Source organism: Erpetoichthys calabaricus, chromosome 8, assembly GCF_900747795.2.
Source record: "Erpetoichthys calabaricus chromosome 8, fErpCal1.3, whole genome shotgun sequence".
Classification (NCBI taxonomy): domain Eukaryota; kingdom Metazoa; phylum Chordata; class Cladistia; order Polypteriformes; family Polypteridae; genus Erpetoichthys; species Erpetoichthys calabaricus.
Genome location: NC_041401.2, coordinates 63,404,550 through 63,476,638, shown reverse-complemented (window position 1 = coordinate 63,476,638; position 72,089 = coordinate 63,404,550). Strand labels below are relative to the sequence as shown.

Genomic DNA, 72,089 nt, shown 5'->3' with positions numbered 1-72,089 from the left:
CATTTGGGCCTTGTAATAGACAGGGACGATCCATCTCAATCTGTCTCTGTGCCATGTTTACAGTCGGCTTTGAAGAGTCTTGTGGTCATGTAGTGTGACGAGGTGGAACCCCCGACAACACAACCAGAAGTGACATCTGACAATGTTGTCCCGACTTGGGCTGAAGTCACACCCATTGAGGTTGGCCCTGACTCTTTATCTTTATTACAGTTTCCATTTAGACAAACTCCAGCTTCCTTTAAATGGGAACAATTCAATGATGATTCTTTTACATTTGTCAAAAATGCGATTGTTCTAGTAGATGGCCAACACACTCAGCATCCCATGCAACAGGGTCACCACTTTATTTTGCATAACAATCTTCTTTATCGGGTAGCAGAGCATGAGGAGGAGGTAAGGCTCTTGTTGTTACTCCCACAGACCTCCTGGCTGCAGGTGTATGAACATGTCCACCTTCTAGGCTCCCACCTAGGTGCCTCCTTGAGTACATTAAGCTCTGATTTTAATGGCTGGGGATTAATGAGGAAGGCCATTGCTTTTACACTTCCTGTCCGGAGTGTTATCTGCAACAGATTCCTAGGAGGAACTGCTCTCCTCTTGTTCCCATTCCCCTCACTGATATTCCCTTCGATATTGTAGGACCCCTGGAATCCTCAGCCAGAGGACATAAGTACATTTTAGTCTTAGTGGATTATGCTCTCCGTTTTCATGAAGTTGTTCCTCTTCGAGTCCAGTGTGAGGTGTAGGTTCTGCATTAGCAATAGCAGTGAAACACAGTTTGTGTCATCCAGTTTCATTTATCATGACAATGTTTAGTTTATTTTTATGATGATGATGATTTAATATCATCTCTGTTTGTAAAGAAAGTCTGCCAACCAAACAGTCATCAGGAAAACCCACCTTCTCATAATTCATGTAACAACAGTTCAATACAAAATTTGCCATCAAGCCTACTGAACTGTTGATGACTGCAGTTTGAGCTAAAAGCTTGAAAAAGCAAAATGGCATTTTTGGGCAAAAAAACTGCAAAAATAAAGACTTCTGCTCCCAGGTTACCCCTCATTGGTTCAGATAGGAGATTACTTTTTTTGTTGTATCCATTAAATATTATTGAATTAGGTACTTCGTTAAGCTGAAGAGAACTTATATTAACATGATCCCCAGCATGACTTAAATTAAAACATATTTTTAAGCAAAAAAATAAAAGAAGCTGTTCCTCTGCGTACATCTACAACCAAGAACATTACATAGAAGTTGCTAGGGGTCTCTGCATCCCCAAAGAAGCCTTAACAAACCAAAGGATGCCTTTTCCCTCAGAGACATTCAAGGAAGTGACAAGTTACTAAAAATAAAGCCTTTAAAAACTCCGGTATATCATCCTCAAACCGATGTTTTAGTGGAGAGGTTTAATCGGACCCACAAACAGAAGCTGCATAAGGTAGTCAGCAAGGATGGGAGGAACTGGGATCAGTTACTCCCCAGCGTATTATTTGCCTATTGGGAAGTTCCCCAGGACTCTATGGGTTTCTCCCCTTTTGAATTAGTCTGTAGGTGACAACCCCGGGGCATATTGGATATTCTAAAGGAAGGTTGGGAGGTAGAGGCCCTTTCTTCCACAAATGTATTAGCTCTGGAAGGTGGAGCCTCTTCACATCAAGTTCATTATGCAGGTAGTGTTTGATGCCCTGCCAGTGCTACCCATGCATTTTGCTGAGGTACAGTTGAATCACCAGCACGTAGCGTTTATAAGGAGAGGAATCTTGGAGTACTTTATGAGGTGACTGCTCAGTAATAACACTTGAGAAAGGTCACTAATGTGAGTAGCGTGATCAGGTACTGAAGGCTATAGCTGACAACATCTGCAGTGTAACTAACTAGTGTAGAAAGACATATATATATTGTCACATACGTGCAGCTAAAGGGCCTGAATAATTGTAATTCCACTACAGACCAGGGGGAGGCGGGGTGCGCTGGCTGTCTCTCTTAGTTCCTTGCAGACCAATCTCAGGAAATCCTGCCAGGTTCTGGTGCCTCTGAAGATGTCACTTCCATTTCTAGTGCCTTTGATGATGTCACATCTGGTTCCAGCTCCTCTGAAGATGTTGCTTCCAGTTCTGACACCTTTTACGATGTCACTTCCGGTTCCCAAAGACATCACTTCCGGTTCTGGGCCCAAATGATGACATCACTTCCTGTACTGGCCTTTAAACCAACCATCTTGCCTCCATACGGGCAGCTCTGTTTTGGACTCAGGACATTGAACACCTCTGTTCATATTTAAACCTGTTTTGCAGCTGTGGAACAATATACGGGTGGCTGCCCCCAAACCATTACGATGTCTTTGCCTCATCCTTGTGACAATATATATAATCAATTTTATGAGACCTGAAGATGACACTAGCTTGTTGCACAACAGATCTCCTTGACATTGCACAAAACTAGAAGATGATGATTGACTTAAAGAGCGACATGAGTTTCCAGGTACTTTACCATCATGGATACTTCACTCAAACCAGATTATAATTATACTGGAAACAGCTAAACTGGTGATCATCTTGGAACTTACTTCTCCCTAGGGATGGTAGTTGGTAAAAGCCAAAAAAAGAAGAGGGTTAAGTACTAAGATTAAGCAAACAAGCGCAGAGGACAGGGTTGAATGATGCAGCGTGAATGTACTGAAATGGGAGTAGAGGGTTTGCTGGGCAATTGCTCTGTATGGATTAGTAAAAGACATGGCGACAATTGATGGAGATTAGAAACCTGACTTGATATCACAGAACACACAGACACAAGCGCCCACAAATATATATACAGTATCAGTTTAGATTTACATTTCTTGAAAAAACTAATAGTGTCTCTGCGTCTAGTGTCAACAGCGCCATCAGCTATGGGTCATTTTTTTCTGGTAATGATTTATGTCAAAGGTAAACACAATGATATATTACACCAAACTCAGTTCCAGTCGCCAAGAGCAATTGAGATAGATGATTACACTATTTATTTCATTAAGTGGATGGGGTATTATGACCTTGATTAATCAGATAATGACAGCAAAGCAAGTGTATTAACTATCGTCATTTCACTTTTTGCAGATACTTTTGAAGTGTCTGCCGACTATTCCAGGGCACCAGTACATCAATGGCTCACTAATCCAATCAACCTGATGATTAGTCATTAGAACGTGGGAGGAAACATGAACTCAAAGTAACCAAAAGAGTACAGAAGAATCAAATTACAGTTTATTTATTTATTTTTTTCTGTGAAGTCTTTTTTCCATTCCCGGGTCAAAACAACAAGAGTCAGGGGTGGATCTACTATGAAACTAATGACACTTAAGCTTCATGGCCCCTAATCCTGGAAACGCCTTCCCCTGTTTCCCACCTGTACAGCACTTTCACAACACCAAAACACAACCAAAATACTTTTTTCTTCTTTTCCTTTCTCTTTCTCTTCCTCTCTGTCCACCTCCACTCCTCTTGGCACACTTCATCTCCCTTCCTCCCAACTCTAGCTCCCAGAGTAGTGGCAGCTGGCTCCTTTTGTAGGGCACCTGGAAGTAGTGCTCGACGACTTTCTTCCGGCAGCACTTCCAGGTGTGGCAGAAGTCCTACCACACATAGTTCAACATTACCTGCAGCACCCCCTGGTGGCACCCACAAAACCCAACAGGGCTGCTCTAAACTCCAACTCCCATGGAGCCCTGTGGGAGTATGAGGCACCGCTGCGACCCAGGTGGGCTGCCCTCTATTGCTTTGGTGGAGGTACTGCTCTGAATATGTTCTCTTCCCAGGTCCTTACACTATATAGGGACACCAGCCGTCCGCCACAATATCTTATATATAAACATCTAAGCATGAAAGTGTGTGTGTCTGTCTGTCCGACCCGGCAGTATGAGACTACAGCATGAAGCGCAAAGAAAGCGACTCTGTCGTTAAAGCGGAACCGCCGCTGCTGATACACAAGCGAGGCAAGCACATCAGCAAAACGAAACCTCTGAGGAGAGAAAAACTTGCTTAGCCACTGATAGACAACAGAGGCGAGCACATTGGCAAAACGACACCAACGAAGAGCCGCTAATACACAACCGATGTGATCGATTGACTGAAGTGCCAGAATGCATGGTTTCTAGGAGCCTGGTCTTTTTACAGAATGGGCTTATACAGCTAATATTTAATATAAAATAATTATAAATCATTTCAAACAATTAACATCTATAACATCTAGCGCCGCTGAGAGTGGCAGCCTTTTCAGCAGCTCTGTGTATGACTGTATATGTATGTGTACTTTTCTACTTTTATTTTTCTATTTTTATTTATTGATCACTCCTATTACTTTATTTTATGTGGATTCCTTCCCTGGACACACTTACTTTTACAACGTGGGCATGGATTTTAACACGCCGAGACTCGCCTATTCAAGTACTCAACTTCGGGCGCTGAGAACAAATGCCAGTGCTGGTGTGGTTCCATATTTACCCGACGAGGTAAGAAGGCGGTATCGTAGCAGCAGAGCCGGCACTAAGCTAAAAAAGAAGCGGCTTGCGAGAAAGTGGCGTTTCAAGCCTTCGGTGCCTTCTGTGATTCTGGGGAATGTAAACTCAATCTCAAATAAGATCGACGAACTGGCTGCGCTGGTGAAAAATGTAAGGACCTACAGAGAATGCAGTTTGTTGTGTTTTTGCGAAACGTGGCTAAATAACACCATCCCAGATGCCAACGTGGAGCTACCCGGGTTTAGCACAGTTAGAGCGGACAGAGATGCAAGTACCTGTGGTAAGCACAAAGGAGGAGGACTCGCTCTCTATGTTAATACACGGTGGTGTCACTCTGGACATGTTAACGTCAAAATCTCCACTTGCTGCAGGGATATCGAACTGTTGGCCGTAAGTTTACGTCCCTACTATCTGCCCAGAGAGTTTGGACATGTCATTGTTGTTATTGTATACATTCCTCCTCGGGCAGACGAGGAGTCAGCGAGTGACATCATCCATTCCGCTGTTGCTAAGTTACAAACGCAGCACCCTGAGGCGCTTGTGCTAATCGCTGGAGACTTTAACCATGTGACGCTGGACAAAACATTACCTGCATTCTCCCAGTATGTGGACTGTAACACCCGGGGAAATAAGACTATTGATTTACTTTATGCAAACGTTAAAGATGCATACAGCGCCACCCCGCTGCCTGCGCTTCGGAAAGCAGATCATAACCTGGTTCTGCTTCAGCCTCACTATAAACCAAAAGTTAGAGTCCTACCTGTAACCACACGCTCATTCAGGAAGTGGACTCCGGAGGATGAGAATACTCTGAAAGAATGTTTTGGAACTACAGACTGGGATATCCTGCAGGGATCTCATAGTGAGAACATTGAGGAAGTTGTTGACTGCACTACTGACTACATCAACTTCTGTATGGACATTGTAGTTCCAGTAAGAACAGTACGCTGCTATGCTAACAACAAACCATGGATTACAAGTGACATCAAGGGCCTTTTGAATCAGAAGAAAAGGGCTTTTAAAGACGGTGATCAGCATGAGCTCAAGCGCGTGCAGAAGGAACTCCGAGTCCAACTCAGGGCGGCGAAGGAGCAGTACAGGAGAAAGCTGGAGCAGAAGTTGCAGAATAACAGCATGAAGGAAGTGTGGGATGGGATGAAGATCATCACTGGCTGCAGCTCGAAGCGGGGTACCACCATTGAGAGAGACGTGAAGAGAGCAAACCAAATGAACAACTTTTTTAACAGGTTTGACCACCCTAACCCACTCTCACTCTCACCTCGGAGTACTGCACCCTCCACACATCCTTCTGCTGATACCAGCATAGGAAAGACATCCCCACCCATAATTACAACAGCGCAAGTGAGCAGAGAGCTGAGGAGACTTCGTGCCAGCAAAGCAGCGGGTCCAGATGGAGTATCGCCACGACTGCTGAAGGTCTGTGCATTGGAGCTGGGGGGTCCTCTACAGCGCATCTTCAACCTGAGCCTGGAACAGGGGAGAGTCCCGAGGCTTTGGAAAACATCTTGTATCACCCCAGTCCCAAAGGTATCACGTCCTAGTGAGCTGAATGACTTTCGGCCTGTTGCTCTGACATCACATGTGATGAAGACCATGGAGAGGCTGCTGCTTCACCACCTTAGGCCACAGGTTCAACATGCCCTTGACCCTCTGCAGTTTGCATATCAGGAGAAGGTGGGAGCGGAAGATGCCATCATCTATATGCTACACCGATCCCTCTCTCACTTGGACAGAGGCAGTGGTGCTGTAAGAATTATGTTTCTAGATTTCTCTAGCGCCTTCAACACAATCCAACCTCTGCTCCTTAGGGACAAGCTGACAGAGATGGGATTAGATTCATACCTAGTGGCATGGATCGTGGACTATCTTAAAGACAGACCTCAGTATGTGCGTCTTGGGAACTGCACGTCTGACATTGTGGTCAGCAACACAGGAGCGCCACAAGGGACTGTACTTTCTCCGGTCCTGTTCAGCCTATATACATCGGACTTCCAATACAACTCGGAGTCCTGCCATGTGCAAAAGTTCGCTGATGACACTGCTATCGTGGGCTGTATCAGGAATGGGCTGGAGGAGGAGTATAGGGACCTAATCAATGACTTTGTTAAATGGTCCGACTCAAACCACCTACACCTGAACACCAGCAAAACCAAGGAGCTGGTGGTGGATTTTAGGAGGCCCAGACCCCTCATAGACCCAGTGATCATCAAAGGTGACAGTGTGCAGATGGTGCAGACCTATAAATATCTGGGAGTGCAGCTGGATGATAAATTAGACTGGACTGCCAATACTGATGCTCTGTGCAAGAAAGGACAAAGCCGGTTATACTTCCTTAGAAGGCTGGCTTCCTTCAACATCTGCAATAAGATGCTGCAGATGTTCTATCAGACGGTTGTGGCGAGCGCCCTCTTCTACGCAGTGGTGTGCTGGGGAGGCAGCATTAAGAGGAAAGACGCCTCACGCCTGGACAAACTGGTGAGGAAGGCAGGCTCTATTGTTGGCATGGAGCTGGACAGTTTAACATCTGTGGCAGAGCGAAGGGCGCTCGGCAGGCTCCTATCAATTATGGAGAATCCACTGCATCCACTAAATAATGTCATCTCCAGACAGAAGAGCAGCTTCAGTGACAGACTGCTGTCACTGTCCTGCTCCACAGACAGATTGAGGAGATCGTTCCTCCCCCAAACTATGCGACTCTTTAATTCCACCAGGGGGGGGAAAACGTTAATATTTAACATTATACATAGTTATTGTCTGTTTTTTCACCTGTATTATTATCATTCTTTAATTTAATATTATTTATTGTATCAGTATGCTGCTGCTGAAGAATGTGAATTTCCCATTGGGATTAATAAAGTATCTATCTATCTATCTATCTATCTATCTATCTATCTATCTATCTATCTATCTAACAGAAATTATCATTTTTAATAAAAATATTTATCTTAGAATTTGATTATGAAGCCATTTGATTCATAATCAAAAAATGAAAGCATATTTCATTGCTTGTGGTTTTTATTTACATGAAAATTCTTGTAAAACTTTGTAATACACTAAACATCTAATAGTGCTACAATAAATAACAACAATTTTACCTATGTATAATTAAAATACAGTAACGATTAAAAGGTAATAAAAATGTCTTCTTTGGCAGATACAAGCAGTAGATTTGTAGGTGTCGTAGCAGAAGAGGGGCGCCATTGAAAAGCAGTGACAGTGCTATCGTGAATTGTTAACATTGTGACTGTCGCTTGGTGGGTAGCATTCGTGAACGTATTCCAGACAAGAATTTTTTTCACCAAAGTGTTTGGAAGGACACAATAGTTTAATTATACCCACTCAAAAACAAATGTAATGTTTAGAAAAGTAAGGTAAGTAATAAATTGAAATAAATATTAGATTAGCTGAAGCCTATTGTTTTTTTGAACTGTGATTATCCAGCCCTTGTTAATGGTTGTGAAGGGCTTCCCATAAGAGTTCAAGCTGCAAGGCCCCAAAAATGTAGGACCCCCACTGGAAAAAGTCAGTGCCTTTTTGGAAATGAAAATTCTGGTAGGGCTATGCAGACCTGGGAGGGAAAAAGAGAGAGAGAGAGAGAGAGAGAGAGAGAGAGTGAAGGGGAAAAGCCATACTGAGGGCCTCTGTGTGTGTGTGTGTTTGTGTGGTAGCTGAGTGAGAGAGAGAGAGAGGTGATGAAACACTTAAAGAGCAGAATATACAAGACCCCCACCAATGCATAAATCCTTTGGCAGGGGTACATGGCTGTCAGTGATCTTGGGAACGATTCTGGCTTTGATCTGCTCACCTTATAGAGTCTTGTGAACATGGTGTTGCATCTGATTCCAAGAGAGCAGTGTGAGCTGGAGCAGGTGGAATGAATGTGCAGGCAGGTGATGTGACAAAAAAATATATACAGTATACAAATATCCTTTTAGCCATGACTGATTGAGGTGGTGGCAAAGTTGTTGGAGATGGCCTCCAGTACACTCTTAATTTCATAATGAACCAGTGATGATAAAATGTCAGCTAAATAATGCACACCAAAGGAAGATCTTTCAGCAAATTATTTTGCCAGTCACTCTTCAAAATAAAGGTAACAAAGTGACACCATAGGGGAACCACTTTTTACTTTCTCATATACGAAGTATACGGAAAGTATTGTAATCGTCCAAAGATTCGATGTCGAGATTTTGATGAATCTCAACATTTTAGACCTTCCTGAGTCCGAAAATACCATTTTTGGAATTATGTCTCTGTGTCTGTGTGTGTGTGTGTTTATGTAAACACGATAACTCGAGTACGCTTTCACTTAGGTCAACCAAATTTTGCATACAAGTCTTTGGTACAAAACATAGATTTCTGTCAACTTTTGGGCTATTTCCGTTAACTGGAAGTGGTACTTTACCTTTTATCCATGCAGCTGCCGAGTCTGATTTATTCAACTTTACTTTTATAATAATTGTTCAATATATTTTTGATTTGATTTGTTGTTGATGGTTCTTTAATGTACATAATATAAAAATATAATCATTGTCTTGCAGTTTACTCCTCAAATATCCATCCCACATATGTGAGTATATGAGAAAGTCAAGGGGAGACCACTCCCAATTTTTTTACACATATTTAGATCCATGACAGATCTCCAAAATAACCATGGACAAAAGACAGACTTACAAAGCACCAATGTGGTCCTGATTTGAAAAGGACTTTGTCTGCATACAATCACACAATCCAAGTTCAGGTTTTTTGATCTGCTAGTATCCTGTTAGATCAGGGGTCCCCAATCACAGTCCTCGAGGGCCTCAGTGGCTGCAGGTTTTTGCTCCAACCCAATTGCTTAATAAGAAGCACTTATTGCTCAAGTAACACTTTTACTTCACTTTAGTTGTCTTGCTCGTTAAGATTTTGAACCCTTATCACGTATTTTAATCTTAAACAGCTGTATTCATTCAGTTTTTAATTGCTCCTAATTAGCAACAACATGCGAATGACAAAAGAGACCAGCATTTCTCCATTTGGCTTCTTACCATTTACACCGGTGTGTATTTACCATGCACTGTTTGGTTTAATTAAATACTTGGAAGGAAAGTGAAGAGAAAAAAGTGAAAGATTGAGAATTACTCATCCATTTTAGCCTTCAGATAGATAGATAGATAGATAGATAGATAGATAGATAGATAGATAGATACTTTATTAATCCCGATGGGAAATTCACATTCTTCAGCAGCAGCATACTGATACAATAAATAATATTAAATTAAAGAATGATAATAATACAGGTGAAAAAACAGACAATAGCTATGTATAATGTTAAATATTAACGTTTTCCCCCCCTGGTGGAATTAAAGAGTTGCATAGTTTGGGGGAGGAACGATCTCCTCAATCTGTCTGTGGAGCAGGACAGTGACAGCAGTCTGTCACTGAAGCTGCTCTTCTGTCTGGAGATGACATTATTTAGTGGATGCAGTGGATTCTCCATAATTGATAGGAGCCTGCTGAACGCTCGTCGCTCTGCCACAGATGTCAAACTGTCCAGCTCCATGCCAACAATAGAGCCTGCCTTCCTCACCAGTTTGTCCAGGCGTGAGGCGTCTTTCCTCTTAATGCTGCCTCCCCAGCACACCACTGCGTAGAAGAGGGCGCTCGCCACAACTGTTTGAAAGAACATCTGCAGCATCTTATTGCAGATGTTGAAGGAAGCCAGCCTTCTAAGGAAGTATAACCGGCTTTGTCCTTTCTTGCACAGCGCATCAGTATTGGCAGTCCAGTCTAATTTATCATCCAGCTGCACTCCCAGATATTTATAGGTCTGCACCATCTGCACACAGTCACCTTTGATGATCACTGGGTCTATGAGGGGTCTGGGCCTCCTAAAATCCACCACCAGCTCCTTGGTTTTGCTGGTGTTCAGGTGTAGGTGGTTTGAGTCGGACCATTTAACAAAGTCATTGATTAGGTCCCTATACTCCTCCTCCAGCCCATTCCTGATACAGCCCACGATAGCAGTGTCATCAGCGAACTTTTGCACATGGCAGGACTCCGAGTTGTATTGGAAGTCCGATGTATATAGGCTGAACAGGACCGGAGAAAGTACAGTCCCTTGTGGTGCTCCTGTGTTGCTGACCACAATGTCAGACGTGCAGTTCCCAAGACGCACATACTGAGGTCTGTCTTTAAGATAGTCCACGATCCATGCCACTAGGTATGAATCTAATCCCATCTCTGTCAGCTTGTCCCTAAGGAGCAGAGGTTGGATTGTGTTGAAGGCGCTAGAGAAGTCTAGAAACATAATTCTTACAGCACCACTGCCTCTGTCCAAGTGAGAGAGGGATCGGTGTAGCATATAGATGATGGCATCTTCCGCTCCCACCTTCTCCTGATATGCAAACTGCAGAGGGTCAAGGGCATGTTGAACCTGTGGCCTAAGGTGGTGAAGCAGCAGCCTCTCCATGGTCTTCATCACATGTGATGTCAGAGCAACAGGCCGAAAGCCATTCAGCTCACTAGGACGTGATACCTTTGGGACTGGGGTGATACAAGATGTTTTCCAAAGCCTCGGGACTCTCCCCTGTTCCAGGCTCAGGTTGAAGATGCGCTGTAGAGGACCCCCCAGCTCCGATGCACAGACCTTCAGCAGTCGTGGCGATACTCCATCTGGACCCGCTGCTTTGCTGGCACGAAGTCTCCTCAGCTCTCTGCTCACTTGCGCTGTTGTTATTATGGGTGGGGATGTTTTTCCTATGCTGGTATCAGCAGAAGGATGTGTGGAGGGTGCAGTACTCCGAGGTGAGAGTGAGAGTGGGTTAGGGTGGTCAAACCTGTTAAAAAAGTTGTTCATTTGGTTTGCTCTCTTCACGTCTCTCTCAATGGTGGTACCCCGCTTCGAGCTGCAGCCAGTGATGATCTTCATCCCATCCCACACTTCCTTCATGCTGTTATTCTGCAACTTCTGCTCCAGCTTTCTCCTGTACTGCTCCTTCGCCGCCCTGAGTTGGACTCGGAGTTCCTTCTGCACGCGCTTGAGCTCATGCTGATCACCGTCTTTAAAAGCCCTTTTCTTCTGATTCAAAAGGCCCTTGATGTCACTTGTAATCCATGGCTTGTTGTTAGCATAACAGTGTACAGTTCTTACTGGAACTACAATGTCCATACAGAAGTTGATGTAGTCAGTAGTGCAGTCAACAACTTCCTCAATGTTCTCATTATGAGATCCCTGCAGGATATCCCAGTCTGTAGTTCCAAAAAGTTCTCTCAGAGTATTCTCAGCCTCCGGGGTCCACTTCCTGAATGATCGTGTGGTTACAGGTAGGACTCTAACTTTTGGTTTATAGTGAGGCTGAAGCTGAACCAGGTTATGATCTCCTTTCCCAAGCGCAGGCAGCGGGGTGGCGCTGTATGCGTCTTTAACGTTTGCATACAGTAAATCAATAGTCTTATTTCCCCGGGTGTTACAGTCCACATACTGGGAGAATGCAGGCAATGTTTTGTCCAGCGTCACATGGTTAAAGTCTCCAGCGATTAGCACAAGCGCCTCAGGGTGCTGCGTTTGTAACTTAGCAACAGCGGAATGGATGATGTCACTCGCTGTCTCCACGTCTGCCCGAGGAGGAAATCATTTGGCTGATATCCTTAGATAGGGGAAGAAAATCTAGGATATGAGAATGACCTGACATAACAGAGTTAAAGCACTAACAAGCCATGAAATTAAATTATTGGCAGAATTGCTTTCTAATTAAGCAACCGGGTAAGAACAAAAACCTGCAGCCACTGTGGCCCTTCAGGACTGTGATTGAGGACCCCTGTGCTAGATAGCCTACTATACAAGTACATTAAAGGTTCCTGTTTTGTCCACATATAAGGAAACTTTTCAAAGTCCAAAGAACTGATTTTATCTGCAAAGAACCCTTCATGCAATGAAATGTTTTTTTGTCAAGCAATGATCTATAAGGAACCACACAACCCAGTAAAGTGCCATTCCAGAACATCATTTTTAAGAGTGTACAGTGAAACTTACCAGATGACAGAACTACAAGATAGCTCAACACCAGCCTCAAGTACTCAGCACCAAAAGCAAAACTGAACATGAATATTCATACATTTCCAATTTTTGCTTAGTGGGTAAAATCTTAAACTGTATTGCACATTAAGCAATCAATGTCATTCATCCATCCATCCATCCATTTTCCAACCCGCTGAATCCGAACACAGGGTCACGGGGGTCTGCTGGAGCCAATCCCAGCCAACACAGGGCACAAGGCAGGGAACCAATCCTGGGCAGGGTGCCAACCCACCGCAGGACACACACAAACACCAAGCACACACTAGGGCCAATTTAGAATCACCAATCCACCTAACCTGCATGTCTTTGGACTGTGGGAGGAAACCGGAGCGCCCGGAGGAAACCCACGCAGACACGGGGAGAACATGCAAACTCCACGCAGGGAGGACCCGGGAAGCGAACCCAGGTCCCCAGATCTCCCAACTGCGAGGCAGCAGCGCTACCCACTGCGCCACCGTGCCGCCCAATGTCATTCATAATATTGAAAATGACTACTCAAGATGTGCAAGTTTTACGTGTTTTACATTTCCTTATATGCCTTTGGGTTGCTTTGAAGGTCTTTAGCTTTCAGGCTCCACGGCAGAGCTGAAGAGTTCAGGCTGCACATGCGCACACATCAGAAAAGTCTGACAAGAAAACAACGGGGTTCAAGGGCCTCCACGAGCAACCCCGAAACGGGCACTAAGAAAATTTCACATACTCCAAAAAATTGGAAAGATCTATATATAAGGAGTGAGTTTAGTTTGCTATAAACATTTTACAAGTCGTTCAATTATTGGGACGAGTTAACTGCTTATTTCATTATTTTGCAAAACAGCGCCATCTGCATTGAAATCGCTAAGTGTGTTGCGCGCGTCCCCGATAGTGACTTTATATTCGTGGCCCGCAACTCGGATCAGCTATCAACTAAGTTATTAGTTACATTGTATGGAAAAGATATCACGAAAGACTTTATACTTCTGCGGTGGGCTGGCGCCCTGCCCGGGGATTTGTTCCTGCCTTGCGCCCTGTGGTGGCTGGGATTGGCTCCAGCAGACCCCCGTGACCCTGTGTTAGGCTATAACGGGTTGGATGATGACTGACTGACTTTATACTTTAAATAACGTAGTTATTAAAATTAAACCTAATGAAATGAAATGCGATAAGAATATGAAAAGCAAAGTTTGGAGCAACATTAAAGAAGGAAAGGAGCCTCTCAGCTGAGGTTTGGATTGGCCGAACCTGCTGCCGTCTAACAGCTTCCGCCATGTGCAGCCATATACAGTACTGTAGGTGTGCCACAAAGTCGTGTAACCATTAAGCAAAATAAAGTCGTGCTTAGGGCATCAAGGAAAGCGGGGCAGCACAGAAATTATTCATTGCGATGGTCCATATGGTGTAAAACTGCAAATGGCACAGCTGAACCAGGTTCCACAAATAGGGTCTCTCATTAAATTACATTAACGTTTACAGTATATACAATAATAAAAATAAGAATAAAATACTAATAATAGAGGTTAATGATGTATATTAATCATGTAAATGCCACAAAATTTGAATCAGGTAACTACCATACTGTCCACAGAGGCTCACGTGATCGTTCTTGTCTTGGTCATGTCGGCTGTCCCGTTAAGTCGTCCACTGACAGAGAGTGCAGCTCATATATATGGGGGTTCCACAATCTTTTAGTGCTCAGGGCCTCTAAAGGTCTTAATCCGGCCGTGGTAACATCCTTCACTACACTTCTTCACCTGCGATGCCCTGCATGCCTGCGTGGTTCAGATTTCCACTTTCTATTTCCTTTTTATTTATTTATTTTTACATGTCTGAGTCCTTGAGAGTCACCCCGCTTTTGACCTTGCATCAGATGAGCGCTGCCCAGAGGGTTCACTGTGGATTATCGAACGTTGGGTTGGCATCTGTAATGATGTTAAAGAGTTTTCATTTGAAGGGCATCACGTAATGCCCCCCTGCCGCGAGCACCGGCGTTTCCCCAACTTGCTTGGCAGGAGCCTTGTTGCCAGGGGTGACAGCCCCCGAGGGTGGGCTTTGGCAACGAGTGAGAAGTGCCGTTGTTTCTAGAGAATGTGACACCCACCCCCACCACTTTGTTCTCCACCTCCTGTTCCTTCGTCGGAACTCTCTACGTCGTTCTTTTCTTCACTTTTTTTTTTTACATTTTACTTGAATGATTTACCAAGGAAAGTCCAGATCGAATCACGAAATTCCATCCGTTTTCCAATTCAACTTTCCCGATGTTTTCAAACCTGTCGCATTAATTTGTTAATTGTAAGTATACAGCTCTTATACTATTTTAAAAATGAAACTGCGAAGGCAACAATGAATACAACAAATGACATATTACAATTAAACGCTTGATGGATCGCACTAAACTAAGAGCTCGCAATCTGATATAACCAATGCCCTGGCATTTAACGCATTTTGCACCCACTTTTAAAAATACGCCTTTAGTGTGCAGGCTTAATGTTAAAAAAGAAGAAAACTCAGCGAGTCCATTTGAGCTCCGTTGAATCTCACTGGCGGCTCCGCTCACTTTTCTCGTGGCGAGTACAGCGCAGTTTCCGCAAAAGTAATGCAAACGAACTCGCTTAAAAGCGCCGAGCCGCAGGCTGAACGCTAACGCTTTTACTTTTTGTGCACTCCTGTACAACCCTGTGCCGAATACGAATACTGAATAATCCTGGCTGTACTCGGTTCTGAATGCGCTTGAGGTCCGGTAATGTGAAGACGCTTCATCGCCATTTGTGTTCAAGTCATCGGCAGCTGAAAGGACAGAAAGTGAAATCTGTCACCCATAAGTATTCCAAGCCAATCGTGTTTTTATCTGTGATCATCGAGAATGATGTATGCTTCTTACACTTAAAGGGATAATACATACAACTTCCAGAACACCGAAGAACCTCTATTCATTCGCAGAGTCCATCTATCCATCCATATCCTTAACCCGTTTATCCTGAGCATGAAGGGTCGCGGGGCGGCTGGAGTCGTCGGACACGTCTATTCAATTTCAAGGTCACGTGAAACCGACATTGGGCAGGGTGCAACTCCACCACAGGGCCCCTTCAAGCACTCGTCTCACTAACGCATTTCTCTAAGAAGTGGACAGAAAGTCGGAGTACACGGACACTGAGAGGACATGCAGATGACACAGAAGTTGAGGCCAGGACTCGAGCCCAGCCTCCCAGAGCCTGTGAGACAGCAGCACTTGAACATTTGCCCAAAATGAAATAATAGGTGAGAAATAAAAACAAGAATTATAACTTCAATGTTTACATATTACATATAATTTGAAAGTAAATAATTGCACAACAATTCAGACTTTTTAATAAAGCATTTCTATGCCAGTTGTGTCCCTGCTGCTTAGTCACTTTTCCCTAATACCTCCAGTTCCAACATGTTTTGTGTATAGTCAACAAATTGTTATCTTGTTAGTCTCATCATAAATTTCCTTCTGGATTCAAGCCCAGATGTTGATGGGTTTTATTCTGCACACCATCCTTCTCAGAGAGTTCAAAAGTATTGGCTCCTTAATGGTACTGTATGGTTCTTTACTGGGTTGTGTGCTTCCTCACAGTGTTATTGCTTTCCCAAGCACCATTTCATTCATCTTGGCATATGAATTTGGTTCTTTGTGTTCTTTTGAAAATCTTCTTAAAATATAGAAAAAAAAGAAATATTTAATGTTTGGTAGGTTACCTAGCAGGACATTAACAGATTGAGAAAGCCTGGACTTGGCCCGTGTTATCATTTGGATGCCTCAGGAGTCCATTTAAAATCAGGAGCTACTTGTATTTCACAAATCGGTTCCCATCTATTCATACGTAGTTATTTACTGTGTGGAGCCTGTTGCAGATTGAAATTAATTAAGGTTCTTTCTGGAACCTTCATGTGGATGGGTCTTTGGGAACCATAAATGGTTCACCTATGGCATCGCTCTGAAGAACCAACCTGGCACCTTTATTTTTTAAGCACATACAATATGAAATCGTTATTTCTAACTTTTTTATATATAAGATGGTCTAATGTGGCTTTGACCTAATGCTAAGTGAATTCTAGATTTATCATTTTAAATATATTGTATGTTTTACTAATTGTTTTTATTTCTTTTTCACCAGTCCATTTGAGGAGCATCTCCATAGCTTGGTGCTTGGTGTTAATGGGGCTACCTGGCACACTGGTGCTTGGTTCATCTTGACCAGCCTATTTACGTAGAATGTGGACAGAGCAATTCAGTTTGTGTTTAATATCCCACTTTACTTACTAACATGTTTCATCTGATAAAAAAATTCCAGAAATGGCTATCTACTGTATTTGCTACCTCACCAGTAAAGGCCATCTTTTTAGGCACTAAGATTTCAATGCTATTCCATGTCTTTAAATATTTAAATTAGAAAATACACAGAAACAAACAAAATTAAGCTGTAGTCAATTTAAACTAAATCGATTCTGAATTAGTAACACTCATTTTATCACCTGAAACATAAATTCCGAGCTGCATCATGATCCTCGTATTACAGGTACAGTATTACGTTTTACAAGATCATGCAAATGAATGATTTATGAATTTATAATATATGAACATTTAAAATTCATATTAATGTTGTGCCATTTTCCAAAATATAATATTTAAAAAGTGTGAGTCCCAGGCAGGAAAAGAATATGGAATTGTGTGTATTTGAATAACACAATACATATTTATAGTGCTATTTCTTCATTTTCTTGAAACAAACTGCTTTTTGTTGAAGTTTCCTATTATAAAAATTTGAATGTGTTTTCAGAGCATTTGCACCACTTGAGTATGAGAAGTTGCACCTTATTATGGTTTTTGTGTACCCGACATACATGCCTTGAGCAGTGCCTCATTATCTTATATGCTTCAGGTTGTGTATCGCATGATTGATTTGCCATTACTGTACATTGGGATTATTTTTCTTAACTTCTGTAACTTTATGACACAGTATGTTGTGCTCTACATGTACCACTGGGTGGCGCTGTAGGATAACGATTGTGTTGTCATTTAGCCATCGTGACGCATCCGGCCGATCGTTTTCTGAAAGTGCGCTTTCAGTCCACAGCGAGCAGATCTCAGCAACGTCAGGCCGGGGCACAGGACATCACCAAAAAGAGGTCGGCCTGCAAGTATTTAGACCCCTTCACCTGTTACACATTTTGCTGTGTTACAGCTGTGTGCTAAAATAATTTAAATTCATTGTTTCCCCACATCAAGCAATACTCGATACCCCAGAAGAACAAAACAAAAAACAAGAATTTAGAAATTTTTGCAAATTTACTAAAAATTAAAAACTGAAATATCCCATTTTCAGACCCCTTTCCTCAATACCTCATTGAAATCCCTTTGGCAGCCTCCTGGAGTCTTTTTGGTTTTCAGGCAACACGCTTCACACAGCTAGATTTGGGGATTTTCTGCCATTCTTCTTGGCAGATCTTCACAAACCCTTTCAGGTTAGATAGACAGCTCTTTTCAGGTCCCTCCAGAGATGTTGGTTTAGGTTCAACTCTGAATTCTAGTTGGACCACAACAGTGAAGGAAATTCCCAGAATTGTCTCTAAGCCACTCCTGTGTTGTCTTTGCCTTGTGTTTATGGTCACTGTCCTGTTGGAAGGTGCACCTTCAGCCATGTTGGAGGTTCAGAGTGCTCTTGAGCAGCCTTTCATTCAGGATACCTCTGTACTTTGCTCTGTTCAGTCTAGTTATCCAGTCCCTGCTACTGAAAAATAACCCCACAGCATGATGCTGCCACCACCATGCTTCACTGCTGGAATGGGATTGTGCAGGTGATGAGCTTTGCTTGCTTTCTCTCAGACATGATGCTGAATTGGGTTTCTTCAGACTAGAGAATCTCTTTTCCCACAGTCTGAAATTCCTTTAGGTGCCTTTTTGCAAACTTCAAATGGGCTTTTGTGTGACTTTCAGTGAAGAAAGGTTTCTGTCTGGTCACTCTGTCATAAAGCCCAGATCAGTGGAATGTTGTAGTGGTGGTTGTCCTTCTGGTCGTTTCTCCTATCTCCACACAGGATCTCTGGAGCTCAGCCAAAGTGACCATTTGATTCTTGGTCATATCTCTTACCATGGCTGTTCTGTGATTGCTCAAGTTTGATGGGATTTTTTAGGAAGAGTCGTGGCTGTTCCAAACTTTTCCATTCAAGAATTATGGAAGGCGCTGTGTGCTTAGGAACCTTCAGTGCGGCAGGAATTTTTGGAGCCTTCCCCAGATCTGTGCCTCGACACAATCCTGTCTATAAGCTCTGCAGGCAATTCTTTCAACCCCACATCTATTCTTTTGCTCTGATACACGTTGTCATCTATGGATCTATGTGTGTGCATTAGCTAATCGTGTCCAGTCCACAGGTGGACTCCTAACAAAATTTAGAAACATCTCAATGATGATCAATAGAACGAGTGCGTGTGAGTCCAATTTCAAGGGTCATAGAAAAAGTCAATGTGATATTTCAGCTTTTTATTTGTAATAAATTAACAAAAAATTATAAAATCCTGATTATATTTTGTCATTCTGGAGGACTGGGTGCTTCTTAATGTGCAGAAAAAATAAATTTAAATGATTTTAGCTCAAGGCTGCAACAAAACAAAATATGAAAAAGTGAAGGGGTCTGAAAAACTGAAGGGGTCTATCTATCTATCTATCTATCTATCTATCTATCTATCTATCTATCTATCTATCTATCTATCTATCTATCTATCTATCTATCTATCTATCTATCTATTATATAGTGCATTTCCTATATCTATCTATGTATCTATTATATAGTGCCTTTCCTATCTATATATTATATAGTGCTTTTCCTATCTATCTATCTATCTATCTATCTATCTATCTATCTATCTATCTATCTATCTATCTATCTATCTATCTATCTATCTAGTAATTACATATTCCTAAAGAATCGTACATATGCACGCATGCAAAGACTGCAGATTGTTTCTCTGTTTTGCATTAAACAGAGTCTGCGTGGGAACGCAAGGTTTCTTGTACTCCTGTTACAAAAACGTTGAGGATTAATAAAGAAAGAAAACTGAATAGAAACAAGCTGTAAAGTTATGGTTGTTCTTTCATCCATTTAAAAAGTTAACTGCAACGTTTTAAATAACACGAAACCAGGATAAAACACACAACAACACTGCCGAATTTTCTTTTCGTGCACTTCATGTTTTAACCGCCTAAGAGACTGGATGGTTCACACCGCTAAACAGAATAAACACCAGATGACAGCTGTGGATATAAAATGAATAAGAGATCTTACAATATACCAATCGGGGTCCGAGTAAGGCTTGAGCTGGAGATAAGAGGAACAGTCTGTTAGACTGTGGACCCCCTTTAGTAATCAAAACCCCGGTTTATGAACGCCCAGAGATGCACATACATGCCGTGTATTTAGCATATAACCGATAAAGGGGAGATCTGATTTTTGGAATCAGTGCGCCATCTGTGAGGATCGTCTCGCGTCACTCGTTCGCTCTTCGTCCTCCTATGACCGGTCCTACTTCCCTTCACACTTGTCTTCGTTTTTCCGCGGTCGGTTTCTTCATCTGTCGATCTCTCTCTTTCTCTTTTTCTTTCTTTCTCCCTTTCTCTCTCTCTCTCTCACTTCCTTGTGACTGCACGTTTTTTGGTTCACTTTGTCAATGCAGCTTTGATCAGGTGAAGTTATTGTTGGCTTGAAATAATAAACTGTATGAGCGGAATTAAAGTTGATTTTGTTTCCTCTCTAAATCGGCTGATTTGTGGTTGCCCATTTTCTATCAGGATAGCAAGTGTGTGAGAATAGTCTTGGGTCGACGTGGTCAGTCAGTCATTTCCCAAACCGTGGTGCGGTTGCATAATCAATTTGCCTTTTTTAAACCTAAAAAAACAGTTTCTATAATACCGTTTACGACACTTAATATTATGACGTGCCAGAATGTTGTTAAATAGATTTTATTTTTGAATTAATTTTTATCATATATGTGGCACCACCAAAATCTTCCCCCCAGCACCCCCCCAATACCCCCCCAACACCCCCCCCCCCCCCCCCCCCAAGTACGGAACAACGGGGGTCGTCATTGTACAGAGTGTTTCAGGGTCCTGACTGCTCAAAGAACTACACAATGCACACTTAATTGATTTGCTGTACAAACTGGGTGTTTCGGACATCTATGAACATGATGATTTATTGCCGTGCGGAAACGCTCTTGAAATACTAGTTTAAAAAAACACGTTCAATGGATCGGTGGGTAGTTATTTTCCTTAAGAATTTTAAAAATGGTAATCCTAATATTGAAATGTTAAAGCCGCTTAGTCCAGACTAGGGTCGCCGGTGGTCGGTGCTGAAGCCTATCCCAGCTAGCACAGGGTGCAAGGCAGAAACAAGCCCTGGACAGGGCGCCAGTGAACACACACACACACCCACTAGAGTCAATCCACATCACCTGCAAGTCTTTGGAGGGTGGGAGGTAACCGGAGCAACCGGAGGAACCGCAGGCAGACCCGGGGAGAACATACGGGATGTGAACGCTGGTCTCCTTACTGCGAGGCAAAAGCGCAATCACTGCGCCACCCTCCCTTACTTAGTGTAGGCAACAATTTAAACTTCTGAAATGTTATAAAAAAAGACAAGAAAAAGGCACTCGCGTAACGTTATGAAATGCTGCCTGCCTGCGTCGCATTTAGCACACGTCTTAGCTGGGTAGTCACTGCACAGGGATGTGAGAGCAAATGTTGACATTCACGGACCCGCTTAATGCAATACAGAGGACCGGAGCTCATCGGCAGCATTTGGCACAAGGCAGACATCAAACCATGCCGGAGAGCATTTACACCCACACTCTTAAAAATAACGGTTATTTGATAGCACTACAAGATTCTTGAAATATTTTTGTTATGCAAAAAAGCGGCAAATGTGAATGTATTGTCGGCTAACAGATTATGAAAATCTGCATTCATCTGTTTATTGTATGCAGCGAGAGTTCTTTTAAAATCAGGAGTCGCTGGTTTTTCACAAATATGTTATCGTCTATATAAACATATGTTATCTATATAAAATATATGTTATCTATATAAAAACATTATGCTGCCTGTTGCAAATCTAAATCTTTCTGGAACCAAAAACGGTTCCACTATGGCGCGGCTCTGAAGAACCTCTTTGGCACCTTTATTTATAAGAGTGCACACAGGGCAGTTTGCAAACGCCATGCAAGTAACGCAAACTACAGGACTTCGTTATAAAAGTCGGAATACCCGGAGAGAACGTGCACACTCCACACATATTCCTCAAATATTCAAAACTAGCGATTTTCAGAACCGTGGCCTTCTTTCGAATTATTTAAAATGTCCTGGCAGACACACCTGACACGCTTGTCCTTCCCCAATGTTGTTATAATCACTGCAGTCGTTTAAATTAATACTTGAAAGGAACGCTTCAGTGATCCCAAGAAATGGATTACCCGTCGGGGCAGAGAAATATCGAAAGGTTCGAGCTGACAGCAGTGACTCGTCCGCGATGTATGGGATGGTTGAGTAGGATACGAGATGAGGCTTTGTTTTATCCACTTCACCAAATGGATATGTTGCTCGGTTTCACATTTACTCGGTGCCCTCGTTTCGAGCCCTGACCCTGTTATTACTGTATGCGCTTGCGCGTTCTCTCTTTTACCCTCCGAGTAACGTGTCAGAGTCACGGGCACCCCAAAGGTGGTGCGGTGGGTACCCTGCTGCCCAACCTAAGGTGTATCATTCATCCTCTTCACCTTTGTGTCGAGTATCACACCCGTTTAGTTGAAATCGTTATTTTTTGGTGTCGGGTTTGTTGGTGGTTTGAACATGCCCCATAACGGTGCTTGGAAAGTGAACTGTCCGTGTTTAACTTTGCTTTATAGTTCAAAGCACAAAGACGGCAAAATCCGTGGGAGTAGCAGTTTTGAGAATAATCCTGGATTAAGAAGGAAAACCAAGGCCATCCGAATATATATTTAAATGTGGATAAAAAAGAAAAAAATCTGCGACAAAGCGAAACTAAAGCCCCTATTTTGGTTGTTGCCCACAAGCCCGATTGCAAACCATTAATTTCTGGCGTTTTAATGAAAGGTTTCGAGCTCACTTTACAATGTGAAGTTACCTTACCCCGTAATCAAGTGTCATTACGCGGTACAGTGTAAACGTGCCATACATCCCAAAACTGCGATTGTCCGACTTGGCACTCGGCGCTGAATTAGGCACTACAAGGTCTTAGTCTCCTTTACCAAGTGGGTGTCCTTCTGATTTTAAAAGCAGTCCTAATAAGATCGTCTGCTTGGTGTTGATACTGGTCATGAGGCACTCCAACATTAAAAAAGAGAAAAAAAAATAAAACGCGCTGGGTTATCAGGGGTATCCGAAAATTAATCTGAGTTTGGTACGTAACCTCTATACAAATATAGCACGTGTAATCTCCAAAGAATTGTGAGCTCTGCCTAAAATGTTTTACGCTTTAGCACATTGAAGTATTTGTTTAGAGATTAAAAGGATGATACTAAAAAGTAAAAACTCCTGAGCTGAGATTTAGTTTTATTGTACAGGTGGCTCATTTTAGGAAGCGGTGCATTTTGCGGTGTGACGTAATCCAGTGTTTGCTTCGCAGAAGCCACGTGCGGTTGGACTGGGTCTTTTGTTTCAAACGAGTCAAGCCCCCAAATTCACGCAATCCCCCCGCCCCCTGATCCCGCCTCCGTCTCTTCTACTCGCACACTTTCTCCGTCCCGCATATATGAGCGCCGCTCGCTCCATCAAACCATTTCCACTCAGTTGCTTTTCTTCTCTGTTTCTTTTCACAGACCATGGCGCAATTTATGAAATCTCTGTGGAAGCTGAAAAGTACGTTTGTGCTATTTTTCACCCCGCTGATACTTTTGCCTCTGCCTCTCCTCATTAAAACTAAGGTAAGAGTTGACAACGTTTACAGTACATATATCTGGTTATAAAAATCTGTCAGTGTAATATGTTTGATGTCATTAATAGGATGTAACGTATGATTTTAATACTTATACGCTTTGCCTCATGTTAAACTTTGGTAATCACCTTCCTTTACACCATCGTGTTATATTAAGTTCAAATAGCTTATAGGCCTATAATATGAAGTATTCATATTTAAAGCAATGACTGGTTAATATCGCTAATATTCACATCATAACATTTTCCCACCCGCTTAATCCAATTAAGTGTTGTTGCGGGCCCAGAACTTCTCCTGGCATCACTGGGCGCACTGCAGGTGCCTGTCCTGTCCTGGACTGGGCCTGACCTGCAACTCTTTGGGGATGTGGGAAGCATTGAAGGAAACATCACTTAGAGACAGGGAGAACATGCAGACTCCACACTGATAACGATTTGAAGGCAGGACTCTGGATCCTTGAAACTGCAGCCTGAGCCAGTCAGGATATTTGTGAATGTCTATATGTTATGTAAACACCATAGAAAGGTTTTTTGTTTTTTTTTAACCTAATGAAGTCACACTCCCGACCCATCAAGTAAACGATTAAATATTGATCTTTATCTTTTAAATTACACGTATTGAGCTAAACCTCATAATAAAAACCCTTGAGAGGAAAATAAAATAATTTCACAGGTAAATCTACCTATAACTATTAAAGAAAAGTAACGGTCACATCAGCGTTTGAAGTATATTGCTCTACCGTAATTCTTAGACAAGACCTTTAAAAGACTTTAGGACACACTGTATACCGCCTGAACTTTTTAACTTGCCAGGTTGTTTAGTCAATTTACACACCTGCATAAAATTATATATCACCTACCCGTATGAGCCCAGATTTCTTATATTTTATTGTTACGTATATCAGTTATAGTTATTTATTTTGGCTCTTCTGCAGTGGAAAACACGCGATTTGACCACACAGGTGGATGAAGGTCTGCCTCCGCTCTAAAAACCTTTAATAACGTGGACAGGTATCGAAGACATCTTCCCTCCCGCCCGCCCGCCTGCCCGCCTGTCCGCCCGCCCGCCTGTCGATTTTCTTAACTCATCGAGTAATAAACAGAAGTTCAACATGAGACGGAGCCTGTAGTTTCAGTAACGTCCGTAGGGCAGAAACCGAACCTGAAGGGAACGCGGGTCATTGTCAACTTACAGTCATCCGCTTCGAAACAGTCCGGCAAGTTAGCGCAGAGCTTCTTAAACTATGGATCACGAAGTATTGTTGTATTTAATGGTAATCTGTCGTGGATGGTTTGCGAATGGGATCGTGATGGGTTGCCATGGGTTCATTAAGCAATCGGCATTGCCCCGACGATCGTCCTCGATAACCCAAAGCTGTGGCGATCGTCCATGATTTTCATTATGGAGCCCCATACGCCCAGTCTGACGATCGCCTGGGCATTCAACAAGAAATGGGTCCCGAAGACGCTAAAAACGGGAAGCCAATTTAAGAAACACCGAGTTAGAATATTAAAGTCGCCTGCAAATGTCTGGGAGGAAGCAGGGTACGAGGAGACAAAAGTAGCACAGACTGTTAGAAATTATGCATACTGGAGAGTTAAAGGCGCCCGGTGTCCCGGAGCTGTAAGGCTGCAGAGCTAACTGCAGCGTCACTTAGCAAAGTTATCTGCACGCGACTCCATTAAGTCATAAAGAAAACAATATGTGCAAATGTATTTTATATAAGCAGATTTATCGCTTTTAAACGGTTTATTCCATCATCTTAGGCATACTTTTTTAAACTTAAATATTAACAAGTATGCAAATATATAAATGCTTAGTATAAAGATTTTTAGAGTTGATTTTTTAAATAACTTAGCTCAGCCTTCTTTTGTTGGTCTCCTCAATGTTTGATTCCTGCTTTGTACGTATTGGAAATAAACACGAATGGATACAGCTACACTGAAATACTATTTTTTATTCATAAATATTTTGATAACGCTTGTGACTAATTTTCACCCATTCCATCGTTCAGATTTTGTTTAAATAATACGTGACTACAACCATTCGTTAAAATGTTCATTTATGAGGCGAACCGAGGGCCCCGTTAGCGCAGCTGCTGCATCAATGTGGACTCTGCACCCCCAAGTTTCCGTGTTTTTCTTCTTTTTTTCTTTTCTGGGTATTCTGGTTTCTCACTCCTAAAGACTTACTTGTTAAACGTGCCCTTTACGACTAAGTGTCGGTGTGATTGCAATGGCCAACTGGCTTAACGCCTGCGGTGGGCTGGCGCCCTGCCCGGGGTTTGTTTCCTGCCTTGCGCCCTGTGTTGACTGGGATTGGCTCCAGCAGACCCCCGTGACCCTGTAGTTAGGATATTGTGGATTGGATAATGGATGGATGGATGGAACTGGTTTAACGCAATATGCTACAAGGTTAGACTTCGGCCCCGAGCTGAATCAGGCCAGTTCGAGGATGAGTGATGGTTAATCCGGAAAACTGTAGTTCGGTGCAAGAATCCGCTGTGGTCGGGACGGCAGTTCATTTTGAGGTACATTTACGCACTCTGTCCACTCTCATTCATTTTGAGTAGAGGTGCCTAATAACTAAACGTGCAGGTGATGATCTGGGACTACACTGGAGCATTTGGACGAAACCCATGCGTAAAAGCAATGGACCAGTCAGTTCCACAAATGGAGCGAATGTTTAATATACTGACCAGCTAACGAACTCGTGTAGTCTGCCCCGTGAAGAAGGGGTACAGAGCGCTGGGCTACCCAACGTGTGCATCTGAAGTTTATATGAGAAGCATGAGAATAATGTCGTGTCTGATATGTTCGAAATTATCAGCCTTATAAATGTGCGGTTGCATTTGTATTAAGCTGATGTCACATTACGCGACTCCTAGTCTGATGCGATGTCGACTTTCACGAATTTGGTTGCTAAATGCGGAGCATGTCAGTTAATTACACATCTAGTATTGCTGGGCATTTTTACACTTTCAAATAATAATCGCGTGGTCGCTGCTTTTTCTGACGGAGTCGGTGCTGTAGAAAGGGTTTACAGGTATAGTGAGTTCAGACTCAATCCCCCAACCACACAATGGAAATATCACAGCATTTAGAGATGGGGAAGACACACAACCTTCACAAAATGTGCTCAAAACTGGAAATGGAAGCCAGCATTTTAGAAGAGTGAAGCAGCTCTGCTCACCACTGAGCCACCCATTTTCTAGGTAGGTCTGTTTTAGGAGGAAACCCCGCCACTAACCATCTATGGTGCCAAAGCGTTTGCGCTCTAGTAACACAGCCGCCTGATGTCAATGTCTCCTATTCTTTTGCGGGAGCGTAATTTTCCAATAAAGACATGCCTTGTGTAACATTTTCAACACCAACCACCTCGCTGCCAAACCCACACACCTTCTCTGTATTTCTGTTGTATGATGCCAGGCTGCCAACATTCACTCTCCTTGCATTCATCAATCGTCAGCCTTCCTTCTTGCAATTTGTTGGCATGCTGGGAGGTGCCCTTCAGTTACCTGTCACGACTCTTTTGAATTACATGGTGGTGCTATGCTCTTGTGCAAACCCTGAAATGATACCCTTCTCCATGCAGATCCCTTACTCTGCCTGATCTTCATTCCTGCTCTACAGCAAATCTCCAGCTGAACAAATCCCAATTACACCAATCACAGGACAACAGCATTCCTCCTCCATTGCCATTATTTTAAGAGGTTTTTTTATGTACTTGTGCTGTGACAGAAAAGCCAATATGGCGGCTGCAAGTACAGCCAAAGAGAGCAGGGTAGGACCAAAGTTGTCAGGGGATGGAGTCAGGAGGGCAGTTGGAAACAGGGATGGCAGGGAGGACGGCGCATACAGCAGAAGTGGCAGCGTGGTGTGTGGCATAGTCAGAACAGTGCAGGATGGCAGCAAGGCATGCGTATGGCCAAGAGGGTGGAGATTGATATGGCACAGAAACTGGAGCACAAACACAATGTTCCCAATATATGCATTTTTTAAATGTGAGTCAAAGATTTCATTTCATACTGGCAATTCTGCTATGTAGTAGACATGATCAGCCACTGCAAGAACTCATATGAAGGTCTGGAACATTTCATATTATGAGGCCTTTTGTTGTTTGAGAAGATGAGCAAAAATATATTTCATATGTAGAATAGCATGTAAAATAGAATGTTTAGAGCAGGAGTTATTAATCTGTGGTCCATGGGGGTCCTGGGGGGTCCATGAATGGGTTTCAGGGGGTCTGTGAGGATCAGATAAAAATGAACATTTATATTCACTATACAGCCTGGTACTGTTAATTTAGAATAGATGTAGTAGATCTGTTTTAATTGGCACAAGAGGGTTGTGTTTCATAATTATAATGAGTGGCCATTACTGTACTTGTTGCATAAAAAGAAGTGTTTTATTAGATTGTTTACTTTAAAGTGTGTGTCATATATGTATGAGATAATCAAATTTCGATAAGTAAAGTACATTATATTCATTGCATGCAAAGTTTTTTTTTATGTGAATATTTCTGGGGAAGGGGGTCCATAGCTTTCATCACATTCTTAAAGGGGTCCATGACTCAAAAAAGGTTAAGAATCATTGAGAGCATCTAAAATACAATATGCAGATTGTATGCCAGTGTTGTTTTACTTAGGTTTAACTTTATGCACTTTGGCATAAAGTCAAGAAATATAGCTAAAGGACTAAAGTAAGCTGATGTGAGATTCAAAACATTGCCAATCAGCCCCTACATCCAGACCCCCAAGGTTCTGCTGGCCCCCTGCTCATAGGGCGGCCTAAGCCTGATAAGGCTGCATCAGGGTGGAGAAGGAAGAAGCAAAGATGGCAGAGGGAAAGGAGTGATGGCACATCTGGAACAGGAAAATGGAGTACTATAGGGCAGGGGTCTCCAACACGTCGCTCACAAGCTACTGGTAGCTCGCAACCCCTTTCCAAGTAGCTCGCCAAAGGGTTAATGAATTGTACATAAATTGGAAAACTTGATTAGTCAAATTAGGGGTGGGCTATCTTTCCAAAAAATCATATCACGATCCACAATCTGAATTGCAATCTGTCTTTTCAATGTGGCATACACTTAGGAGAATATCCAGACCCAAACTCAACAAGACCTACTGTAAGTAACACTTTATTTTAAATATCAAACAAACTTGAATTCAATTGTTCTCTCGTTCGCTAGCTAAGTGGAGGTAAGGAACATGCTGGCAAGTGAGTGAGGAAGGCCCCTTCCCTCAGCCCGCTGCGTGTTTCTCGGATTCGCGCAAATAAATCGGTACCGCAAGCAAACTATGATATATAGCGCAATGAGAGAAGTCGCAAAATCAACTGGAGTGTTCAAGCAAACTATACAAAAAATCCGATCTAAATCTGTTAAGTAGTTCTGTTGTGAAAAGCGGACAGACATGCAGACAGACAGACATTGGATTTTATATATTATATATTAGTAAACCTTCAAAATAATGTGCAGTTAAAGTCTCAACAGCATTCTCAGCAGTTCTGGAGCTTAGTAGAGCCAGATAACTATAAGAATCTTCACCAGGCAGCTCTGAAAATGTCTGCTTTGTTTGGGTCTCCATACCTCTGTGAGTCTGACATGAATGTCGTTAAATCAAAGTTCAGAACAAGACTGACAGATGAACACTTAAATGACTCCAGAAGAATGAACCTAAGAGGCCACACTTCACCATACACCGCTCTTGTTGACTCCATGCAGTGCCAGTCATCTGACTAACTAAAAAACACATCACACATGCAACTGGACATGTGAATACTCTTGTGAAGACAGTGAAACAGTGACATGGAACAAAATGACAAATGAATAAGGAATATCTGTGTATTTGGAATTGCATTGTTTTGTTTGGACAGCATTCATGTTTTAATTCAATAATGTGATATACACTAGAAAATGTATACAGACATACAAAATGCACTTGCAGGTGAGCTAAATATTTTTTGTGATGTTTTAATGCAAAATTTGAGCTGTGGACACCAATATGTTGTAAGTGTTCGGACAAAACAAGCTTAGAAAACATGAGTAGCTCTCGGCCATTTTCATTTTGTAATAGTAGCTCTCAGGGGAAAAAAGTTGGAGACCCCTGGTATAGGGCATAGAGAACAGAACAGGAATAACAAAGAGGAAAAAGTAGGCACAAACATGGCAGGACCGCGGCAAAGACGAGGCAGTAGGAGTGGGACAGGAGCGCAATAAGGGTGACAGTCAGCTCGGGGCGGTGAGTGGTGTGGGTGAACAGGAAGGAGCAGGAATGGCAATCCAGATAGTGGATGGGCTGGCAAGTTAACTGCACGAGGAGCAGCATTCCTGTGGATGGAAAAGAAAATTTATTTGCTTCTTTTGCTAGAAGCTATAAATATGGCAGGTGTTTTTTTTTCTTTTTATCTGAACTTTTCTTTTTCAATGGACCAGAATGAAGTAGAAATGACAAACGCACTGGATGGTTAGTTCATTACTTTATTTAAGGCCAGACATGAGTCGCCATTTACTATTTTTAGCAGGGCTCTTTAGGGTTGGGCAGCACGGTGGCGCAGTGGGTAGCGCTGCTGCCTCGCAGTTAGGAGACCTGGGTTCACTTCACTAGGTTCTCCCCGTGTCTGTGTGGGTTTCCTCCCACAATCCAAAGACATGCAGCTTAGGTGGACTGGCAATCCTAAATTGTCCCTAGTGTGTGCTTTGTGTGTGGGTGTGTGCCCGAGATTTGTTCCTGCCTTGTGCCCTGTGCTGGCTGGGATTGGCTCCAGCAGACCACCGTGACCCTGTGTTAGAATATAGCAGGTTGGATAATGACTGACTAACTCTTTAGGGTCAACAGCTGCCCTCTAGAGTCTGTTTGTATATCAGTACACAGACTGTGATTTCTCTTTTTTTAATATAAATATAACTTTAAATTATTTTCATAAATAAATACCAAGGGCTGTGACTGAAACTAAGCTGTAAATAATGAATAGAGACATTCCCACTTGCAACACTGTCTTTGCCGGCAGGGAGTAAACTAATTTGCAACACTTTACGAGAATGTGGTGGGGCTTTCAGCCAAAAAAGTTTGCCAAAAAAAAAAGAAAAGAAAAACAAAGAAAAGAATGAAGCTTCCGGTTTATCCAGGGCACACAATTTTCTCTGTCCAAAGGATTACTGCGCTGGGGGCATGTACGGGGGGCTCTGTAGCTGGTGTTAGTATGGGACTTATTACTGCATAACATCCATGGCCTGAATGAAAAGTGACATACAGTGGCGAGTCTGAAACCAAAGTTAACCTGCATTGTGATAAGAGTATCGAGAGCAAAAAGAAAATAGAAATGAACTTGTCTACATTAACTCAGCAGCGTGCAGGCACACAAACCCATACAGAGTTTGTCCTCTGTGTCTGTCTTGGTGTTCTCTCATCAATTTCGCAACAAATGTCTTCACAAAGATCACAACTCCAGATAAACCAGAAGTAAAAGAAGTTCTTTAGTTTATCCATTCTTTCAACCAGTAGAGGATCAAAGGGAGTGAGGGCCATCTCAACAGCAGCGAGAAAAGAGTATAAACCATCCTGATATGGGATTGCAGTCCATCATAATCGATACTCAATGACATGCTGGGCCAAATGTGAGTTACTAAACTGCAGAGCATCACAGCTTAAATTGTGAGAATGTAGTGAACATCTGGAGGAAATGTGTCTTAATGCAAGGACATCACTGTCACATCAGATTCATAAGGGTGCGAGCTATGCTCCAGTCATTTTGCTTCTCTGCCGCTCGCATTCTGAATGGTGGGGGGGTTTCTGAGCACACGCTAAGGAGATGCAGACAGATAAGCTGCTGTCTTTCTGCTGCTGTTGCCGAGCTGCGTGTTCTGCTTGTCGTGCTGCGCATCGATTATTTAAAAGCCTGTACAGCAGCTGTCCTTTTGTCTCATGTGTCATCAAAGTGTCTCTCGCAGGACTCTCGCGAGACGTCAAAGTGTCTTCCGAGACGATTACGTATCGACCCAAGATTTTTTTATTATAATAGATATATATATATATATATGTATATGTATATATATATATATATACAGTATATGTGTGTGTGTATATATATATATATATATATATATATATATATATATATATATATATATATATATATATATATATATATATTAGTAGGCCCTGTAGACAGTGAGGAGATCCACTCTGGTTTCAGTAACAACAGAGTTAGCCAGTGGAATCTATCGGAAAGAAAAGCAAGACATGCCATATTTTTGCAACAGCATATTTTGACCGTGAAGCTGTATGCACATTCAGGTTCCTTCAAGTTGACACCTGAAGAATTCTTGGAACAAAAGTGGCAAACTACTAGTATTGTAAGCAAGGCACTAAAACCAAAACACCCTTCTGCTGACATTGTAGATTACTTGGAAAGAACTTCTCATAAGTTGACATGGTGATTATTACAACAGATGGTTGAGTCATTAAGGTGTTGTCAATGTGTACTCCTTGATTTATACAAGCTACAAGCTATTTTTTATGTGCCTAACCTGGGTATGTAATAAAGCTGAATGTGTATGTGTGTTAGTTTGTCCAGTATTCAAATCCACACCATTGAACCTATCATCACAAAATTTTGCAAAGATTCCCCATTTCTACAGGGGAAGACTGTAAGCTATGTTTCATTCCAAAATTTAGTCAGAGCCTCCACACCAGGCAGCAGCAGGTACGTATGCTTGTGTTTGTCTGGTATGCAAATCCACACCATTGAACCAACCTCCACAACATTTTACACAGATTCCCCATTTATATAGGTGGACATCCAGGTCCAGAGGCACCATTATGGTGAATTAGGCTGAAAAAAAAAACAGCCACATGGGTTAGCTACCGAACAGTCAGTTGGTGCACTAATAAGCTTGGCTGGGGGTCCGCACCAGCATTGGGGACACCACAAGGTATGTTTCATTCTGAAATTTGGTTGGTGCCCACTTTCCAAGTTGGGTACCCTTGCTTGTATGTACATCTTGTATATACAGTATAGATAGATAGATAGATAGATAGATAGATAGATAGATAGATAGATAGATAGATAGATAGATAGATAGATAGATAGATAGATAGATAGATAGATAGATAGATACTTTATTAATCCCTAAGGGGAAATTCACATACTCCAGCAGCAGCATACTGATAAAATACTCCAGCAGCAGCATACTGATAAATATATATCAAGTATATACAGTATATATATCACATATACCAGACTATCACAGATAGATTAATTGACTTGGCTCGGTTTATTTTTTTCTTTTCACACTCTCAAAATGCTGTACATATTTAAAAATACATACAAAATTACATGAAGCTCAAAATTGCCTTAGGTGAAAACAGAAAACCCCCTACAGCTGAAGCAAACTTTTGGATGCTCAAAACAGGGACTTGGAGTAAATTTGATGGACACTTAGCTGGCGGCCCTTGGAGGGAGCGTAGTGCACGTGTATGTTGCAGAGGTGTGTTGTGTGTGAGACTTTGTACCTAGCAGCATCCTTAAACAGTTCATTATTTCCAGTCAAAGTTTGGTCAGAGGTGAACTGTGAACTGTTTTTGTTTGACTAACCTCCAGCTTATCAAATTTGTTCCCTCTTCTTGTTGGTGTTGGCCAGCTTCTGCCTCTGAGGGGGTGAATACAACTTCCTGTGAGCAAATCAAACTCCTCTCATCCTCCTGGTGATCCAGTTGTGTAAGGTATAAATAAAGGGAATGTAAAATAATCTTATTTAATGACAGATTAACACCTATAGTGCTTCATCAAGATACTTCCTGAAATTGCCTGGGCTACTTTATATGGCACATATCTGATTAGGTACTGCCTAGCAAACAAGCGCTGGCACTTGATAGCCGTCATATTCTTGGTAGATCAAGTGCACTGCATGTGTGCATATCAGCCAATTGTGCATGAGGTTCTTGTCATATTGACCAATGTCCTCCAGAAAATGTTTAACATTGTTGTAAGAGGTGAATTTTTATTATTAGAAATAGGAAGGCAGATGAAATCATCTATGTGTGTCAATTACTCTTGGTGTGGGTACAGGGGTGAGAGGTCAAGAATGTCAAGCTGAATGAAGGGAACATGAAAACAAACCTTTGTGGCGCTTGGGGAATTTGCCCGTGTTTAAATAAGACTTTGGAGTGCAGTGGCAAACAATGCCCTTGTCATCAACTGCTAATATCCACAATGGGCACAGACAATGAGAGAGGAGGATAGTGATGGCAGTGGTCATGCACTGCTTGACCATTCACACAGAAATCTGCTCCCAAAAATGTTTCAAATTGATGTTATTCAACTAGAGCCACCGTTTCACAGTCAAGTTCACTTGGTTATCAAAAGGATCTAAATTTGTTTCAGAACGTGCACTTGTTGAATGTACATGCCTGAAAATAATACAGCTAGTTGATTGGGTTCAGGAGGGGTGGGTATTCGGAGTGATGTCATTCGGAACTTTGCCAGGATTGGACAGTTTAGAGCACATTTGTTCTGTGGCAGTCTCCTGCAACACAATGGAAAGTTTAGAGTAGACAAGTAGGGGGCAGTACAACAGGCAGTATGATTACACTTGTTTGTCTTTGTGGATGGATACATTCTTTTTCTTTATTGTAATTGAATTTAGTGTTACTTCCCAACCTCTCTTTAAATGTGGAGAGAGGACACATAAGGCTCTCTTTGGGATAATGTCATGTAGAACAGACATCTTTGTGGCTTGGGAAGGACACTGGTGGTGATGAGGTCATTTGTATGGGGAGCAGGCAAGAGCAGAAATTTGTAAAGGTGAGAAGACTGAAAGGGAATCTGTATGTGGACAAATTTGTTGGTACTCTTACAGCTCATTGAAAATGTGCTGCATGCCTCCGGTGATTAAAAAGCGATTAAATGAAAAGCAGTTATCCCATGAATACCTGCATGCCTTTGATATGTCATCGAGTAAAGCAAGGAGAGTGTGAAAACAGATCAAGTATTGCTTATTCTACAAAGATATTCTAAAGTGGCCAGGACACTTTTTGGCACCCCTAGGAAAGATCATAAATAAATGCATTAGAGTGAATTTTCAAACTAGCTGTTTTCTTTAATTTGTATCACAAACGTCTCAAATTGAACAATCAGTCATTCAGCCTATTTAAATGGAAAAATGTAGTCACTCTGCTGTTTGGTATAATCGTTTGTCACATACTGGACATGGACCAGGTAAAACAAAAGAGAGAGCTGTCTGAGGAGATCAGAAAGAAATTATTGACAAAAATGTTAAAGGCAAAGGGTAGAAAAACATCTCAAAGTAGTGTGAGATTCCTGTGAAAACAGCTGCAAATATTATGAAGATGTTTCAGGTCCTTAGAACTGTAGCCAACCTCCCTGGATGTGGCTGCAACAGGAAAATCAACCCCAGAATGGGCAGAAGGACAGGGAGAATGGTAGATAAAAAGCCAAGCACATCTTCCAAAGAGACACAAGCTGAACTCCAAGGTCAAGGTCCATCAGTGTCTGATCACACCATCCATTGCTATTTGAGCAACAGTGGGCTCAATGGAAGAAGAACACATTTGAAAGAAGAACATGAAAAAGCCAGACTGGAATTTGCAAAAAGCATACTAACGAGCCACAATGCTTCTGGGAGAATGGCGTTTGGACAAATGAGACAAAACTGGAGCTTTTTGGCAAATCACATCAGTTCTATGTCCACAGATGAAAAAAATGAAGCTTTCAAAGAAAAGCACACCATACCTACATGGAAACGTAGAGGAGGCTCAGTTATGTTTTAGGACTGCTTTGCTGTGTCTGACATGGGGTGCCTTGAGTCTGTGCAAGAAACAATGAAATGTCAAAACTATCAAGACATTCTGGAGTGAAATGTACGGCCCAGTGTCAGAAAGCTCTGCCTCAGTCTGAAGTCATGGGTACTCCAACAGGATAATGAGCCAAACACACAGCTAAAAGCACCTAAGAATGGCTAAGAACAGAACATTGGACTGTTCTGAAGTGGCCTTCAATACTCCCTGATTTGAATCTTATCGAGCATCTATGGAAAGAACTGAAACATGAAGTCTGGAGAAGATGCCCTTCAATCCTGACACAGCTGGAGCAGTGTGCTCAGTAAGCGTGGGCCAAACTACCTGTTGACAGGTGGAGAAGTCTCATGGAGAGCTCCAGGAATCGCTTGTTTGCAGTTATTGCCTCTAAAAGTTGTGCAACAAAATTATTAGGTTAAGGGTCCCATCATTTTTGTCCATGCTGTTTTCATTTATGTTATTATTTGAAATATTCCATTGAATCAAAACTCTAAAGCAAAGTCTGATTTTTGTTAATTCCGGAATAAACAATGATGGGTGACAATTACTTTAGACAGTTTCAAGTTATTTTAGAGACAATTCTGAGTTCTTCTGAGTTCACATCTGTACCCCAGAAAAGACCAGTCTGTCTCCATAGACAAACCTTGGGTCCATTTATAAAATGAACTGGTGTGGAATTAAGGAAGATGGGGTTTGTAAGATTAATGTACACTTTTTTCGTAAAGCTGGGCTTCTGACATCTTGTATTTGGGCTAAGTTTTTCCTGAAAAACAATGTTAGGTGTCTGCCCAGTTTCAAAAAGTATTCTTTTATTTTAGATACCTCTGTGTCTAAATAGTCTCCTTCGAAGTTCTGTGTTTTCCTTCCACGTCACACAGTTTAGATTCATTAGTGGCTCAAAACTGACCTCATTCTGAGAGTGAGTGGGACTTGTGAAGATCTGACTTCCTGTCCAAAACTGATTCCTGCCTTGGATTCAGTTCTTTCAGAATATTTTCCACCCTGTGACTTTGAATTAAATGGGTTTGATAAGATGAAGTTATGTCTTCCATATTTGCTATGTCATCTATCTTGGAGTTTTGTGAATCTTAACTGTTGATGTAGTTTAGATAAAGGAATGCTCCTAAAACAGATCCAGACATGCTACTTTGATAACTTCTTACCATTCATCCACCATGTGAACACTCATAGTCCATTTTAGATTCATGGCAAACCTTATCCTATCCCAATAACATTGGGAGCAAGACACAAAGCAAACCCTGATGAGGGTACAATCACACACACATTCACAGAGGATTAACAGACAGCTGCCAGTCTTTGGAAGGTGTGAGTAAACTGGACTACACAGGAAAGGCCCATTTGGACAAAGGAAGAACATACAAACTTCATACAGACAGAGAGAGGTTTGGTATTTGATCCCGGTGCCCTGGAGCTCTCAGGCAGCCATGCTAAATACTTCAATATGCTGCCTTTTTTTCCAAGATCTGCACTGTTTTATGTTCATTTTCATAACCCACTATTATACTTTGCCAGAGATGCCTTTGGCTGTAGAGTTAGGGTTATAAACTTCAAGAACATTTCTGCATATGTCCTAAATAGAACATTTAATTTTAACTGTAACAAACCCACCATATATACATACTGTACATACACAAATACAAAAGCAGAATGTCCAGCTCTGTTTGTGTTGATATTATACTCTTTTATGTATTTATTGTGTATGGTGCAATACATTAAGATGTTGTGCATATTGTAAAACAGTAGAATGTATTTTCTATACTGTACCATCAAATGTATGAGTTTTAGGCTGTTACACCAAGGCAAATTCCCAGAACTATGTTTCATTACCTTTATATCACCTTGCACAGTTCCGCAGAAGCCCATTTTGGGTGGTCTTTACTAAATGTTTTCAGTTCTTACCAGTGAGTTGCTTCTCCTTCTTATATCTCTCTTCTTGTCTTTTGGTACGGATGCCAAACTCAAAACAAAAGTACCGCCCAAGACCAATACTGAGTCTTTGAAAACCACCGTGGAGTCTTGGAGGATACTGATTTACAAAAAGTCGGTAACACTTTAGTTTGGGTATTGCAAAGATGCATTTATTGCTCGTTTACACTTAACGTAACAAGAGTTTAACAAAGGTCTTCATTAACATTTATAAAGTATCATTAGCTATGTTATTTCATCTCTGTGCTGGGTGGCATATTGACTTGATGGTAAAATGAGTTGTTAATATGAAGAATTCACCTCAGACCACTCCATAGTGACACTTTGCTGTCAGATCGTATTGTAGAGCTGGATAAACACTTTACTGATGTTTTGGAAGTGTTATGAAGACCCATAGACACCTTTGTTAAGGTCTTGTTACTTAATAGGAAATGAATAATAGATACATTTTTGCAGTAACTAAACTAAAGTGTTACCAAATAGTCTTCTCGACTCATACCAGGCAGAAAAATAGTAAAGAGATCATCTAAGGCTCATTAACTGATATGTCTCAATTATAAAAGAACTGTTCTATTAGGCAATGTTCCAGCGCTGACTCAAACAGACTTGTTAGAAGGAGGTGTCTTCTCTGTTTTTCCCAGTGTTTCTGTAGACTATTCCTGGGGGCTCCTCTTTCTTTCCATTTATTAAGACTGGCAGCTGATTGGTCGAGTGTCAGTAAATAGGTAATGTGACATGGTTAGACCCCCTCCTTCCACCCAGTGCTGCTAGAAAAGGCTCTGACAGACACCTTGGCAGACTCAAGGCATCTTACAAAATCGCCTTTCATTAAATTGTTAACACCTATCTCTCTATTATAAAAAAAAATTCTGGGAGAGAGAGATGGGAGACGAGACGTGATCTTCACGTTAAGATCACGGAAGACACTTAAAAGACCCGTGAGACAAAAGGGATTGGCCATGGAGTATCTCGCAGGGACCTTAAACATGAGACTTTGTGCCAAGAGATTGACCTAGGACCGTCTCGCGATGATGTAGAACATGAGATTCTTGCAAGACACGCCCTATTTATAACCAATATCAAATAAGACAACAAGCAGCAAAACATTCAGGATATGAGCACACACAGATCCAGGGTCTCAGTGCATATAAAGCGTATAAGGACAATATGTTATAAATGAAACATTGACGACTAAGCGTAGAAGAAAGCAGTGTGAAGAAAAGAGACTCAAAAGCATTGGATAGAAAAAAGAGTGAAAAAGAATAATCTAAGTGCAAATTCAGAAAATAAGGAAAGTAATTATCAGCCCGGAACAGGTGGAATTGAAACAAAGAACGTCCAATCGGCCTCAGAATTAAAAGACAGAGTAAAAGACAAAGTAGAACTTCATAAAGACGTTCACAAACGTTGGCGCTATACACATGCAGAGCAGGTTAGAGATTATGAAAGCAGTGGAATTCGAATGGCTCAATAAAAAAAAAAAAGTTTGTGCGATACACATGTGGAGAAAGTTAAAGAACATGAAAGTAGGAAAATTAGAAAGTATAAAAAAAAAGATAGTAAAGATCGTAGTAGCACAAACAAACTGAAATTATTACTTGATAAAGGGAAAATAATCACCACGGACCAGGGGCCTCATGTATAAACGGTGCGTACGCACAGAAATGTTGCGTACGAACCTTTCCACACTCAAATCGCGATGTATAAAACCTAAACTTGGCGTAAAGCCACGCACATTTCCACGGTAACTCATTCCTTGGTGTACGCAATTTATCCGCCTGGTTTTGCAGACTGGCAGCACCCAGTGTCAAAGCAGTGCTACTGTTCCTGTGTGATCACCCTTTCTTTCTTAAGTCCACATTCCTGGCGCGGCTTTATAAATACACTGAAATTAACTGCATATTGTTTATTAGTGTAATGCATCTGATTGTAATTAACCTGCAGCAATATAATGGTCCAGGGAATAGCCATAGTATTCCAAATACCATAACTGCTTTAGCGTTGTAACTCTCACTGCATCTTCTTTCAGCTGATCCCGTTAAGGGTTGCCACAGCAGATCATCTTTTTCCACAATACTCTCACTGCACCACTCGGAGTATTTATATCACTGTATCTGAGTGGGAAATCACAGCAGGAGCTGATTGGAAAGAGAATTATCGGTACACAGCATGAAGCAGATGCTGCCTGAGCCACAGCAAACGCTTTAGTCCCTGTACGGACTTCGCGGTTTAGAAAAAGTTTCATCCCAAGAACTCTAAACGCACTAAATCAGTCCATCAAGTGCTCCTTGTAGAACTGTTTGTACTTATAAGTTCAATTACCCCACTGTAAACTTGCACTACAGTTATAATATTGCACAACCTGCGCCACTTTATAAAGCGCGTATTTACATGTGATGACGGTATTCATTTCTAAGACTAAATGCAGCAAAACATGTTGATTATATTATACAGATAAAACTTTAACTTCATTTAAATAATCTGTATTGTTAATAATTAAACATGTGAGGACACGGTGCCGCAGCGCTAGCTAGTTCAGTAATTGTTCCTGCCTTGTGCTGTATTCTTGCTGGTGCTGACGCGACACTGGAAAGATAGACGGATATAATAATTAAACACGTACTACTAAGATATTTCAATGTTCCTTAAAAGTTTTGAAGAATCGAAGTTCTAAGCTTACAGATGGCTTCACGTCTATTACATAGCTTATTGTGTGGCGATTGAGTTTTTGGTGAAAGAAAAGTAAGGACAGGAATTGGAGGTTAGTACGTTTGAAAGAGACAGTACTGCTGTGATAAATTATTTCATTGAAGGTTGCGCATGGCGCAGCAAGCCTCTTGCGTGAGACATGAACAAGCACTGCGCCACCGTGTTCCCATGTTGAATAACATGCTTTCATTCCTATCATCATGAAAAAGATATCACATATACATCTCAGTATTTTAATTATTCAGAGAGCTGTAATATCACGAATGTAATGGATTATGTGTCCTGTCGGAGAAAGAGAAAGCTCGTTTAAAAAGCAGGTAGTGATTCATACACATAGAGCACATAGAAGATCAAATACAGAACAAAGCATTTAACATGCCACTTTAGTTACAATGGGATTTGAGAAACTAGTAAATTAAACGATTTTAAGATGAAGTTTATGATGTTCTACTTTAATGGCAAAATAAACTACGTGATTAAAGTGGAAATTTCGAGATTAAAGTTGACATTTCGTGCTTTTTTCCCCACTGTGTGCCTTTTTTTTGTCTGTACCCTAATAAGCTTTCATATGACACTCAGACGGTGGGCTACGACTCGCTTTTTCACGGCGACTTTGATATGTGATTTCTTTTTTATTTCGGGCACTGTGCGACTTTGTGAAGTTGAGCCTTCGAGTTTCTCCGACACACTGTCACTCGATCGGCTTCCTTTTGTTGATTATACCACTGTTTAAACCAACAAATAGTACGTTTTTCCTTTGCCTCCACTTGGTATTCGCTGAAATTCTTATATTTTCTCCCGTGCTTTTCCCATTGTCTTTTCACAGAAGGCTATTTATATTGATTTGCATATTCAAAGAGGCATAATTCTGGGAGGAGTTGGGGCGGGACAGAAGGCGCGTGCACGTGCGTTACTTTTCACGCAAATCGGGATTTATGTAGTAGAAGAACGTGAAAGTATGCGTGCGCACAGATTCCTGCATCTGGATTTTTCTGTGCGTACGCACAATCCCGCTTTTGTGCTTACGCCATGTTATAGTGTGAGTTCCACGCACGCCGTTATACATGAGGCCCCTGGTGTCATTGAAAAAAAATGCAGGACAAAGCGAGATCAGAAATAAAAGACGGAGTAGAAAACAAAGTAAAACGTCATAAAGAGGTTAAAAGACAAGGGGGCCAAACACATGCAGAGCAGGTTAGAGATAATGAAAACAGTGGAATTCAAAAGCCTCAAAAAAAACCGTAGGCGCGATACACATGAAGAGCAAGATACAGAATATGAAAGCAGAAAAAAAGACAGTGTCAAAACAAAGAAAGTAAACATCGCATTAGCGCAAAGAAAGAGAAATTATTACTCGGAGAAATAACGAAAAGGCGAATAGTGATCGAATATATGGACACAGGTGATATGTCTGAAGTATGTAAATATTGTAAGGCTTTGGAGTTTAAGTCAGAGAATTTCAAAAACGGAGTTTACCTCACATGCATTTATTGGTTACTTTGCAAATAAAATTATTAACTGCTGATGATGTCGATCGCTTTGTCTGTGCTGAAATTCCAAACAGAGCAACCTATCCTGAATTATGGTATAAAGTCATTAAATACATGTCTCATGGACCTCATTTAAAAGATTCAGCATGTTGGGACTCTAAAGATTCCAAATATTGTTTTTAAAGAAGTTCTGAAATAAAAGTGAAACTAATGAAATAGCATCAATTCAAAGAAAAAAAAAATCTTAAAAGTGTGTATCTGGCCGAGTACAAGTACAAGTCTGGAAAATGATGGCTATACTGTATAACACACTTCTAAGGCCAAATCCAAGATGCTGCAAGCAGCTCTGCCCCCACAAAGAAAGAAGGACTAAAAATTAAATAGTGGAAAGGCAACCAAAGACATAAAGAAGGCTCCTCCTTTAATCAGGTAGTTTATTCATGCAGAAACTCAAGGAGAAATCCTCAAATATAGAGTTACATACAGGAGACACTCAGGGTTACACAGCGGGGCAGGCTTGCAGAATGCAGAATGCAGATGAAAGAAAAGAAAACAAAGAAATGTCTGTCTGAACACAGTCCTGTAGTCCTGGAGTACAGCTGACTCTGTCAGTATAAAGTCTGTCCAGGTCATACCTCAGAGGCACACACTGTAACTTGTAAAGAAATTAAGCTAAGGCTTTGAACAAGAATATTAAACAATAATCTCAATGTCTAAAATAAACATAGAAACCAGGCCTTTACCTTCACAGAGAATATGATGGTAGTGTTTAAAAGTATAGCATGATGAGAATAAGCAATGCTGCAACAATTACCAGTAATTTAAAACATGTCCTTCAGCACAGGCATGGTGCATACATAGAAGCCACTTAAGAGTGAATAGAGAAACTGCTAAGACATCGAAAGAGTGTGGCTGAATGTTGGGAGTTCTTGGAATTTAAATGTAATGTTATTAAAGATACATTAGATTTAATGAAAGTGATGATCTGCTGAATGTTGGGCAAAAGTGTCCATTTTCATGAAAGATTAAAGTAGGATTTTGGAATGGCATGGTGCAACAGTGGCTAGTGCTGCCGCCTCATAACTCTGAAAGACTCAACTGGAATGCTGGGTAGTCACCGTCTGTGTGATGTCTATGCCAGCTCCTTGTATTTAACTCTCATATCTCAAAGATTTGCATGTTAGGATAAACGGCAATATTACTTGGTTGATTTTGGTTGAATGTGACCTATGAAAGAGTGGTGCCAGTCCATGGCCGGCTTCTGATTTGTGTGTGATGCTGGCGAGACACGCTCCAGCCACCTACTGACTTTCAATTGGGGCCTGAAAATGGGTGGGTGGGTGGGTGGATGGATGGATGGATTGATGTTCGGTATTAGAACAGGTTCAGTAATGATGCAAGATTAGCCAGTAGTGTCCACATAGATAGATAGATAGATAGATAGATAGATAGATAGATAGATAGATAGATAGATAGATAGATAGATAGATAGATAGATAGATAGATAGATAGATAGATAGATAGATATTCTTTATTTGTCCCCAAGGGGAGATTCAACTTCACAAAAGCTCAAAAGATTGTTAACGTTATTACTAAATTTCTAGGTAGGGAAGATAGTTTAGACCCTTAACTAGTTATTCATGAATGTGACAGTTTGCAAAATTAATTGTGAAACAGAGAACTAAGCAATTCAACTGTTCAGACTATCAACATGGCCAAAACGAAAGAGTACATTTGCAGTACCCCACTTAGAATGTTGTCTGTCCCATAGAGAGTTACATTAAACAATAAGAACAGTACATGGCACCTGTTGTCAGTGTGCAGTTGTCTAGTTTCACATAACAATGTCTCGCACTTTATTGTGAGTCTGAGGGCCTGAACTAATCAGAATATGGAAGCCACCTTCCCGTGCTGGTTGATAGTTGACACAGTGTAGGAAATGAGTTAATGGGAGAAAGTCAAGACACCTCTTAAAGATAGAGCCTAAATTGTTTTATGTTTCTTTCAAAATATTTGATGCCTTTTTCTCTGACTTAGAGGAAGATCATAACAGAAGTAAGGATCACAGAAGTGCAAAAGATTGCACACATTGGGCTTGCTAAACTAACATAGGAGTAGGTGCTGCTGTATCCCAAACTACAGGACAGTGACTGCCTTCTGTCCTCCTCTCTAGTCATTCATATTGACATGAATGTTGACAGGAGTTATGAAAAAGGCAAAATGCTCCATTAAGTGCTGCTACCTGGCAAACCCAACAAAAACTACAATGCTGCCAAAAAAGGGACAGACAACCTAATCCACTAAGGGCTTCTTTTTATCCACAAGATCAGTCCTTCTTATGCTACATGAGAATCCTGAGCATAATCACCTCCAATAACGTAATCCTATACTTTGAAATTATTTAATTTCTTTTCTCAAAACATCTATCATTTTTCTACTGGATGATCATGCAGGAAGGTACACAAGGACTGAAGGAGTAAGTTTAGCCTGCTTCACCTTGTCATGTCATTTTGTAGTCCAGGCCAGGGTTGCTGGAGCCTATCCTAGCTAGCATAAGGGTGCAAGGCAGTAACAAACCTTGGACAGGACACACACACACACCAAACACACACACACACACGCGCACACACACACACACACACACACACACTGCCAGTTCATCTAAACTGCATGTCTTTGGACAGTGGAGGAAAAATGGAGCACCCAGAGGAAACCCACACATACACGGGGATAACATGCAAACTGTACCCAAGAACCAGGTCATAAACCCCAGTCTCCTTAGTACGAGGCAGCAGCACTACCACTGTGCCACAGTGTCCCCCTACTTCATCTTAATGTTAGGAAAAAAAAAGAAAAGGCCCTGGGTTAATTATCATATAGATAGCTTCCTCCTGGTTGTATCCAAATGTTTTCCAGAAGGAAGATGCTTTGATTGCAAGGTGAAAACTGAAGATGCACACTTTAAACAGGGATTCTTTAACCTAAACCCTGTATGACACTGGTGTTTATGAAATCTGACAAATGTATAGTTGCTCGGTGATAACCATTGGCCCTCTGTTCCCCCAGGCACTAGGCCTAAAAATCCTGGAGGCTGCAGACTGCAGATCTGTCATCTGTCCACGATTACGTCAATATGATAGCTTGTCGACTCAAAACCATTAATTACTAGCACAGGCCAACCGCAACAATTACTGTGTAAAAATAATGAATGACTGCCTAAAGTCTTCTGATTCTTACCGCAGTCAATCTAGGAGGAGAGTCAGAGGGATTAGCCCGTCTGATAGGATGATGGTGTAGTTCCAAGAAGAGCAATAATTACTGGATTTAGCTCGCTGCCATGTTGTGCCACCAGGATCTCACTTTCCATTTAAATGCAATACTCTTTAGAAGAAGTCTCCGTCGGCTATACCAGAACACCATAAAGCAGCTTCAGCAGAACAGGAATATGCTCATTTCTCATAAATACAATCTGACAGTGAAATTGCCTCCATTTTCACTTTTTCTGATACTCCAATAAGACATTATGGGTCCATCTACTTTGAGTATTCAGTTTATTAAACATACCAACATGGCTAGTTGGTCCCCCAGTTTTGTTCTCAAAAATAGCTGGCACTTGTTGGGACTTGTGCTCAGAAGGGTGCGGCCTAGGAGTGTTGACTCATGTCAGCTCCATTGCATTCCATTGTTGTTATTCAGTGAATGCTACAACTCTTTTTCAAGCAGCTTGATCCATCTTAGGCTCCAGATGGGACCTGACCATGATCAGATGATTAGGAAAGCTATTTTATTACAAAGAATCTGTGATCACATTTCTAAAACCATTCAGGGACTTGATTAGTCTTTTTGCACTGAACATTATTCCGATGAAAAAGTCCTTTTACAGATGGTAATGCCATGTTAAGAAGGGATGCACCTGATTGGCAACAATGTGGCGTTCACATTTCACACATCATGGTGTACAACATGTGCGGGATAACTTGCAGAATGGATCCATGCACCAGTGGGGTTTTTTTTTTGCTATATTTAGATCATCCCATCAACATTAAATCATCGGGAGCATCTTTACATTAGAACAAACACCATTTTACCAATAATGTTTGTGTTTCCTAGACAAATAAAACATCATGTTCTGCCTTTTTTACTATCAAAACTCGATCCTGGGTGTGACATTGGATACCATAGTCCAACATCGACAGCATACGACAAGCTTTTCTTTCAGATATGTTACTTTTCTTGCTAGTGTTGTCTGTTATCCAAGTCATATCAGTTCCTTTTCATAATTGTCTGTTCCCACTCTCGGGAATGCCATTGGCTGGATGATTTTTGGGTTGTGTCTCATTCGCTATATCACTGTGTCTGATATATATCTGGTGTTATTCAGGATTTGCCTTGTGTGATGTGTTATTAGAAACTTATTTGGTATCGATTTACCATTTTCTCTCTGTCTCTGTCTTTCCCACCTTACAGCCATGTTCTCACAAAGCTCAACTTTTCAATACTTTTTCTGTACTTGCATCTTTCTTTCTAGGCCTCCTCCTGTTCTTTCTTCTTTAATATTCATTTACTGCTGTTTTCCGTCTCCTCTTTTCATCCTTTATTATTATTAAACTGTAGACAACCATTTAGGATGGCCTAATTCTGTTTTTATCCATTCTACTGACTGTACTGACTTTTGAGTTGCTGCCTTTCATGAAGGTGCCACTGACGGTTGCTTCTTCTTGAATCCTGCAGGAAGCAAGTTGCTCTTATGTGATCATCCTAATGGCCGTGTACTGGTGCACTGAAGCCATGCCACTGGCAGTCACGGCCCTCCTGCCCGCCCTGTTATTTCCTCTTTTTGGAATCCTGCAGTCTAAAGAGGTAAGAGTCAAATTCATACCAGCTAAATAATAAAAGTAAAGAGTAATGCTACTGCCCTATCATATGTTTGCTTTGAAATAACATATTGAATAATGAGTGACCAGCAGCAGGGCTGACTATTAGTGACCCTTCTTTAATTTCCACCTCATTTCAATAAATTGGGTCCTTGAAACAGAATGAAAATGAGACCTACTCAATTCTGATGTTGCATATTTTATTAAAGGCTGAGCTCCAAATTGAGATCATTTAAGAAATTTGAGATTTATGTCTAGAAAGTGAAGGATATGGCCATGAAGTAGCAGGTATGCTTATCTGAGGCTCCCCATATTGCTAGACAGCAACATGTGGTAACATCACAAGTGTACTGGGCAGGGCAGCATATCTGCTCAAATCCAGTTTGTCTTCATGATTTGAAGAGCCTGCAGGAACATCTGGCCATGCTGGGGGGTGTTCTGCCTATATGACACCTAGAATCCTGCAAGTGCTTATTGTGGGACAAGTAGAAGTAGTAGGGGAACTGAGTTAAGAAGGAGGAATGATAGCAGTAGATTGACAGCAAGTGGACCATCCACCCCATGATGCAGTCAGAAACCTCCTTTGTGCATCTAGGCCCTAATGGCTTTCTCTTTTTTTTTATTTTACCCCCTTATTTGAGTATCTTTTGTCCTTTTTGTTGTTTTGGTTTCCTAGTCCTCTTGATTTCAGTGTAATGGACTTGTCTATTTATCAGATAGTCACTCATCCAATTTTCACCTTTAAAAGCAACAACATTTCTGTGCCTCATTTATTTACTTCCAAGTCCACAAATCATGTTTTTTATACTCAATCTAGTTTTGGGTAAGTGGGACTGGAGCTTATTTTGACAGAATTAAATAGAAGGAAGGACCTATCACCCTAATACTGGCCTTCAAATTTTCAAAAGGCATTTAGATGAATTCCATCTAAAAGGATTCTTTCAGTTAAATAGTGAAACAAATTCTCAAGAGAATGTGATTTACCTAAAAAAAGAGGAAACACTTCTTCACAAAAACCAATATGGGAATGTGGAATACAGCTGAAACAAGGCTTACCAAATGAACTTAATGAGTTGTTTTGGATTGTGTAGTTTGTAAAATGTATTTTGCCCTTCTGTCTTTTGCCATCACAGGTGTGCGTCCAGTACCTGAAGGATACTAACATGCTGTTTCTTGGTGGGCTGATGGTAGCTGTCGCAGTTGAGCACTGGAACTTACACAAGCGTATTGCACTGAGAGTGTTGCTCACCGTGGGAGTCCGGCCTGCACTGTAAGAGCCCCTTTTACAATTCTCCATCTCTCTCTCTTAAACACTGCGTGATCTTTTGAAAATTTGGAACTTTGCCCATCTCAGCACACATAGTGATAACGAAGCATCACAACAATACCAAAGATAAATCTTGTAGTTTCTAGGATACTTGTTTATAATAGTATCCCCACATTCGACCAGGAGGAGCATACTGCAAAAATAAAATATCTGATTAGTGACTTTAGACAATCTGTCCAGGGTTTGACTGTGGCTTCTGGTTAACTTAGGTAGACACACCCTTTGCTTTTGACTTTGTAAGTGAATAGTGCATTAGTGATCTTCTAAATATATTTGTCTGAATACGTGTGTGTGTTGTCTTGCAGTCTAATGCTGGGATTCATGGGTGTCACAGCTTTCCTCTCCATGTGGATCAGCAACACAGCCACCACTGCCATGATGGTCCCCATTGTGCAGGCAGTGTTGGAACAGCTGAACAGCACTGAGGTCGAAAGTCCCTGCATTCATGATGGAGAGTATGAGAATGAGGAAAAGAGCAATGGAACACTTAAAGATGTCACTGGTGAGTGCTGAGCAGATTTAGGAAAACAAAGACCCCTGGAAAATGTGATAAATGTGACCAAAAGGTCATTATCATCAATATAATGCTTATTTATTTGTCAAAAGAAGAAACAGAACTTGTGGTCCAGTCTCATTCTGTCCACTCACGGCTGTCTGAGTTGTAACACAGAAATCATGTCAGCTGGACAGTATTCATCCAAGCTGATGTTGTGTTTTATCCCAGTGGCACACCTTTCTTCTCCTGTATTGATAGGCCTGCAGTGGGATTAGTTTATGTTCTTTTGAGTAAGCAAGACACCAAAGTTGAAGTCTTAATTCTCAATACATCTTCTTGTTCTATTTTCCCTGGTATATACTCCACAGTAATACCGAAAGACATGGTCATGACAGAATCTGGCCAAAGTGACCCAGCTGCAGAAAGAAGGAAAATGTGCAAGGGAATGACTCTTTGTGTGTGCTATGCTGCCAGCATTGGAGGAACCGCTACGCTGACTGGTACTGGGCCTAACCTAGTTCTTCAGGGACAGATGAACCAGTGAGTCAATTCCATTGTCTTACTCTTCTTCATCTATCCACAATCCTCTTCTCCTCTCTATTGTTTCTCTTTTATCTGTTCACCTGTCCTTTCTACTCCTATCTTTGCCTGTCTTTTTCCTTTGCTATTCTCATTGAATTTTCAGTCCCCACAACTAACACATCACCACTTAGTTGATCATATATACCTAATCAAGTCATTCATCTTTTCTCTCTTCCTAGATTGTTTCCTGAAAATGGCGATGTCATTAATTTTGCTTCATGGTTTGGCTTTGCCTTCCCAAACATGGTTCTCATGTTGACCATAGCCTGGTTGTGGTTACAGTTTGTCTTCATGGGGTTCAAGTAAGTGCAAGCCCATATATCTTTTCTTTCTTGGTCAGCTTAAATCCAGGGTCTGGTGATATTTCAAAATTTCATTTGGCGAGGAAAGATCATTCATACAATGTGAGCTAAACAATATACAGCAGCCTACCCTACCAGGTTTCAGACATTTTGGTCACAATTATCCATGTTTGTTGTAGTGCAGGAGTGATCTTGGTTTGTCTTGGCTCATGCTAAACCTGAAGAAAGGAATTATCTGAAGAATTATCTAGCTAAGAAGATATATTTTAACTCAACAGGATGAATATTGGGGCAATTAATTTCAAAGCAGTGCACAATCTGTCAGAACAAGTGAATTTTGCAAATTGATGAACTGTTTCATTTAATAGCTTCAGGAAGACTTGGGGATGTGGAATGGTGAAGTCGGAAAAGGAGATTGCCGCTTTCAATGTGATTAAGGAGGAGCACCGTCGCTTAGGGCCCATGTGCTTTGGTGAAATCAATGTCCTAGCTCTGTTCACCTTGCTCGTTATCCTGTGGTTCACCAGAGACCCTGGCTTTGTTCCTGGATGGGCCACTTTTGTTTTCAATTCCGAAGCCGAGTAAGTCCTTATGCAAACCAATTTTTAAATCACCCTTTTGCTTTCATGAAAACAGTTATTTGTGTATTCCTGTTGGAGAATCACAGTTCATTTTGTGCTTTTGATCTTGAAGGTTTGTCACAGATGCAACTGTCGCTGTCTTCATTGCTATACTGCTTTTTGTCATCCCTTCCAAAAGACCCAGACTTTTCTTCTGGAGACAAGACAGTGGTGATTTAGGTAAGATGAAAAATCTGCAAACAGCTTCATTTTGTTTAAACTGATGGTTTCTGAACCTTTTGATAAACGTCCATGTGTGTTGAATGACAGAGAATTTTTGAGCAAACTAAAGTGGGGTCCAGCCAGTCCACTCCTTACTGTTTTTGAAAAATGTTTCACAATTATCAGTTCTCTCTAACAATGAATAACTTTAATTTTTAATATAACGACAACAACATGTACAGGATGAGCCAAAAAGAAGTACCACATTTCAAACATTTGTTCTACAAAAATGATACAAGATACAATACAGTGGAAGCTCGGGTCACGACCGTAATTCGTTCCAAAACTCTGGTCACAACCCGATTTGGTCGTGACCCAAAGTATTTCTCCCATAGGATTGTATGTAAATACAATTAATCCGTTCCGGATCATACAAGCTGTATGTAAATATATTTTTTTTAAAGTTTTTAAAGCACAAAAATAGTTAATTATACCATAGAATGCACAGTGTAATAGTAAACTAAATGTAAAAATATTGAATAACACTGAGAAAACATTGAACAGAGAAAACTAAAATTGCAAGTGTTCACGCTATAGCCTTACGAACCGATCGCTGTAAATACTTTTTTTTAATGAGTTTTAAGCACAGGGAAAAAAATGAACATTTGAAAAATCTGTAATTTATACAAAAACTAACCACAAACAACCAAGAAAACTAACGTTGCATGAGTCGAGTTCTGGCATGAAGGCAGTGAGGAGGAACTGGGTGGAGAGGAGATTACAGTTTTGAGGTAAAGTCTGTTCGCTGCATGCTCCCATCTCGCTTCTGGGAACCCTTAAACCCATCACCGTCGGTAATGTTACCGATGAGCATTACAGTGAGGCACTACAATGGAGCAAGGGGATGGTGCAAAAAGTGGCAAGTGCTTTTATTAAAATCAACAAAACAACAATCAAAAACAATGTCCAAATTAAATAGAGTGCAGTGCTTTCAGAATCCTTCAATAAATAAATCCCATAAAAACAGAAGTGTAGTGGAGGTTAAAATCCAATAGAAAAAAGTCTTCATTTAATACAACGACGTTAAAACAATGCTGGAAGCAGTCTCTTTAAAAACAAGCCCAGTGCATTCTTTAACTGGTGACCCCCACTGCCTTCTCGGCCTTATGCGGCCAGCCGTCCTTCTTCTGGTTACTCCAGCTCCTTGATCGCTCAGCTGGAGCGACTACTTCACTCTGCCCCACCGAGTGTCAGCCAAACACCCTTGCTTGGGCTCACTGTCCAGCTGCCTTCCTGCAAGCACACGCTCACTCGCTTGCTCACACCGGTTCTTTCCACACTGCTTCCTGCTTACTTCCTCACTCTGCAACCTCCATCTTTCTTTTCTTTTTCCTCCCTTTAGCCGCCTCGCGCTTCTATTTATGAAGAGAACATGGCAGCTATAGCAATCAACGACCACGCCCCTAAGCTGCAAGCGCGGCGATTATTTATTTAAAACTGGCCTCTTGACGTGAGCTGTGCACCCGCTATATCACAAAGTCCCTCTGCGCGATGCACGTCTGACTGAGAACAATGTACTGTACAGGGAGAGACTGAACACGTGCGGAAATCATCGGTGCGTATGAACCGGAAGGGAAACTGGCTTGTTCGTCACCCGAGTATGTGGTCGTGAACAGATGCAAAAGTTTGGCGAACTTTTTGGTCGTAACCCAATTTGTACGTGGTCCAAGACGTTCATGACCTGAGGTTCCACTGTACATTTTTTTACGACACAAGAAAGGGCATACAAAATAGATTTTTTCACTGTGTTTTAAAAATGATGTCTTCAAGGTGGTGGCCACCATTAGCAATACACTCTTCGAGATGATTTCTGAACACTCGCATGACTTGTTTGGATATTTCAAGCTGAATAGCGGTGATTTTGTGGTGAATAGCACCCTTGAGGGCTTCAAGGTTTTGAGGTTGGTGTGTGTATACCTTTGACTTGAGATAGCCCCCACAAGAAGAAATCATATGGAGCGAGATCAGCCGTACATGAAGGCCACCCGACATCGCCGTGCATGGAGATCAGCTTCCCCGGAAACATCTCCCGCAAAACTTGCATGGATCTCCACGCCGTATGAGCTGTTGCTCCATCCTGTTGAAACCAGACATCCACCACATCCATTTCTTCCAGATGGGTCTGCAAAAAGTTCTCCTGCATTTCAATTTAATGTTCTGCAGTAACAGTGACCGTTGCTCCCTCCTCCTCAGAACAGTAAGGGCCTACAATGGCAAATTCTGCAACAGCGCACCAAACTGTAACACATTCACTGTGCAGGGGTCTCTGATGAAGTTCACAAGGTTTGGTTGAGGCCCAATAGCAAAATTTTTGCTCATTTACACAACCATTCAAATGGGAATGTGCCTTGTCGCTGCACATGACTATGGCATCTCGATGAACGATTTGCAGAATGTTTGCTCACAACTCTCTATGGCTCTCCCAGTCTCTCTCAGTGAGTTCCTGCACTGCCATCATTTTGTACAGATGGAAATTAAGGTCCTCATGCAAAATCCTCCTCAAAGACATGTTGGAAATGCAGGCTTTTTAATACCTTTCTAATTACTTGCCTTTCATGTTTTTGACCTTCTGCTAGTTTTTGGGTAACTCCATTGAATCAAGGACAGAGCTGTATGCTAGTTCTCCTCAGTTGCTGTCTGCTTATCTGGGTCTGCACCAATTTCCTGGCACAATCTATCTTGCTGAGCGTGATGAGGAATCGCGCGACTCTCAATCATCTTGGCAGCTGTCAGGAGGTCTCACGGCGTGAGTGGTCACTGCAAAAACAAATTGAATGCACAAAAACAAAATGGAAAAGCAAAAATAAATCAGAAAATGCAAAAACGAATTGAATGCACAAAAGCAAGTTGAACACGCAACAACAAATCACAATACATAAAAACACCTTGCTTTTGCGCATTCAGTTCATTTTTATTTTCTCATTTGCATTTGCGCATTAAATTTGTATTTGCGTTTTCTCATGTGTTTTTGTGTGTTGTGATTTGTTGTTGTGTATTCAATTCATTTTTGCATTTCCAATTTGTTTTTGCACATTCTGATTTGCTTTTGCATATTCAATTTATTTTTGCATTTTCTGATTTGTTTTGCGTTTTCTGATTTGTGTTTGTGTTTCCAATTTGTTTTTGTGTTTTCTGAGTTGTTTTTGCATGATTTAATTTGTTTTTGCGCATCGCACTTCAGGGCCACCGTAATAAAAGGACAGCTGTGAGTGCAAATCCTTATCCTAATCCTTATCTGCGGATACCAAATCTCTGAAGTATTCAAAACTTATCTTTGTTCTCTTTCCTCACGTGTAGCTTCAGTTGACCCTCTTGTTCTGTAAACCATAATTATTGTCTCTTGTATTGGGCTTCGGTTTATTTTGCTTTATGTATTTTTTTTGTTTTGTTTTGTTTTTCACACGCATCTCCCAGTTTTTGGTCAAAAGTTTACCTGCCAAATCGCTGACAGAACAAAGACCTTATAAACTACAACCTCATAATCCTAAATTCAAAGAACTCACATCCAAAAAAGGGATCAAAGATCAAAACCTGAATTCAAAAAGTGATGAATATTCAAAGAACAGAGTCTGAACGTAGACATGGGCACCGTGAGCACCGAATGCCATGCTAGCAGTGCGTCTGCTTTTATCTTCTCTCTCCTTTTCATTCAAGTTACTGGGGTACTGTTAGTAATAGCACTTGGGCATTGAGCAATGATTATAAGACGTGGACATCAGGACCTGATGTCACTGATCAAGCATGAAAACAAAGAACAGAGGAAATAAAACCAGAAAATCTAATTTCACAAAAGAATTTGGAAAAAAAAAATTTAAAAGGGCAAAAGATGGAGCCATGGGTGGAGCACAGGCTGAATTGTGACACCAGTTCTACTTGGTCAAATCACATTTCGGCTTTCCTCTCAGCTCTGTCACTGGTGCTACTGAATACATAATGATCTACTCCACAGTGGCATTCATTGTCTAGATGTCTAGATAAATCCTGGTTGAGGCTTAACAGAAGGTAAAATATGAGTGTTAAAGGTGAGGATCTGCCAGTTAGCAGCCCAATTATGAGAGTGCATACAATGGAGGAGTCAGTGTATGCCAAACATAGTAGTGAAGAAGGTAGGTTTTTAGTGTTGCTACAGTTAAACAAACATTATGATCATCTTTTTGCAATCTCACTAGCATTTTGAATGTTTTATGTAATTTATATCCATCAGAATGTCTCTGTGGACTGTTTTTGTAAATCAAATGTCTTCTTTCACAGCCACTTGTGCCACCATTTTCCTCTGTCATCGCACTGCTAACGGTGGAGAATGTGAAGTATTTTAATTTGAGCTGTGTTTGTTTTTATGTAGAGCCTCCCAGTAGCAGTTCCACAACAACACTGCTCAGCTGGAGAGTCATCCAGAAGAAGATGCCATGGAATATTGTCTTACTGTTGGGAGGCGGCTTTGCACTGGCTAAAGGAAGTGAGGTGAGGGTTTCTTTTTTCATTCTGCATTCGAAACGATTACACACTGTTATTGTGGACTGGCATTGGAAGAGATTAACACTTCTAGGCCACTCTGTCCAAGTGTGGTTCTGGGTGAAGTTTCTAGAGATGAGATTGTGTAGAAAAATGGTCAGGGTTTCAAATCAGTTTGACCAGTAAGTTGTTACGTTTCCCTGTGCCAGATCTCCTCAGCTCTCAGGTGCTCTTTAGTTTAACACATGGAGAGCAGCTACCTGTTCATTATATCAGTGTGGTGTTCATTCTGCAACAGCAGGTGTCTCCTTTAACCCATAAAGGCCATCTTCTTATTAAATGCACAGAGATGTTTACTTGTGTCTTCTGTCAAACATATTCTTATTTAGGCATCAGGCCTGTCTAAATGGCTTGGCAACCAGATGACTCCTCTTCATGCCATTCCGCCATGGGCAATATCGATAACCCTGTGCCTGTTGATAGCCACCTTCACAGAGTGCACCAGCAATGTTGCTACTGCCACACTCTTCCTGCCCATCCTCGCCTCTATGGTAAGATTTCACATAACATATTTAATGCATTTAATTGTTAGTAATATTCTTTTGTGTGACAACGCAGATGTGCAGCTCTGTCTTAAGATCTAGTGATGTCAAGACTCACCATTTGCTCAAGTATCTCTAATAATACAAGGAAATCATTGGGTGGGTAGGAGGAAATGCTTTTACAAGTTTGACCCCTCTTTAAACTGCTTTTACGTTTCTGTAGAGGGGAAACGTGCAAAGTTAGGTGTTAAAATAAAGTAATGTGAAGAAACATTCATGGCATCTCCATTTCCACAGCCACACAAGTGATGTGTGTTGTTTCAGAATTTAACCAGCTCCAAAATCAGGTTTCTGTTCCACCTTAACAAGTGTAACTTTAAAATATTATCATAGGACATGGTAGAAAGTTGAACAAAGTGCGAACATTGCACTCGAGCTCCAGCCTCACTGGGCCACATGTTTTTACCGTGCACCAAATTAACATCTTTCTGGACAAAAAAGTTTAAATGCCTATCAGACAGCCTTGGTGTCACAATCCCTCCTAATCCACTAACAGTTGTGTTTTGTGGACTCCCAGATGGGCTTCAAGTGGAGAAGGACAAACAAACTGTGATTGCCTTCACTTCACTATTAGCATGTAGACTTATCTTGCTCAACTGGAAGAATCCTAGCCCAGCTCTTTTAAGTCAGTGGGCAACTGATGTTACATACTATTTGAAATTGGAAAAAAATCAAATTCTCACTCTGTTCAAAACCTTTTTAAAACCTGGCAGATCCTACTCAATAATATTTTAGAATAAGCATTTATTTACATTGGGGGAAAAGACTCCATTCTCTCTTTACTACTCTCAATAGTTTTACTCTGGCTGTTGGCCTTCCTCTCTTTCTCAAGGCTGGGGGTTAATTTGAATTTAGTTTTGTTAAGTTTGACTTAATTGTGTGGAATGTTATATGCTTTTAATAAATTCAATAAAAGATCAAAAAAAAAAGTTGAATGAAGTGACTCAATCGTTTTACTTCTGGCACATGAAATATCTAAATGACATTAAAAACTTGCCAGACTACTGTATGCCTTGAAGAACTACCTTATACTGTAAATGTTGCTTCTTTTTGGATATGCTTATCATTTTCAGTTGAGTTCAACTGAGATTTAGCTGTGACTTGTTATTAATTTATCTCACAGTCACAGTAAAAGTTGTGTAACTGGAACTCCAAAATTGGAATCCAGCTTTTATTACCAGGAATGTGTCATAATCTACTAGGAAATCGCAAAGACAAGAAATCAGAATGAATTAACAAGCTTCAAAACTTGACAAACTACAACAAAACTAAGTGTAGAAAAGTACAAAGTTCTACATGCGGGTAAATGGAACAGTAATGATTAACACAAGAAGAAAACTCTGAAAAGGTTTTAGCATTTCATGTTGAAGCAATATTCTCACCATCCAGGAAATGTGTAGAAATAATTAAACTGCTAGTCATAAAAAGCATGTGAATATGAATCAAGAGGTTTTATACTTGGGACGATGTGCTAGTGAGACTGCATATTGAAATTTTGTTCAGTTGTGTTCACCACAAAATAAAAAAGACACAGAAGTCATGGAGGACAATAGCGACCAGGGCTGTCCCTGTGAATGTTGAATTCTGATAGCCTAGAAGAACTGAACACGTTTTCAGTGTTTGAGATCCTCATCCAACTCTAGAAAATTCTTCAAGACATTGATAAAATTGTTAAATAGTGAAACAGATATTTGAGGGCAATGACAGGAATACAGCACATTCAAGGTGCAACCCAGAAAGCACTTCTCCCTACAAAATGTTACATAAATTCAAACTAAAGTAATATGTCATGCTGTTGAAGTAGACTCAGCTTTTAAAAACAGACTTCAGGACAAACTTACTAGCCACATACCCTCAATGAACTGAATGGTTTCCTCTCGTTCATAAAAATCTGAATGTTCTTGGACTTTTTCTAGTACCTACTTTCTATCGAGGATGGTAACAATCCAGCTCTGCCATACAAAAAAGAGCCCTCTGTGACATAGTCAATAAAGCACTTTAACATCAGAAAATGAATTCCCTGCTTTTCCCAGTTTTCTCTTTTCCCCAGTTGACTCTTTCTCTCCAACACCAATGCTTCCACCTTGTTCATTTTCTTCTTCACGCCTCTTCCTTCTTTTTCACAGGTCATTTCACTTAGCTCTCTTTCAGCACGGGGCAGGGAGCTCTGTGTGAGACGAACCTTTGCACTTCTCTAATTGGGATGCTGAGTTAGAAGCCTTCTGACTTACCTTCTATGGCTTATTATCACTTACATAAGTATCCCAATCAGATGGTGACATGACGGCAAAGCCGCTTGATGTTATGTTGGCACACTAAGAATATAAACTGTATCTGAGATGTATTAGAGATGAAAGAAACCACTTTTGCAGTTGTTTTATTAATGTCAATTGTGGAATGTTTTACATGAGGTCAGCAAGTTCCTTAATTAATTATTAATTATTTGAGTCCAAGAGATGTTTTGGCAAAAAAGTAATGTTTTACATGCTGCCTGTGGAATTTTCTTGACTAATTGATTCAGCCGTTAGACAAGAAGCGGCTTCCTTAAACCAAACATTTTAGGACCTGCACCAGTCATTGCTTCTGAATAGAGCTACAGGTTAGGCATCACAACTCCATGCATCATGTGGCTTATATACTGGGCAGCTTACCACATGGTACACACCCTGAAAACCTGGACGGAGATGGATATTTGTATCTTATCCTAAATTCTTGTAAATTCCATGCTTGGAACTTTTCACAAAAGACATGAGAGTCTGCCCAGTGGCCAAAGCCAACACCACACTGCTCAGAGCCCGTTCCACTTGAAAGGCCATGCAGCTGGCATAATTACAGAACAGCTTGAACAATTCACTATAAATCCAATGACAATGTTTTCTGTCTTGCCGGAGAGGTTGTATATGGCTAACCATTTGAATCCCAAATAAAATTCCCAAACTGAGTGGTAATCATGAGTGCCAAAACAGGATGAACTTTACCATTCTTGTCCGTGTAGGAATCTCAATTCTAGCAACATGCAAAGGGTTTCTACACACATGCAACTTCTTATCAGGACATGAAGTGGAGGTGCGCTCTGTGGTAGCTCTGCCCATCTTAGACAAGAGAGTAGGACTTTCACATCTACCACTCAAGATAAACTACCATCTCTGTAGGACTGTCCTCTTTTCTCTGTGTCCTTAAATGATACTTTATGTGACCTACTGTATACATTAGTATACAGAAACTTCACAGGTACAGAAAACCTTGTAGGCCACTCTATAACACATTGACTATGGCAGAACTCATTGATTCTCAAGGTAGAATAGAAGGCAGAAAAAAACAGCAAATTGTTCTGGGATTGCAAATGATGTGCCAGTAAAAATAATCTATTGATCATGGAATTATTATTGTGAATAGTAAATATTCCACAAAGAGACCATGCAGATTCATTATTGTTACATATAGTAGCAAAAGGTCCATAAACAATGTCACCATAAACATTTGTCAAATTGTCAAGGAATTGTATTGCTAGATAGCTGAAAATTGGGTAGCTTGTTTATTATTGCTCAAGAATAACCCCTTCAGGATTATTAGACTTCTACTATAAAACACAAATTAGCTTCCAGGGCAGTTGTCCTCTTCAATTCAAATTTTCTCCATGATGTGACCTACTAACGTGTGCCCACATGCACCCAAGGACAACAAGTGGCTCCAACAATATTTGAAACTAACATGGAAGCCAATGGGATTATCAACACCTTACACTCAAAGAGGAAAACATAAATAAGTGAATAATCAATGCATTGTGATAAAGTAAGAAACGGAAAAAAAAAGGATGCATCATAAATAGAGTAACTTTTTGCTAGAAAATGGACACATGACAGCAGTTTCTGAAATGGTAATGATACCGTTTCCATTGTTAGATTTTTAGCTATTAATTCTAACAAAGCAATGTACTCAAGACTAAAGAGTTTTAGTTCCCTAAAGGCTGTGTCATATTATGTGACTTTTCTAGCGATTTTCACTCACAGACTTCATTTACATTTATTTATTTGGCTGACACTTTTGTCCAAGGAAACTTGCAACATTCATGATACAATTGGTAACATTTATTTTGGTTTTCCAATTGAAGCGCAGGTAGGTCAAGTGACTTGCTTATGGCCACACCGTGTCATTAGTGGGACTTCAACCCCATGGTTTGAAGTCCAAAGCCGTAACCACTACACCATACTGCCTACATAATCTTAGTGAGTTGGAAGCAGAAGCTGGACACCTAATGTGACATGGCCATTGACTCTGTCCAACCTCATTGTTTTGTCTTGGTAGAGTAATATATTATTCTACTTTCCCCTTTTGTATTATTAATATGTAGCCTTTGTAAGAACACCTCTAATCTCCCAGATTTATCACTGTTTATAAGGTATTGTATCATATAACTTCTCCCCACCTTCCCTTCTACATTTATAACCTCAGGCAATTAGGTGTAGTAAAAGACAAGTAAGAGTTAAGTTATGCTTTAAATAATGCATTATTGATAATATTCATAAATAATAACAATAAGCAAAGTACAACCTGATAAATGGCGATGTGTAGTTTCAGGCGGCACACAGACTTGTAGTTACTTTAAATGTCTCTAGTTAAGTCCTTATTTGTGGTCAGCTTTCTTCAGAACAGGCCGCCTGCCTGTCTCAATATGGCTGCCGAGCTGTGCTCTTCATAGTGTTGTCCTTTTCAGTTCATGGTGTGTGAGATGCTCTTTCATCAAATGTTTATAAGAGAGAGAGAGTGAGGTAAAGCAAGCAAATTCATAGACTCTCTGTCCAAACTCTACAGCCAATAGGGCATCTTGGTACTTGAAGGCTTCTGATACAAGCCAATTCCAAACAGCCATACTTCAGACCAATGGGGCACAGAATACCTTCACAGCTTCCCCCAAACCATTTGTTGAGCTGATGCTTCCCAGTTTGGCAGTCTGGTTTTCCAGTGGGGGTTGACTGAGAGAGTCCTGCAGAGAATCACTTGCCAAACTGATTTGAGGCACTTCCCCCAACCCTGTCATAAAATTACAAACAGACTCAGTCCTAAAAGGGGGTGGGGGTACTGAATCATACAAATAAAGACATACAAAATATTTATCAACTCATATTCAAAATTTCACACCACAACACTCATCCATGACTCACTCCAATAAAATCACACAGATTTGATTTTGTCTTTAGTTGGATGGGTGGGTTCTGTGTGAATGAGAGCTGACAACCAATCAAAGCTCCTATGGAAGTACAATGCATAGAATGCAGGGATGAGGAATAAGGAACTCATGTGTTTTGGACCTCATGAACAGAAGAGAAGCTCATCAGGTTGATGTGTTGTGTTTCACATAAACAGCAGAATGGGAAAAGAAAAAAGGGCAGAGAGAGCGGCTGAACTCACTATAGCTGTTAACCTTTCGTACAATGCTGGCTTTATCAAGCAGTGTGTCATTGGCTGTCACAAACAGAGACGAGTATGACTTTGCTGGAAAGTCGGCACTCAGTCAGTAAAGTAAACACACTTAGCAATTTTCAGTCATTTAAACAGACACGGTCCAGCAATAAGATCAGCGACTGCAGTCTGCAAGTCTGACATGCCTCAGCACTAGAAGGCACATAATGTGACATTGTCAGAGTTTAACATGCATTTTTGTCCCATGATGCATTTGGATGCCCTCCTCTGTGCAGCTCCTAGTGCTGCTATATCTTTTTTATTATAGTGCAGTTACCAAAACAGAACATGATACTTCAGATACAATCTCACTACCACATTATAGTGTCTGAGTAGAACCTGAATAGTAACATCATCCACCATTGATTTATGTTGAACACTTTTAATAGCATTTTATTTGAAATTCTAATTACTTTTCCATAGTAAAAGTAAAAGTAGGTCAGCATTTTCTGCTGTAATCATAATGTTCCTTTTGCTCATGTTTAGTACTTTGCACATTTCTAAATTAAACTGCCTTTTTGAAGTGCTTTTTACAGTTTTGAGGACTGTTCACACCTTTTTGAATTGCTTTTGCTGCCTCCTTAGTATCTTGTATTCCTCCAATGTCATTTGGGAATTCCACAAGTCAACTAACTACATCAGAATCAAAGTCATTAATATAAATTGGAAAAACTAAGAGTCCAAGCACAGACCCCCAAGGAACTCCACTGAAGACTTCACCCTCATGTGGAGCATTCCCATCTTATCTATACCTTTGATTTCCAACAAATTAACAAACTTGAAATCCAGTTTTGTAACTTATATTTTAAAGTGTCACCTATGACGTCATTGTGTGCATCGGTGATCCCACAATGTGAATGCATCCCTAAAAAAACAGGAATAAATCATATCAACATCAAAGCAAAAGTTGGAAGATAAGTAAAAATTAACTACAACAGCAAAAAAAAAAAAAAAAAAAACAATGGAAAGATTTTCAAACACACCAAAGCAGATAGCACACAACAATAATTATGTCAAAGAAATTCCTCTCCATCTGAAGATCTTCATTTTGCTTTTGATTACAATAAGACCAGCCACAGATATTTTATCTGGTCTTGGTAGCCGACCTTTACCTAAGTTGAGACCAAATCAAACAGAGTGGAAATTCAGGCAAATCCTGTTTCTATGATTACAGGTCACCTCTGCTTGATAAAGAAGAAGGGTTATCAGCCGAATGTTACTCTTACCAAAAGCTAATTCTTTTATCTTATCAAAGCTTAGATTGTGATGTTGCAGTTATAATGTGGCCAGGAAAACAGACTGGGGTAGCAGGCAAAAGGTTGGGGCTACCAGCCGGGTCACCCCTTTTAATGACATCAAAAGCAGCAGCCACATAGTGGCAAAAAAACAAGCAAAGTAGGGCCAGTGTCAGCCTTTCAACAGAATACGTGGTAGCAAAGGAGTTGGAGGTCGGTCCTTCTTGGATTACTGATCAAATACTGATGCCACCTTTCCTGGATGGTTTCTTTTTATATTGTTGGTGATGGAAGGGGCGGAGTTTTCTCAGAACATTGTGGGCGGGGCTAGGCATCCTTTTAGGGTGGCTTTTTGATGCTACAGGTAAAAGAGAATAACCTGTTAGTGTCAGCACCCCCATCTCATACGCTAACCTCACCAGTGCTAGGAAGGTGGTCTCCTGGTGTACATTTGTGACACACCTTTACAGTACATTAACATGCTGTGGACATACAGGTATAACTTTAATATCTCATCTTGACACTTTTGTTGCATTAACTCTTTGAGGGCTGAATATTTTTTCCAAAAAACTCTGTTTTCTGAAAAGCACACATAGCAATGGTTTCACACATAAGTCAACATAAGACATCTGTTGCTATGTGCTGTGGCTGCTGTTGGCGTATATTCGGCATCTCTGGCGGCAGTGGCTGCGTGGGGCCATGTCGATGGTCAGCAGGAATGCACGGCCTGGCTGTCTTCACACTGCAGGTGGGTGGTGGTGGCGGTCGCAATGTGACGCAATCTGGTTTGTACCTCTTGACATCATAAGTGGTAGTCTTACCAGGCAAACAATTCTGCAGGAGCATCAGCTACACAAAAGTGTTCAGCACCACAATCAGCTGAGGACCGATCAGATGATGCTGGTACTTCACTTTCGCTTTTGATACCCATCTCCAGATCACTTGCATCATACTCGGAGTCCAACAAGTCAGAGTCCTATTCAACGAAATTACGTGAAACATCCATGGAGTATTTTGCTTTGTATATTCGCTTTAGTCTCTCGCCAGATGTCAGTACCATTTTAGAGCTTGTTTGCTCTTCGCTACTCATGCATGCTTAGGGAATCGAGGTTAAATCAACAAACCTATGTAACTTTCCTTCTAGCAAAGAGAGTCAAACTAAAACGTAAGGGTGAGTTTGTTGCAGTTTACAGCTGATTAAAGTCCTCTACTCCTGAATTTTGACAAAAGTCAACATCAGCCCTGAAAGAGTTAATGTAGTATTTTGAGAGAGCCACAAGCTCATTGCTGATTTATTATTTGGTCAACACAACAAAAAGTTAAGGTTAACTCTATTTTTTGGGGAAAATAAAAAGCAAACTTAAAGAATTAAGAGTGTTTTGCATCACACCAGATACAAAAAAGTAATTTCTGTCTGTCTGACATTAATAGTATCAGCCAGAAAGAGATGAGAGGTCAGAGTCTCTCTGAGAAGTCACAATTATGGCACAACTGGGCCAGAATTGTTTTCTATGAATTGTCACATTAGAAGCTACCTCATCAAAGGGCCATGACATAAAATTTCCTGCTGGTAAACCTATTAATTCCCATCTGTTCCTCAGCATCTCAATGCAGCACTTTCATGCAGTGGTTTCTTGGGCCATTGGATCACAAGGGTGATGATCAGTTCTTTTTTAGTAAACAACTGACTTATGTTTTTCTGTTTGTGTGATAACACACTGTAGGAACAACACTGTCTAAATATTTGTAAAATAAAAAAAAACCTTAGTTGATAGCACTGATGTAAAAATATGTGTGTAATTCCTGGCATCTTGTCTTTTCAGTCCAAGTCAATTGGTATAAATCCTCTGTATGTGATGGTGCCATGCACACTGAGCACCTCATTCGCATTCATGCTGCCTGTCGCGACGCCTCCCAATGCCATTGTGTTCTCCTATGGATATCTTCAGGTTGCTGATATGGTAAGTTCAGATATCATTAGATGCCTTTCTCTAATACACTCACTACCAGTAATCTCTCATACAGCTAAGTTGCAGGTCTGAAGTAAATTATTATTTCTTTGAATTACATTTTAGGCTCAAGTGAATTTTCACTATTTTTTATGAGTAGTTCCTACCACCAACTGTAAATCACAGAAGGTCCAAAAATCTAACTTATTTTCTTTAAAATGTGTGCACATTTTACTGGAATCAATACCGGGAACAACATAAAGAATTTTTACAAAAGAACACATCCAAATCCTTTTAGGACCCTCTAGGTCTGCTTTATACATGTGTTAAGATACTTTTCTGATTATTGTGCTGACTTGCCTATTTTCCACAAATAGAAGTTAATTAACGCTTTAGATCACCCTAAAAGTCATCTTTCTCTGGCTCTCTGGTGAGCCTTTGCCACAGACCATCTTTGGTAGAGAATATCCTTTTCAAACCTTAAGATGACAACATGATCATCAACAATATGAAGTAATTCATCTTGCAGTCCCAGTCATTATTAAATTCTTATATTTTTTTGCTAGCAAAAGGTTAGGACACACATGATCAAAGTCCAGCCCATCTGCTTTAGGATATCCAAAGCATCATAACTGAATTCTCTTGCTAAAATTGTTTTTTTATAAGACTAAAGAATCCACAATTCATTGGCTATGGCAGCCTAGAGGTATGGAGGCTTTAGCTTTTCCAGTATCTCAGAACACTTCCATGTAAGATGTCTTACATTTTTTATAGTCATGAAAAAGAAGCTGAAAAAGTGCCTCTAAATTACGTTGATTGTAGCTGTGAGACTGAGAGCTCAAAGAAACACTACAGTGTGTGGTTTTAACATCTAGCATACCTTAGTGCTATCTATCTCTGTAAAGGAAGCAATTGCAGAGGTCCTATTGGACAGTCTGCTGTAGGAACACAAGGCATGTCTAGGGAAAAAACAGGAGATAATCAAAAAGGACAGAGATACAGTCAGGTAAAGCAAGTGGTCAAGACTGTGAGATGAATAAAATGGAATTGGTAACCATAATCAAAGAGGCAAGACGTTAATTTCAAAGTTAGGTGCAAAACATACTCTCTGTCAGAAGCACAAACCTACCAGTAGGGCCTACTTGAAATAGCAACTAACTACAGTAAAGGAGAATTGTCAATTATCATGTATCCAGTCAGGGATAATGCTTCCTCTCAATGTCACATATATATACATTGTAACTTTTGTGACATCTTAGCAAAGTAATTGTGGCCTCATGGCATCATCCAATGGTATCACATCAAATCAAAAAAACAAGAGCAAGAATAAATTTGTCAATTTATGTAAAATGGAATCCCCACGTGAAAAAACAACAAAAAACCCAGAGAATGTTTTAATATAATACCCATAAGGGTTTACTTCCACATTATCATTTCTGAGTGCCTGCCTAAAAATCAATAGCTCCTAAAGAGTACAATTCTAGAAAGTGTTGTTCTTAAAAAAAACAAAAAAAAACAAGCATTATATTTTAATAAGTAGCTGGGAGAAAAGACAAAGTCAACAAAAAAGAGAAAATCAAGACCAGGAGAACAAAAATACTAAAAGCCAAAGCGTGAGACAGAAAAAGGTCAAAAGATGTTCATACACTGGAGAATCAAAAAGTATATTTAAATAAAGAAACAGCAAGAAATTTTTAGAAAATCTGAGTACTTGGATATGGAACAACTTTGAGGTGCACATTCATCCCATTGCGCTGTGATTGATGGCTCACTACCTCTGAGGATAGGCCTGTAGCAACATGGGTGCCATCTTAACAATGGGAACTCAAAGTAGCATCACTGATAAATAAACAAAATGGTGGCAGAAATGATATGAATACAAATATACAAACAAAACTGAGCCAATTTGTGATAAACAGATATAACGGATATAACAACCAGTACCTCCAAATATACAAGAAAATCAAAACAGAGACCACTAGAATCCCCCCAAAAAAATAACAAATGCTGAGGACCCTGACAGAAAATAACAAAACAAAATAAAAGAAACTCATACATAAAAACGATAGAACAAGAGCACATAAAAATACCGGTAGTTGTCGACTTACGAGCTATGTATCTTACGACCATTCGACTTACGACTGTTACTGTGTCTCACAGGCAAATGACAGTTTTCACCACTCCAGCTCTGTATGACTCATTCATCTCAATTTCAGTTTATTACATTTTGACTATGTTCAGTTATATTGGTCTTACAGTTTCAGGAAAAAAGGAAATTGATCTTGACACAAAAATGAAGGTGATCATGCAGTATGAGGGAGGAAAGAAAGCGAATGCAATCGCAAGTCACTTTAAGTTATCTCATGTTCACTGCACTGCACGCTCTGTACTGCTGTGCTTTGGCTTTGAATCCAGTTAACCTCCGAAGCTTCTGCATTGTGACTCATGATGTGAACTGCGACAAAGGGGTAATGACACCCCACTGAACTCCTTTATCTGTTAATGTTTATTATTAAGAGGCTGAAACGTTAAAACAGTTAGTATACAAGTGCTCAAACTCTGCAGGTACAATTCCTCCTCTCAGAGTTAACACAATGAACACTGGGAGAGGTGAACACTGATGACGTAACATGACACAGACAAAGAAAGGATCCGTGAAGCACCCATATGTGAGCAACAGAAATAATGAGATAAAATAATAAAAAATAATTTACAAAAAAATGATAGAAAATCCACACAATGATATGATAATAAAATCATGAATGATTTTATGATGAATGAAAAGGAAACAAAACAAACAAAATGACTTAAGGGACTTATTATATAGCACTATACACACAGTCAGGTTTGAATGCATATACCGGACCATCGACTTGCAACAGGTCCATCGGAATTGAACGTGCTCGTAAGTTGATGACTATCTGTACCTAATGACTGTAAAACTTTTACCCATAGATTGTTTTAATATACTACCCACAGGAACTAAATGCACAAGATAGGGGATATACAAATAATAGCAGTTACAAAAACTTTATGAAGATGTTTTCAGACCGTCCATCATGGACTGGAGAAGCCAGGAGTTTCTTCCATATTTCTCAGCTGGGTGTAAATGTATAGGATGATCACCGTGATGTGGCATGTCAAAGCACCCACTGGAATGCACCTGCCAGGTGCAAGCATTCACAAGAGAGGCAAATAACATAAAAGTGATTATCACTGTTGTGACTTCAATCGCATGACCTGAGACTATCATGAGACTATCACCTTGACAAAATGAAAGAAAGAAGACAATTATAAAATCATACAAAAACAGCATAACAGTCTGTTAAATGTAGCACTTAACCTGATGAGTTGCCCTTTTTCACCTCAGCAACCTCCTTACTCTTTGACCATGGCAACATGTGAATGTTCCTAATGATGTACCTTGAGCTGTAGGAGATGCTTCGGCTCTCAGTAAACTCTAGCAAAGATAATTTTACGTTAACTACGTCAAACTTATTTTACTTTTTTCCTAGGCAAAAACTGGAATCGTCATGAACATCATTGGAATTGCCTGCGTCACTTTAGCCATCAACAGCTGGGGACGTCCAATGTTTGATCTAGACTCAGTGCCATCATGGGTCAACGCCACAGGTGTCTGATTCTTTGGGCCAAAAGTAAGGAAGCCGGGAGCCATCTCTGTTAAAAGTTTCTGAACAAGTTGATGGATGGGGTGTCCTTCATTGCCTCCTGTGTGTCTTGAACTTGGTGAAGTGGAGTATCCTGGAGACTTGACTCTTTGCACAATAATGCCAAAGAAATCGTGTGAGTGTGTGTGTGTGTGTGTGTGTGCCTGAATGTGTGTTAAGTTTATAAGTATGGGGAGGGGGGCAAGAAGAAACAGACGGAACTTTATTAGTAGGTCAGAAATTGTACTGTAGGTTTGGGTTGTTATATTTTTTTAGCCCTTTTCCTATGATTTAATCAATGCACAGGCAAATTATTGCAAGAGAAGTTGCAAGAGAAGATTAGTCATAGCAATAATGTAGCAAATCTCGTGGGTAGAAGAAGACTGTGTTCCAGGCTGGAAGTTCCATCACTCATATCAGGATACATATAAATATGTGTTGTTTTATTTTGACTTCTGTAAACGGTACAATTCCATAGGGTCTTTTGATTTGCAATTTCATAGCTCAGGAATGACAACTAGTTTGAGGAGAAATATTTTATAAATATATTGAATCTTTATCTGTCTGTTATGGACTGGACAGCTTCATCTTTGATCCTATGTAACATTTCACTGTCACAGATACTTTTTAAATTTGTTGGCCATTGTGATTCAGTGCATCTTACAAGAGGATAAGCTTGTTGCCTTAATTGTCCATTGTCCACAAAATTCTTTCTTTGCTTTGGGGCACCTGTACCTTCTTTTGATATTTGTATACAGGATCACGGAGACCAAATGAGCATCAATGGTGGTCTGCTGTCAAAGCACATGAGCCACAATTGGGCTATCATGCAAGGTTTTTGTGAAGTATGAGGCATTAAATGGTGCAGATGAAACACAAATGTCATAACTAATGTGGCTATTAGTCTCCTTCTGCTCCAAAGTTGGTTGCAAAGGGCTCAGGTTATTTTTTAAAGTCAATTGCTCTTTATTATAATTAGTGCCTTTTATGGTGAACACCATCTTAAAGCACTTTACATGAAAAATAGTACAAAACTGACACATTCATATTACTGTAACTGAAGAGCAGGCCGGGCTAATGACTTGCTCAGGGTCTCACAGTGAGGCAGAAGTGGGATCTGAACATGTGACCCTGTGGAGCTGAGGTACTGCAGAGTGTGACTTTGGACATTTGAAAATAAATTCTATGTCTTCCATGTCCCAAAAAATCTATCTCTGTGTAAAAGCTTCATGTATGGGGCTTGATCACAGCATCTTTAATCACCTTCATCTCCATAAAGGTAGTCATCAGTGCATAGACTTCATGCAAGTGAAAGTAAATACTTCTCATTACACCCTTTTATTACACTTTTTAAAACACTATAATAAGGATAACCACAAATAGTCCATGAGCCAAATATGCTTTCTGCATTTCTATATGATAGACAGTATATCTGGGTCCAAAATGTGGCCCACATCGTAACTGACTTGTTTCCCCAGGTAGTACCAAGTAGTTACCCTTTTTAATCTTATGGTGGTGCACATTAATGCACTAAAAAGAAAATGCAGTATTTTACACAGGAGAATTACTTCTCTTCATGCCTTAAGTATTAATGGATGTCCTTAGCAGGAGAATCATTTTGCTTCTTATCTAAGGATAGCAGCATGAGGTTATTCTGGTCAAGTCCGATGCAGAGCAGCACATGTCACAATAACTTACTTCGAATGCCACCTGTACATAAGGTGGGATCATTTGTTAGCATTTTTGACTTAAAGATGGAGCACCAGCTACTGGTGGGTCGGGTGAATAAAGCAAAAATATGGATGGTGATGAGTGGTTAAGACTGAAGAGCTGTAGTCACATCCAGCAATTAAAATCCATAGCACAGAAGTCTCCATCCATTTCTGTGGCCACCATGTCCTTCTCTGTTTAGATTGAACTCTTCTGGAAGGTTACAACATGAATGGTTTTAGGTTTATGAAGGAATAAAAGTGCACCTTTATGTCATGTTAGTCAGGGCCAGTTACAATGTCCACCCTCAAAGTAATTAGTGCTTAGATTGTTCCAGATATTTTTTATAAGCCATCAGAGTCCCCGTTACAGCTATGTGACTCAAACGATTGTTTTAAAGACCAGAAATCTTTGTATGGAGAAGTTCTTCTTGATAGCCATTTTGAATCATCTGTGTCGTTGAGGATGTCAGTCAGTCATTCATTTGCTAACCTGCTTAGTCCTGAATAGGGTCGTGGGGGTCTGATGGAGCCTATCCCAGGTAATAGGGTGCAAGGCAAGAACATACCCTCGACAGGGTGCCAGTCCATCGCAGGGCGAACACACACGGACCAATTTAGGATCACCAATTTCCATGCATGTCTTTGGGACTATTGGAGGAAACCGGAGCACCCAAAGGAAACTCATGCAGCCTTGGGGAGAGATGCAAACCATGGTCTCCTTTACTGTTGGGCAGCAGCACTACCACTGCACCACCGTGCCGCCCTCCTTGAGAATGTGATTCACAATTTAACTGACTGGCCAGCACCACCTTCCAGCCTATGAAGAGCCCTTTGCTGTGGTTAGTTTTACTGGACCTTTTCAAATTGCCGTCGATCAAATTCACACAAATTAATTCATCTGAAGCTCAGCTGAGCATAAAGCTTATCAGATGGGTCCTTGTGTGCACAGGATGGGGTATGCCAGTAAATTTAATTAAACTAGGCCCAGTGAGAGGAGGTCAAAAACATGAATTAAACTGAGTCATGTGGACATTTCCTAAAAAACTGGAGCTCTTTAACATATTAAAATAAAATCACTCGCTTCACCTACATACTACATTAATGTACTGCAAATTCAAATTGCAAGGACTCATCAATGCGTATGCATGATATGAAAACAAACTGACACACTCATCTAACTGCTACTTAGGGAATTCCTTACATCAATTTTTAACCTTTTTAGTTTTCTTTTAATTTCTGAAACCAGATAAGCTCAAAGATCAACTGTAGGCAGTGGAGTTGTCTTAGGGCAACATGGTCAATGAATTTCTAAACAAAGAGGGCAGTTGAAGTTTGTTAGACAGGAGTGCTAAATTGGAGCTGCTGAAGCTCAACGTGTTAAGTGCAGAGAATGTTGAGTTGTAAGACTCTTAACTGACAAGAGTGTAGTAGCCATTCATCACATTATGTAATTAGCTGTGGCAAGTCAGCAGGGCTTCATACACACAACAGTACTGTATGACTACTTTTCTAAAATAGTCACCATGAATGAATTTGACTGTAAATTAGAAAATGTCAGTGCAACCTCTATCCTTGGGTCACCTGCTTGTCTCACTTGTGCAATACTGTATTATAAAACAAGAACTAGAATAGAGTGCCTATATGAATAGGTGTGCCTTCAAATTATAATAATAATCTTTGTAAAAATAAATTATCAGAAAGGTTTTTTTTCTGTGGTATATAGATTTTTTGTACTGCACACGTGTTGCAGTGAGATTCTACTGTACTAATATAGTCTATGTTAGATATTTTAAATCTGATTAAAATGTAATACTGTATGTAAACTATGTATGACACTGTCTTTTTCAAACACTGGAAAGAATTTATAAAGTGTACAGTTTTAGGTCAAACAGGTGAGTGTGGTTATGGCTTCCTAGTATCAAGGCCAGCAGAACATGAAGAGAAGTCATCACTGAGGTGATATCATCCCGCTATGGAGTTAGTTAGTTATTGAGTACAAATAAACTGAAAAACAAAGAGAAGTGGGACATTTGACCCGATTCACTCCACTTATTGTATTATATTCTGCAAACTCTTTAAATTGGGGATGTTTAATGTTACAGAAAAAAAAATGTTAAATATGATATTACATTTGTCACTTTGGGAAAAAAGAGAAATCATCTAACATAAAAATAAAATTTTGAAAAATAACATAAGTGTGTGTTTATCTTTTTTTTTCAAATTTTGACACATCAAGTTAAGTCGAGTGGTCTTATTGTCGTTCGGAAGACATTACTGATCAGCATAAAATAAATGCCTGTAAGATCTGATCTACACTCTTAAAAATAAATGGGCCACACTGGTTCTTCAGAGTGATGCCATAGGGCACAGATGTCGAACTCCAGGCCTGGAGGGCCGAGTGGCTGCAGGTTCTCATTCTAACTCTTTTCCTACTCAGTGACCAATTTTCACTGCTAATTCACTTCTTTTCCTTTCAGTTTAATAGCCCTGTTTTTAAGGATTCAGTCCTCTGAATTGATCCTTTTCATCATTAAATGGCAGCCAAGCAGAAATAAGACATGAAATGAGCCAACAGATGACCAGGTTAATTGGGGCTTCAAACTCCAAACAGGTTCTTAATGAGAAGCTGGTATTCTTGCTGTTAATTAAACTTGTTATTTAATTCTACAGCTTGTTGCTGCTCTCATTCTGCCGCAACAGACATTTCCAAAACTGTTGATTTTCTGTTTTGTTTTCCGTCAAAATATTTTGGTGACCTGAGAGATCAGCCTGACTGAGAACTTCACCTTTTTTTATTTCCAAATATTGTGTGAGCTGGTCATGTGGCGGCTCGTTTTGTGTGTCATTATTGTTTTTCTGCTAATTAAGGAAAAAGAGACAACTAAGGGGTCTGAGTAAAGTTAATTAAAACAAAGGCAAAAGAAGTTAATTAGCAGCCAAAACTGGTCACTAATGAAGAAGATGGTTAGAATGAAAACCTGCAGCCACTGAGGCCCTCTAGGACCAGAGTTGGACACCCCTGCCATAGGGGAACCATTTTTGGATCCTAACAAACCCATCCACATGAAGGTTCCACAAAAATCCTTTATTCATTTAGATCCGTAACAGGCT

At 40.6% G+C, this 72,089-nt stretch overlaps 1 protein-coding gene across 1 annotated transcript; it reads left to right on the top strand.

The window, feature by feature from the left end:
* The first annotated feature begins 14,374 nt into the window (after positions 1 to 14,374).
* Positions 14,375 to 70,653, top strand: slc13a5b (solute carrier family 13 member 5b). The gene is made up of 13 exons (XM_028806639.2): positions 14,375 to 14,840; positions 23,398 to 23,502; positions 46,209 to 46,337; positions 47,485 to 47,621; positions 47,984 to 48,180; positions 48,543 to 48,714; positions 48,936 to 49,058; positions 49,427 to 49,639; positions 49,752 to 49,858; positions 54,243 to 54,361; positions 54,742 to 54,903; positions 63,473 to 63,610; positions 67,114 to 70,653. Exons 2-13 carry the CDS (start codon positions 23,401 to 23,403, stop codon positions 67,237 to 67,239), a joined length of 1,725 nt encoding a protein of 574 aa, XP_028662472.1. The 5' UTR covers positions 14,375 to 14,840; positions 23,398 to 23,400; the 3' UTR covers positions 67,240 to 70,653.
* The last annotated feature ends 1,436 nt before the right edge of the window (positions 70,654 to 72,089 follow it).

Excerpts from the sequence above, each read along its gene's own strand:
- slc13a5b (XM_028806639.2), top strand. The coding sequence starts at position 23,401 with ATGGCGCAATTTATGAAATCTCTGTGGAAGCTGAAAAGTACGTTTGTG. Across the intron at positions 46,338-47,484 it reads GAATCCTGCAGTCTAAAGAG|GTGTGCGTCCAGTACCTGAA; the intron begins GTAAGAGTCAAA and ends TTGCCATCACAG. Across the intron at positions 49,059-49,426 it reads TTTGTCTTCATGGGGTTCAA|CTTCAGGAAGACTTGGGGAT; the intron begins GTAAGTGCAAGC and ends TTCATTTAATAG.